This window comes from Pezoporus flaviventris, unplaced genomic scaffold (assembly GCF_033815535.1).
Source record: "Pezoporus flaviventris isolate CSIRO_AGI_PZ_B2104156 unplaced genomic scaffold, CSIRO_AGI_Pfla_v1 ptg000002l, whole genome shotgun sequence".
Classification (NCBI taxonomy): Eukaryota; Metazoa; Chordata; class Aves; order Psittaciformes; family Psittacidae; genus Pezoporus; species Pezoporus flaviventris.
Genome location: NW_026892550.1, coordinates 69,575,602 through 69,644,991, shown reverse-complemented (window position 1 = coordinate 69,644,991; position 69,390 = coordinate 69,575,602). Strand labels below are relative to the sequence as shown.

The 69,390-nt window shown below is 53.0% G+C and overlaps 1 protein-coding gene across 1 annotated transcript; it reads left to right on the top strand.

Moving 5' to 3' along the window:
• The first annotated feature begins 18,725 nt into the window (after window positions 1-18,725).
• LOC133274800 (adenylate cyclase type 10-like) lies at window positions 18,726-47,001 on the top strand. Its single transcript, XM_061464302.1, has 27 exons — window positions 18,726-18,868; window positions 28,222-28,302; window positions 28,485-28,678; window positions 28,986-29,090; window positions 30,206-30,244; window positions 30,798-30,941; window positions 32,367-32,572; window positions 33,001-33,094; window positions 33,409-33,494; window positions 34,055-34,243; window positions 34,357-34,478; window positions 35,113-35,189; window positions 35,477-35,666; window positions 36,575-36,627; window positions 37,904-38,057; window positions 38,748-38,940; window positions 39,473-39,559; window positions 39,986-40,266; window positions 40,915-41,051; window positions 41,587-41,712; window positions 43,239-43,493; window positions 44,119-44,457; window positions 44,690-44,756; window positions 45,233-45,404; window positions 45,784-45,891; window positions 46,050-46,228; window positions 46,800-47,001. Exons 1-27 carry the CDS (start codon window positions 18,726-18,728, stop codon window positions 46,999-47,001), a joined length of 4,023 nt encoding a protein of 1,340 aa, XP_061320286.1.
• Window positions 47,002-69,390: the final 22,389 nt, after the last annotated feature.

Below are 69,390 nucleotides of genomic sequence, written 5' to 3'. Positions count from 1 at the left end.
GGTACCAGGGCTGCAGCCCCTGGGAGCCTGGGAGGCAGGCCAGGGTGGTGCTTTTCCTAAGCTGTGCCGGATAGTGCACCATCGCCTGGGTGCTCCGCTCTGAGCACGGGGGCTTCCTTTGTGGATTATGGAAGAAGGTGTCCACATGACTCTTCCTTTCCTTCCCTCTGTCTCCAGACATGCTGACTCTTGGAGGTGACATCTTGAAGTTTGCTGGTACGTACTTAGGATGATGATGCCCATGGGTATTAATCTGCAGCACGGGACTGCTGTGGCAGCTCTGCTGTCCTCCTTCAGAGGCTCTGTGCAGCACCTTGAGCCATCTTCCTGGCCACTCTCATACGCCTTTGCAGCGCCCTTTCTCCAGGCTTCTCTTCCCACCCTGGGCCTGCAGTTTGGCTTCGGCAAGGGTGGTGGCTCCCCTCCCTCTGCCTCAGCTTGCAGGGCTCTGTGCTGGGGGTGAGGGCAGAGGCAGCACTGAGAGGAGGAGACCTACTAGAAGGTGAAGCCGAAGGCATTTATTGGAGTGCTGGTGAGGGACGGGGGGACGGGGGAATGGAGGGACGGGCTGGTGACAGCACAGCTCAGGCTGCCAGGCCGCAAGAGGAGGAGGAGTCCCAGCGAGTCCAGAGGTCCTCCAGAGGCCTATGGCCTCCCACAAGTCCATCTTTTTCAGCACGTCATCTGGTTTCTGCTGTCCCTGCCATGGAGCGTAGGTCAGGGAGAGTCAGGTCTCAGCAGAGCCTTGACGTTCCCTTGCTTTCCCCAGGGGATGCTGTGCTGCTGCTGTGGAGAGCAAGACCCAGTGAGATGGCCAAGACCATCAGCCTTGTGGTGCACTGTAGCTGGCAGATCCAGAAGAAGTACCGGAGGCATGACATGCTCGTGGGTCAGAAATTCCGACTTAAGATAGGTACAAGTGCTGTGCCAGGTGCAGATCTGTGGCACTCTCCTGTGCTTCACACTGGCAGGGAATGCGGGGATCCCCGCCTGGGGCTAGCGCCAAAGGAAAGCATCTCCTGCAAGCATTCAAGGGGCCACCTGTAGTTGGACACCAGACCACTGGGTTTGTGTGCGTTCACAGTTAGAATTAAACCTGGCAAGGGATCTGAAAGATAACAGGAAGAGCTTCTATAGGTATGTAGCAAATAAAAAGACAGACTAGGGCAACATGGGCCCTCTCCAGAAGCTATCAGGAGAACTGGCTACCCTGGATTTGGAGAAGGCTGAGGTTCTTAATGACTTCTTTGCCTCAGCCGTCACTGGCAAATGCTCTGAGCACACCACCCAAGTCCTGGAAGGCAGATGCAGGGACTGTGAGAATGAAGACCTTCGGCCCACTGTAGGAGGGGATCTGGTTCAAGATCATCCTAAGAACCTGAATGTGCACAAACCCATGGGAACTGATGCAGTCCGTCTGCGGTTCCTGAAGGAGCTGGTGAATGAAGTTGCAACTGTCCATCATATTTGAAAAATCATGGCAGTCATGTCAAGTTCCTGACGACTGGAAAAAGGGAAATATAACCCCCATTTTCAAGAAGGGGAAAATGGATGACCCAGGGAACTACAGACCAGTCAGTCTCACCTCTGTGCCTGGCAAAATCTTGGAGCAGATTCTCCTGGAAGGCATGCTAAGGCACATGAAAAACAACAAGGTGCTTGGTGACAGCCAGCATGGCTTCACTAAGGGGAAATCCTGCCTGACCAATTTGGCGGCCTTTTGGGTGACATGGTCTAGTGCGAGATGGCAGTGGGGTCAGATCTAGGTGATCTTAAGGTCCTTTCCAGCCCTCACTGTTCTATGGTTTTATGATTCTGTGAAGCTCAAAGGAAGAGCAGGTGTCAGGTTGAATACTGGGGTCTTTGAGCATCTGCTGTCGGCCAGATGCCTGCAGGAGGAACTTATCCCTTCATTTTTCAGGTGGAGGCAGCTTTGCATCCTTTTCCGTGTTGGATTCTCCCCTGCCTTTCACAAAGAGCAAAGGAGAGCTGCATTGCTTAAGGCTGTGAGAAGGGTTTTGCAGGCTGTAGTTTTTCTTGAGCAGACAGCTACAACCCGCCTGCATGTAAAGGGGGTGGGCGGTGATCAGGGGCTTGGTTTGCTGGGTTTCTGGGGCAGGTTAAGACAGCCAGCACTCTCAACACAGTGTCACTGTCCACTTGGTTTGTCTATTTCTTAACACCCATTTAAGGGTCCTGTGTCAGTAGCCCCTCGAGAAGGATGGAGGATGCCCTCCCCCTCCATAATGACCATCTCCCCACTGGGGTTCAGATTGGCTTCTGAACAGCTGAAATGCTGGAGGCTGTAGAGCTCTGCTTCTCCCTCTCTCTCTCCCAGGGATCTCTGCAGGGAATATGCACCACCTGAGGTTTGGAGACGAGAGGCAGCAGTACTTCTGTGTCATTGGCAAGGCCCTGGAGGATGTCTGTGAGGCCGAAAAGCTTGCGGAAGCAGGTGAAATTGTCCTCTCAGCCTCCTGCTGGGAGCTATGTGAGAAGCACAGGCTCAGAACCAGCCATATTGCGGGCAAAACAGCTGTGAAGGTAGGTGGATGGGACAGCATCTAGAGCCATTCTGAGGACCTGGACCTGAAGGAGGGAGGCCTCAGAAAGCTGAAGAGCTGAATGTGGAGAGAGTTGTAGCTCTGAAAGGGGAGAGCAGCTGATGCTCTTGTCCTTTTATGTTAGGAGTAACTCTGGGCTGGGCTTGCTTGGTTTGAGGGGTCAGGAGGCACTGGAAGAGTTTTGGCCCCACCAGCAGTGTCCTCCGTGGGTCACGGAGCTGTTGACAGCTGGGGGATGCTTGGAAGACGTCTGCTCAGCTCCAGGGTTTCTGAGGAAGCACTGCTGTCCTGTCCAGCCAGATAGGCTTCTTCTCCCCTTTTCTGGACAGTGACAGTGGAGGGCAGGATCTGTCCCCTGGGACTCCTGGAGAAGCCAGTGTCAAGTGCTTTCCTTCTGTGTACCTTCAGGTTACGGGCATGAACCAGATGTCTCTGTCGGAATGCCAAAATGTTTTAGACAAGCTTCCACAGAAGGAGAAGTGCTGCTTCACGGAAAACGAATGTGAGTGCCAGATTCACCTTGTTTTGGTTTTGCTTGGAAACATGGGGCCTGGCTGCTGCAGGGGTCAGGGATGAACTACCGCTCCCCTCTTCCCCTCTCAGTTAGCAGTCATGCTTTTGGCCCTCTTGTGCATCAGCTGGGGCAGTTGCTGCTGCTGCCATCTCCTTCCAGGGGACAGCTCTGCCCTAAGCACCTGCAGGTGGCAACACAAGCAAACGCAGGAGTCTCTCCCCTGTTGCCAGTGCTAGCCCCTGCTTTCCAACAGCTCGTAGTCCCATCTTCCCACAGCAACCATGTGTGTTTCCTCTCCGCAGATGCTGTCAGGCCTGCTCTTTTCTTGAACCCTGATACTGATGTGGGAGACATACTTAGTTACATCCCAAAAGCTGTTCTCAGGAAGGTACGCCTGGGCCGTTGCTGCTGGGGCTGCTTTTTTTGCAGGGCAGAAGAAGTGGTGCATTCAGAGAGGGAGTTTCCATGAGAGCAAGCCAAACAAAGAAAATGCATCCCGAGATGACAATGTGGGCAAATTGGGCCAAGGGGCACAGGTGCTGCACCACTGGATGAGTTGTCCTCAGAGAGATGGGTGGTGGGGCAGACATTTGCATCTCTTGTCTTTTCTGTGGGTATGGCTCTTCATGTTCTGTGGACGTGATGGCAGGATAGAGGGGAGAATCCACTGAAGCCCCATGAGCATCGCTCAGTGTCACCACTCATGTCCGTAACTGTCCCAAGATGGGGTGTTACCGGAGCGCCCTTCTCGCCTTTGTCATTTGTGTTCTGATTTGGTATCTGACTGCTGCAAGCTGGGCAGCCTGCCGACCATTTAAACCGAGAGGAGGATCTTCTCTTCCCCTACTAGTACCTGCTATTGCCAGGACACCAGCTCTCCCTTTGTACCTGGCGTGGGCAGCCCCTGGGAGAGCAGGCTTGTGAAGCCGTCATGCTCTTGTCTTCCAGCTTGAAGACAGAGTGCCGCAGGACTTCCTCTGTGAGCTACGGCCAGTCACCATCCTCTTCCTCCACCTGAATTTTGATACAAAGGACATAGTATCTTTCCGCAGTGTCCTCAGTGAAGTCAGCAGCCTGATGCAGGAAATCGTCTGTCCTCACAAGGGTGAAGTGAACAAAGTCTTCCTGTTTGACAAAGTGAGTGTGAGGTGGAATCATCTCCCCCCAACCCAAGAGGGTGGATACTGAGCAAGAGGGGAAGATTCCTTCTTAGGCATTGTGGCAAGATGTGCTGCATCTGTCCTTGGCAGGGCTGTACATTCCTTTGTGTGTTCGGACTCCCTGGAGTAAAGCTGGCCCATGAGAGCATTCATGCCTTGCAGAGTGCTTTTCAGATCTTCAACTCATGCTCCAAGATCATTGCAAAAACAGGGTGAGTGTCTGGTGGGGCTGAGGGAGCGCATGCTGCCTGGGCCAGCGTAAAGCAGAGGAAGAAAGAGTGTTGCGTCTAGCTTACCCTCCCCTGTCCTCCCTTCCTTGGCAGGAAGGAAACAGTGCCCTGAGAGGTGGCAGGCAACCCCTGGGCTTATCCCTGGGCAGCCAGGCAGAGTGTCTCCAAGCACACCCTGCTAGCCACCATGCTGGAATGAGCCCTAGTGAAGGCGAGAGGCTCCTTGGTGCCAGAAGCAGCACCTTCTGGGTGACTGGCCTGTGAACAGTGATGGGGCCTAGACACCTGATCTTACATTGCTGTCATCACAGGCAGTGACGCTGTGGCACCTTCTTCCCTCCCTCTTTTCCCACTGGTCACAGGTCACAGCTCAGGGAAGGGGGTCTCAGGAGAAGTGCCCAAAAGTTCCTGCCTGTGCTCTAAGCCCTGTTCCTTGTCCTTGCCGCCTGGGTCCTTTACAGCCCTGAGCTCTCTGTACCCCGAACCCCAGGCTGGCAGGGCAGGATGGCCAGTGGCCCAGGCTAGTGCTGAGGGGAGATGCGGGAAGAGATGAAGCTGGGTGGGCAGGACTGCACCTGGAGCGCTTCTGAAGCCGTGTTGTTTCCCTGTGTGCCAGGACAGTGTCTGTGTCTGTTACCAGTGGGATGGCGTTCTGTGGCCTCATTGGCCACCCTCTGAGGCACGAGTACACAGGTACAAGCACGTGTGTGCGGTGTGGGAAACTGGCGTGAGCTGGTGGGAAGAGGAAGACAGGCTGGGGAGAGTGCCTGTCCAACAACCAGCCAGGAATGGCCCAGGCAGCACCAGTCCTGGGCTGGGGTGGGACACTGGGCTCCACAGCTGGTTGTTCCCCTGGGATCTGCTTAACCCACTGTGGGGCTGCGGGTGTCGGATGTAGGGCAGCCGTTGGTCTGGAAGGGCACTGTGGAGCTGGTGGCACAGGTACATCACTGTGTGCTCTTTCTTCATCTCTCTGGCAGTCATTGGCCAGAAGGTGAACTTGGCAGCCCGGATGATGATGAGCTACTCTGGGCTGGTGACCTGTGATACCACAACCTGTGCCAGCTCTGGGCTGCCCTCTTGCTACTTCAAGGAGCTGCCGGAGAGAAAGATGAAAGGCTTCAAACATCCTGTCACTGTCTATCAATATGTGGGGATCACCACCAACAGGTGAGTGTCCTCTTGAGAAGTCTGGATGAGGGGATGGTGGCATCAAGGGTCCAGCTTGGCCAGCATAGAGGAGTTCTGCAGAGAGAGCAGAAGCCGCTCTCCATTCACTGTGGATGAGACGGTCAGAAGCCCTGGTGTAGGAGGCTTTTTACCTCTCTTCCCTGCTGTTTCCTCTTGCTGGGAGAGTGGGAGTGAAACCACAGGAATGGGGAAGGTTTTGTTTTGGTAGACACAACCTGGCTTTCAGGCTCTGTCCAAATGGCTTTCAAACTGTGCTTTCCGTGCTGTGCTCGCTCTACCACATGCCCTGGTAATGCTGACCCAAGAAGGTTTTGTCCTAGCTGCTCTTGAGTGGGAAGCTTTGGGCCAGTCTGGTTCCCATGGATAAAGGTGGACCCTCAGGACATTCTTCATCATGTCTTCCTCCTCAAACCTGGGCTCTTCCTCTGGGCCAGGATTTGACCTTCTTTTTGGATGATGGTTTGAATGTTAGTCTCTGAAAATACAGGAAGACTTAAGCCAGAGGTGCCAGGTGCTTGGAATCCCAGCCCATTGGGTCCTTGTTTCCAAGACTCTCGGTTTTTCCTGGCCAACGCAGTAAAGATATCTGCTAACCAGCAGCTCACTCTTGCTTCTTTCACATGTCTCTGGGTCTGGCCTCTGTTGACGGACTCTCAATATATTCTCTTGTCCTGGTGTGGCTGTTGGGTTTCTTAATGCTTAAAGCTCTCTCAGCATGCCAGCTTGAACTTTGGTGGGGGGGAGCATGCAGGGGATAACATGCTGCTCGAAAGAAAAACAGGTACCCTGAGGAGCACATCCAGCCCCTCCATGCCAGGCTGCTTCTTGATGTCCCTTGGCTTCTAACCAGCTAACTGACTTGTACTTTCTTTTTCCCCTGCTCCTAGCATATTTGGCATGGCTCTTGCCATGAAGATGCCAGAGAACGCCTCCTTGCTGGGTATGTGGAGAATGCCTTGCTCTTCTGAACCCCAGTTTCTTCCCCTCAGTAACATGTATTGGGAACGGAAAAGGTTTTGCTGGGGATAATGTTGCCTGCAGAGGCCCTGAGGAAGTGCTGGCTCTCTCAGTGCCTACTTAGTTGATATCTTTGGGGTGGGAAGCAGGGTGAGGCGCTCGGTGATCCCAGGCAGGCTCCAGACCTGATAGGAAGGTTTGTTTCAAGCTGCTCACACCCTGGGGGCTAAACCAGTCCCACATCCTTGGGATCAGGAAAGAGATTTCCTTCTGCTAGACTGATGGGGAGTTTTGGTGGTTGGTTCTCCCCCTTGTACTCCTCAGAGGTGCTTTCTTGGCAGCATCTGCTTGTAAACATGGAAAAGTCAAGCATCACGGACGCCTTTAATCACTCAGTGTCTTGCTGGATGTTTTGGGCCCTGTCATGGGTTAACCCCGGTAGGGAACTCAGCCCCACACGGCTGCTCACTCCCCACAGTGGGATGGGGAAGAGAATTGGAAGGGTAAAAGTGAGCCCACTGGATACGGACAGCTTAATAGGTAAAGCAGCTGCTGTGCATCCATGACAGGCAAAATCAGGCATTCTTTCACTGCCTCCTGGTGGCAGGCAGGTGTCCAGCCATTCCCAGGAAAGCAGAGCTTCAACATGTGTATCAAGGACTTGGGAAGACAAACACAGGAACTCGTAATGTGCCCCCTTCCTCCTCCTTTTCCCCAGCTTTTCTTGCGAAGCACAGCATCATATGCAATGAAATAAGCCAGCTGGGGTCTGCTGTTGCAGCTGTGCCCCATCCCAACTTCTTGTGCACCCCCAGCCTGCTTTTGCTGGCAGGGTGGCATGAGAAATAGAAAATGCCTTGATGCTGTGCAAGCCCTCTTCAGCAAGAACTAAAACACAGTTGTGTATCAACACTGATGTGCTCTGTGGCCAGTCGTACAGCCAGGAGAAGATGTTCTAAGTCTGTTTGGGACACAGCTGCCTGAAGCAACTCAGATCATCCCTTCCAGCCTTGTACTGGATCCCTGAGGGGGGATTTGCACGGGGCTGTCTGAATCTCTGTGGGACAGGGCATCCGCTACCACTCTGAGGAAGGCAGAGGTGCAAAAGCTGGGACAAGAGGGTTGGAAGGCAGCAGGGGTATCGTAGGCTGCCAGATGTGGTAGTGGGAGGGAAGCTGTGGTGGAGGGTACCAGCCAAAGGGACGGCTCTTTGCTTTCTAGCATGCCCCAGCAGCTCATTTTCTTGTTTGTCTTCACAGGTCGGAAGAAGGAGATTGACCTCTTTGTCAACTGCTTGGAAGCCTCTAACCGTTTTGGACAAAGACACATACTGGCATTTGAGGGCGCAAGGGGCGCTGGGAAGAGCCAATTACTTAATCACCTGTCCCAGTTAGGCCAGTCTGCTGGCTGCAGGTACAGGGTTTTGTCCTGTAGTTTTGGGACACTGCTTCTTTCCATCCCTGAGAGCCATGGAACGCTCCAGCCCCTTGGCCAGTGTGCCTTGGCCTTGGACTGAAGCCTCCTCAAAAAGCCTCATGGAGGCATTCCATAGTTATCTCCTGCGTGCTCTGCTCCTACCCCTGTCTCTTTGGGGTGTTGGAGGTGCTTCTTGACCTGTGGTGTTTCCTCCTTCACAAATAGAAGGAAAAAGCCCAAACTCGGTGCTTTGCATTGGATTCCAGATGCAACATATAGCAGGGTGGCCTGTCTCAGAAGCCCTGCTTGCCCCCTGACTGTTTCCCAGAAGGAATACTGGGCCAGAAAAGCCTCTCTGTGGCTGAGAGGCAGACTGCTAAGGTCTGGAGCCCAAAGGCAAACTCCACTTGCTCCATGATCACCTCTTAGCTCTGCAAGTCCCTCTGCAGTAGGGAGGTAGGGAGACATGGACCAGCGCTGCAGAAACCAGAAGGGGTCTGGACCTAGCTCTCCCAGTGGCTTGGCAGCAACTGCCTCTCTGTGCCCTTTCTCTTACAAGGAGTGAAACTCCCGGTACCACTTTGAAGTGGGAGGCTGAAGAGTTCCCCCTAAAGGCAACTCCAGCTCTTTTGTCTTAGAAGACTTGGGCCGTTGGGGATCTCAGTGCCTTTTGCTTTTGCATGGCAGGGTATTTGGCATGGAACTGCTAGAGGTCAACGTGAGGCAGTCCTTCTCTGCCATGCGTATTCTGATGGCCAGGGTGATGGGCCTCCATGAGTGTGAATCGTGCAGTGCCAGGGAGCACGTGCTACGGACAAATCTCAACGGGATAATCGAAGAGAGCAACTACTGCCTCCTCAATGACATCTTCCTTGTCAAGGTGAGAGCGAGAGGCCTCTCTGACCCTGGAGAAGGCTTTCTCCTGAGCCCTTCTGGTTCTTCAGCAGTCTTCTAAGGCTGCTGGAGTGCCTTAGCTCAGGGGGAGGGATTGCAGGGGGTCACAGCACATGTTTCCCATTCCTGGCCCCGGGGGCTGCCTGTATGTGGTGACTTAATGTCCCGCGCTGCATCTGGCAGTGCCTGGTGCCTTGTTCGGCATTCTGGAAGCAGCACTGGAATGAGGCTGGGTCTGACCTTGTGCTGAGGTCATTGCTGTGTGAGTGGTCTGCTCCAGCCAGCCCAAGATCCCACAGTCAGAGAACCAGCTCTTCAGCCCACCGCCAAGATGCAGCTCTGCCTGAGCCTCTGCTTTAGGCTCTAGTTGAAGTCCCACTGTGGCCTCTTGCACCCGTGCTGGGGAGAGGGAAGGTGCTGAGGCAGAGCAGGGAGGGTTTGCTCTGCCATCTTGCTTGGTGGGTAGGTGTAGCGAGCCCTGGAGACATGTTTCTCCCTGACTTTGCTTTTCTGTCTAGTTTCCCATTTCAGACAAGGTTCGCCAAATGCATGAAATGCAAAGGAAAGAGGAATTGCATTCAACCTGGGCAAAAGTGCTAGAGAAGGTGAGCATTTCTCCTTTTCTCCTTCTGGGTCAGAGGAGGAAAACAACCCTGCTGGCTCTGGGCTCTGCGCCACAGCAGTGTGAGTGGGTGGGAGGACCTGGTCCTTGCCCTCTAGGGCCTGAGAAACCCCCCATGTTCTCTCCATAGCCCGACAAGCATACTAGTAACTTTCCTCCCTTAAAGCGTTCCCTGGAGGAGAGAGAATTCTGCGTTCCCTTGCCCAAGCTCCCTCCTTCTGCAGGGCAGGTGATGTTAAGCATGACCTGAAAATCTCAAAGAAATTAGGCATTGGGAAGCTTCCAAGCACGGAGTTGGTTGGGGTGAGACTTGAGAGCATCCTCTCAAGAGACAGAGGCAAAATCTCCTTCCCTGTAAGACACTTGAGAATCCACTGGATTCCCCTCAGAACAACTCTTTTTTTTCCAGACCATTGACAGAAATGCCATATTTGTCATCGACAATGCCCATTTCATTGACCCCGCCTCCTGGAGTATCATGGCACCTCTGCTCTGGAACATCTCTGTCTTCATGGTCATGAGCTTATGTCCCGGCTTTGCAAGAACCGAGAGCTTTCACAAAGCCACAGCAAACAACCTGATGTCCCATAAAATCATCTGCTTTCAACTAGAGAAGCTGAAACCTTCAGCTGTGGTGCAGAAGCTCTGCCAGGACCTTGGAGTGGTCAGCATCCCTAGGGCTTTAGTGAGGTAAGTTGGAGCAGGGGAGCTCCCTGGACACGAAGCATAGGAGCTGCCAACCCTTTGCTGTTTCACAAGGAGGAAGGGAGGAAGACCCCCAAGGCCAAGCATATCTGGGGTGTGAAAAGGGCTTGGTCTAAGTGGCCAGGCTGTGTGGCAGATTCCCTGGGGCAGAGGTCTGCCCTGCTGCCAGAGAGCACCTAAGCTCCTGAGGAGAGGAAAGGCAGGGCTTGCTGCTCTGTGCTTTGGGCACTGTCTGCAAGTCTTTCCCCAGGGACTTCAGCAAAGGCTGGAGGTTCAGGGGGGCCAAAAACCACATGCCAGCAGGAGGACCTCCCTTTCAGAAGTGAGGTGTAGCTGTGACAAAGATGCTGGCTCCCCAGCTATGCCTGAGTGGCTTGCTACCCACCTCAACTGTTTTTCCTTTTAGGGTGGCGAGTCACTGGAACATGTTGTCCAAAGATGTGGTGAATGCTCCACCCCTGGGAGGGTTCAAGGTCGGGTTGGACAGAGCCTTGGGCGACATGGTCTAGTGTGAGGTGTCCTTGCCCATGGGAGGGGGTTGGAACTAGATGATCCTAAGGTCCTTTCCAAACCAACCCATTCTATGATTCTACTTCTCTTGTGCTGATCACTGCTGGATCTGTTCCTGCCCAGGTTCCTGGTCCAAAGAAGCTTGGGGATCCCGTATTACTTGGAGGAGCTGGTGCACTTCCTTCGTTGCAACGACATGCTCTTGTTCCGCACCAAGAAGTGGGGTGAAAAAGCAGAGGACAGCTGGGAGAACCTGAACAGTAAGAACCTTTGCCACTGACTAATGAGTTGCTGTGTTGCATTCCCTACAGCACAAACTTGCCCCTTCATTGCCCCATGGATTAGGGGCAGAGTAAGATCTTGCAGCAGATCATGCAGAACTTGGCCTGGCAGAGGCACGGGCTTCTGTGTGCCTTGTTGTCAGGACAGCCAAAGCAGTGGCTCACAAGTTGTGGCTTGGAGGGGCCTCAGTTCTTGGGGCTAAACCTCAGGGGAAATGGTTCTGGACCACGTAGGTTGTGGTCGTGAGACGTTCTCATGAGCACAGAACTTATGTTGGCCAAATGCTAGCTTAACTGAGAACAAACTCCAGCTTGAGGTGAGGGCCAGGAGCGGGAAACTTCCAGTGAAAACTATTTTGCTCTGCTTAGAGAGCATGTTCAGCACCCGCAGGTCAGTGCACCTGTACTGTGTGGTGTGAAGGGGCCTTGGACTATTTCAGGTGAACTTGGAAACATTTTCAGGCTGCAGGTCACTTTGCAAATTGCCTCATTCCTTCTCTCTTGCTCCACCTAGCTTTTGCAGTCTTGGAGTCATCCCTCACAGCAAGCTCAAGGTCCAGAGCAGGGGCTGCGGCCATGATCTGCATTGTAAGGCCAGGCGTGAACCTGGACAGCACCATGCTGCCCAGTAACTTGAAAGGTGAGGGGCAGAGAGCCACTCTGCTGGCTCTTGGCTGTGCCGCAGGGGCTGGAGGGAGGCTGGGCATCACTGTGCTGCAGAGTCACCCTCTCAGCTTTGGGGCTGTCCTTGGAAAAGGTGGCTCTGCTCCAACCAGCAACAGTCCTGGCATTGTGGGCAACCATTTTTCCTTCCTGTGTGTGGAGCAGCTTGAGCCTGCTGGTTGCTTTCCAGCAGCAGGTAGAAGAGGAAAAGTTGTTGATGCAACACTAAAATGACTCCCTTTTCTCACAGAAGCAAATCTTCTACTGGGACAAAAATTTGACTTGCCTCTGACTCACCTTTGAACACAGCTTCTATCTTGCTACTTTCTTTTTGAGTTCCCCAGCTAACAGTGGTTTCATGGCATGTTGTGGTGGTTTAAGCCCAGCCACGCATCTCACACTGTCACTCCCCCCCACCCCCCCACCCCCCCTCCCGGAGGGATGGGGAGGAGAATGGAAAGAATGTAACTCCAATGGGTTGAGATAAGAACAGTTCAGTAACTAAGGTATAACACAAACCACTACTGCTACCACCAATAATAATAATGATAAGGGAAATAACAAGGGAAGAGAATACAACCGCTCACCACCTGCCAACCGATACCCAGTCCGACCAAGCAGTGATCTAACCCTTCCTGGTAACTGCCCCCAGTTTACATCCTGGGCATGATGTGCTGTGGTATGGAATACCTCTTTGGCTAGTCTGGGTCAGCTGTCCTGTCTCTGCTTCCTCCTGGCTTCCCCTCCTCCCTGGCAGAGCATGAGACTCAGAAGATCCTTGGTCAGACTAAACATTACTTAGCAACAACTAAAAACATCGGTGTTACAAGCGTTGTTCCGAGGCTAAAGTCAAAAACACAGCAGTGCACCAGCTACTAAGAAGGAGAAAAATGACTGCTACTGCTGAACCCAAGACACACGTAATTAAAGAAAATAAACCACTTTCCTGTGGATTTTCATGGAAGTTCACCTGTAGCCAGGGGAACTGTCAATGACTGTTGAATGTCCCTCCTGTCTGTCAGTAGCCATTTGTATGAACCTTGAAGAAACATTCCTGCTCTTAAGTTGTTTTGCCCAAAGCAACCCAAGAAGAAAAGTCAAAGAAAAGAAGAGTAAGGTCTGGCTGAGTTGAGACAACCTTTCTCGGGAGCTCTGAGTTCACCTCTGAGGTGGTGAAAGTTGTCTGTTCCCTGCTTGCAGGGCTGGCAAAAACCTAGTCCAGGTTTGGCAGGGCACATTGTGGGACGCATGTACCTGCTGGATCCTGCCCTATCCCAGTGGGGGAGTGTGTCTGTTGAGTGTCTCACTTTTTCCCAGGCCCTGTGAACTGCAAATCCAGTAGGAGCGGAGCCATTGTGCAGACACCTGTCCTGGGCTGCAATTGCCCAGAAGTGGCCAGTGTAGGGCCAAAGCCTATCCTGTTCATGCGTCGAATCTTTGCAGTGCCTCCAGCCTCAGTGTGGGGAAGAGGTAGGACTGAGACGTGTGGCTTCTCCTTGACAGAGATTGTGCTGGCTCAGCTGGACGAGATCACCCCACTGGAGCAGACTGTTTTGAAGTTTGCAGCCATCATCGGGCCGGTGTTCACTACCCAGCTGCTGTCATACATTCTTCCGATTAGAATGAGGCACAAGATGACTACCTTGTTGGACAGTCTAGTGAGTGACAACATCCTCAAGTGGACGGAGAGCACTGAGGAGCCAGAAGACGTCCAAGATCCTAGCAAGGAGCCAGCCACCCCTCCGCAGGCAGAGATTGGTAAGTGGTAGCAGTGGGGTGGACAAGGAGCTCCCAGATGGGCTCCTAAGGGCGTGGCGTGATTCCCTTCCTGTGAGGGCTGGCATGGCTGTTGGGGATGGGTTTGTCAAAGCTGTTACAAGTCAGTCTGAAAGCACACTAGGTTTGCACTGGAGGGAAGTTCCCACCAGCTGTCCCAAATGCCTCTGCTCCCCTGAATCCAAGTGCTGCTCGTAGCGCAGGCATGGGACGAGTGGAATCCCTGACATCCTCTCCCAGCCACCTGCAGCATCCAGACAAAAGATGCCCTCCAGAATGGCCCAGGGTCTTCAGCAAGCTTTTATTGGGCTTTGATTACCCTGTGATGCAGGGTTCCTGCTCAGGAGGCTGGTGGCTGCCATGCCAAGAGCGGGGAGAAAGTGCTGGCTGGGGCTTGCTTTGGCTGGCAACAACATCCCCAGCTCCTGCCTGGACCAGTGCAGCTGAGAACTGCATCCCCAAGGCTGTGCTAGCATCAGCCCTTTCACCCCATGCTGCAGGGCTTGGCGTGCAGCAGCACTGTTGCTATTCAGGATGTGCACCGAGGCATGACTGGCTCCCCATCTGGCCACAGCTTGGGCTCATACAAAGGCCCTTTGCCTTGCAGGTGTGGAGACCTCCCCCCCAAGCAAGCAGAGTGTGGGGTGTCCATTTGGTGTGCTGATGTTCCATAAGCCGCTGCTGCGGGAGGCTGCCTACGAGCTGTGGGTCCAGAAACAGCGGGTCACCCTGCACTCCAAGTGTGCTGCCTTCCTGGAGCGGTATGCACACAAATGCCAGAGCTGCGGCCAAGGGGACTTTATTGTCTTCCACCGCTTCGCTGTCAGCAGCACCCAGGACAAAGGGAGCTGTAAGGACTTTGATGATGGGGATGACCCACACACCTGGAAGGCCTTGGTGCTGGCTGGAAAACAGCTGAAGAAGGAGAGGTTTTACATCTCTGCAGGTATGCTGTGCACCATGCTCTGTAATTTGGGCCCTCCGGGAGCCCAGGGATTGGTGCTGGGGGTCGAGTGGGAGTAGATCTGCTAGGAACGAGCCCAGCAGGAGTGGACACCCACTGCAGACTTTCCTCAGTGTGTTAGCACCTTGCAAGGATCCTTGCAGGCCTACTGGGAGAGGGAGAGCAACTCTTATCCCAGGATACATGTGGGAGGTGTCCCTGGTTTTCTTTCAAGGTATTACAGATACTCAGGAGGAGCAGGAGCAGCAGCAGCAGCAAGCTTTTGTGGAAGAGGATTTTGGGTGAGCAGACAAGGTTCTGATTCTTTTTGAAGCGAGTGAGTTCAGGGTGTGCAGAGGAGACAAAGAAAATGCTGGCTTTTGGCTGTCAGCTGTGACTCTAGCTTAGCGAAGAGGCTTTCCGTGGGGTGGGAGCTGAGAGGAGATGGCTGTGGAGATGAGTGAGTGCTTAAGGACGCCCACGGCTCAGTGTCAAAGAAGCCCTCGCTTTCCAGTTCCTGCAGAGTAGTACTGCAAAATCTACAGGGAAAAAGCCACCACAAGGGCTCAGGTGGTTTGCCTGTGGGAGGTGACAGAAAGCCTAGCTTCTTCCTTACTCCCTCCTCCCAAAGGACTTGTATGACTAGTACCTGTCTGTGGCTTCCTGCTCTGCTTTGCACAAAGGGCTTTTGATGTTGTCTCTGGGAAGGAAGACCACTCTAGATGATACCCTTGTATTCTTTGCTCTCTTCTTCCCCTGGGCACTGTCCTCTGGGTAGTGCGACTGACAGAGAGGACAACAATGCGCTCTCATGTGACTGCAAAGGCATCGTGGAGTCAGTGCTTGTGCCATTGGTTCACCACTACACAACACTGGGCAATGCTGCCAGAGCCTTTTACTATCTTCTGGAGACTGCAGCTGCCTACCTGCATGTCTCCAACTACTACATGGTGAGTCGCCCTGCTTGCAGTGTGTCCTGCCTGGCTCTGGGAAGGACAAGTTTGCGTTGCACTAGGACACGACTTTGTGGGTCCTTGGAAGGAAGATGTTGAGCTCTGAGCCTCACTTCTTCCTTTGGTTTGCCTCTTGTGTGGGAAGAGGCATTGGGTGCTGTGCCCTTAGCATGAGGGGCATTAGCAGGGAGGAGGCCTGAACGATCAGTGGTGCCTGTGCTCTGAGGCACACAGTCAAAAACATGACTGTTTGTGCAGGTATCACCAGGGGAAGAAACAGACCCTCTGAAGACAGATGCCAGAGGCAATGGGGGAGGACAAGGGTAGCCATGGGCTCTGCACTAATCTCACCTGCTCTCCGTGTGCTTTCACAAAGGCCCTCAGGAAGCTGAGCGAAGCAGATATCCTGAGGAACTCTCTAAAGAGTAAAGCGAATGTGATATCCCGCTTTGAAGATGCCACCTTCTTCAGCCTCAAAGGGGAGGTAAAGGCGCGGTCTGGAGGGATCTCCTGAGTGATGGAGCTGGATGCCTTCCCCAGATGCAGTGGACAGGAGAGCTCTGGCTTCTCTGGCCACTGGCAGATCCCTGCAGTCTCTTGGGCATCTAGTCCACATTGCGATGTTTCCCTTTTCCTGTGCAGGTCTGCTATGGTGTGGGACGCACAGAGCTGGCAAAGAAAATGATCAGAAAGGCTTTGAGCCTGCTTGGAAGGCCATTTCCCCGGAACCGCGCTGAAGACTTTGTCAGGTCGCAGGTTGAAAAATTGCAGTGTGCCGCTTATGTTGCCAGAAGAGCATCTTCCCTTCCACAGAAGGCCCAGTAAGAAACACGACCAAGAACCCGGGGGAGAAAGAGTTATTTCCTACCTGGTCACAGGCATATGGGCACAGACCTGACGAGGCTTGAGGCCACACAGAGCAATGTGAGGGTAGAACAGGGAACGATAAAGTTCCTCTCTCCCTCCCTCCCTCTGAGGCCCTTGGAACAAAGCATACCTTAGGGTATCAAAGCAGCTTGCAGCCAGGGATGTGTCTGCTGGCACGAGTTGTGGCAGTGGATTGGTGCTGGCTGGGAAGAGAGAGCTGTACTGAAAAGGGGTGGGGGGGCTGGAGGCAGGACCAGGGCATGGAGAAGGAGCAGTAAGAGGAGCTTGGCCCCCCTGGTGCTGTCAGGCCAACATCCTCTCTAGCGGCCAGCTTCCCACTGTGGTACTTGTTGTTTGCCCCTTTCCCTTCTGGCAGCTCCCCCTCCATCAGCTCTATTTCCTCCAAGGAAGTGTAACGGTCTTGTCTGGCACCCGTTTTGCCCCCTGGCCCTGTCTGACCCAGCTCATAGGCTCTAGCCTGTAGAGCTAAAGCCTCTGGGCCTAGCAGTTTCTCTTGCTTGGCAGGAAGAAGAAGCTCGCCTGGCTGCTGCGGCAGAGCCGCTGTCTTTCCTTACTGGAGCACCTCTTCAGGCTGGAGGGCACTTCTGCTGGATGGAGGCTGTCCTGCCTGGCAGCGCGCATGAGGGCCAGCACAGACAGGGCAGTGGACTTGTATCTGTCAGCAGCCTGCACGAGCTATGATGCTGGCTTGGAAATGATCATATAGTTCATTACCACCATCTATCTTACATTTGGAGAAAGACGGTACTCTCCAAATATTTGTAGTACCGTAAGAAGCAATACATACAAATTATTAAATATTCATGTGTCCCTTCGCATTCAGATTAAATCCTTTTATTGTTACAGGATCTGTAAATATCTCCCAGGACACAGAAGGGAAAGGACAGGAGAAGCAGGCAGTTACTTGGGAGTATTTGCTGGGCTTGGTTGGTTTTTGTTGCATCCCTAATGAAGAGTCCATCCCCAGCATCCCTATAGCCCCCGTTCAGATACTGGAAGGCTGCTATGAGGTCTCCACGCAGCCTTCTCTTCTCCAGGCTGAACAGCCCCAACTTTCTCAGCCTGTCTTCATACGGGAGGTGCTCCAGTCCCCTGATCATCCTCGTGGCCCTCCTCTGGACTTGTTCCAACATTTCCATGTCCTTTTTATGTTGAGGACACCGGAACTGCACACAATACTCCAAGTGAGGACTCATGAGAGCAGAGTAGAGGGGCAGGATCCCCTCCTTTGACCTGCTGGTCATGTTCCTTTTGAGCATTTGGTCAATGAGAAACTGAACCTGAGCCGGCTTCAGTGTGCGCTCACAGCCCAGAAAGCAAACCATATCCTGGGCTGCATCAAAAGGAGCAGGACAGAGAAGGGAAAGGACAGGAGAAGTAGGCATTTATTTGGGAGTATTTGCTGGGCTTGGTTGGTTTTTGTTGGGTTTTTGTTGTTTTTTTTTCCATTTTACTTATTGTTTAAATTGATTTTAAAATTATCTACCTCTTTTCGCAAGGATTTTCCAGCCAAGTGCAGTCATTTTAAAAGAGCTTTTAAAATCCTGTTGCATTATAGAAGTCTATTATATAAAAGCATGTATTAGTTTTCACTTAATACTATGAATACTATCTTCAGCCCAGTGGTCTCATCTAAACAAATCCAGTGGCTCCCTGGATTAAATCCTTTGCAAGCATTCAATATCATCCAAGTCTTAACAAGTTAGAAGAGCCATGAGGTGGAAGTTCACACCTGGAGGCAGGGAAATGAGCAACTTCCAGTACTTTTTACCGGCAGTGGTAGTCACCTGATGGTAAAAAGGGTCCTCAGACTGACAGGTACAGCTTCACTGACATGTCCATCTGGTGTATACACTGTACATTTCCCATCCTCAGTCCAAGTGAAGTGTCTCACCTCACCCACGTGTTACTGGTACAGCCCAGATGCCCTACGGCCTTCCTTGGAACTTCTTGAACGTGTGCATTTGTTGATCTCCTTCGCTCCAGAGTCAGTGGAGCACTGCTAGTGCTGCCGCTGTGCGGCCTCTTGCAGGGCTGGGAGAGTCCTGGGGGCCGGGGCCTTCTCTTTGGGGTCAGCAGGACCCTGCGGAGGGCGGCTGCAGCGGGATCTGCCGGTTCCAGGGCACAGGGTGCACTGACCCCCCCTTGTGACGTCGCGTGTGGCGAGGCCAGCCTGGCTCGTGCCTGGGGTCCTGCTGCGCACGCTGCGAGGTCTGCAGGGTCGAGCGAGGCTTCTCCTGTTGCTCTGGGTGCTCTGGGGCTGCTGTCAGCAGCACTCGCTGCCCATCCCAGAGCCATCACCAGTGTTTGCCTGGCCCTGCCCGGCTCAGGTAGACGCAGCGCATGACATGTGGAGAAACATTAAAAAAGCAGCAGAAAATCAAGGTGATGTAAACCTGCCCCAAAATCTGAATGCTACATATCCCGTCCGTCACGAGGCGAAGCGACGGGAAGGAAAATGGCGCTCCCGCGAGAACCGGGCGGAGGCAGCGGCGGCGGCTTTCCTCCGGCCGAGGGGCTGCGCCTGGTGGCGGCGGGACAAGAAGCTGCAGAGCACGGGCGTGCCGCCTCCACCTCCGCGTTGCGGGAAGGAACAAGGATGTCAGAACTGGAAAGAGGATGTTGATAAGAAAGATCAGGTACACCTTTTGCCCGATGTCGTAAACGTAACCGCAAGGCAGACACAGAGGTGCTTGGCTAATTGCTTGGAAGCGTATAAATGTCGTGTAATCCTTGTAATAAGCAATCCAGCTTGTACTCTACCTCTGGGTCCGTGCCTTCCATCCTCACAGTCAGGAGCACAGGCAAGCTGTTTGGTGCATTTAGACTGCTGCGAGGGGCCAGCTCCACCGCCTTGAGCACTGAACCTCGCCTGGAGCCCCAGCCACTTGCGGCTTTCCGCCCCGCTGCGGATGGGCTGGGGTGCGAGGGCCATGAGACTCCAACCGAGCACTTGGCTGGCCCCAGCAGCACCTGTACAAGTTACCGGCTGAGCCAGGCCTTGGGCGATGTGGCCTTTCCCCTGGCCATGAGCTGAGGTCCTTTCTTCTGGAGAAGCTGTGGCTCCCCCATCGCTGGCAGTGCTCAAGGCCAGGCTCGTCAGGGCTTGGAGCAACCTGCTCTAGTGGAAGGTGACCCTGCCCGTGGCAGGGGGTTGGGACTGGATGAGCTTTAAGGTCGCTTGTAACCCAAACCAGTCTGGGATACTATGATTCTGTGACATGAAGAGCAAAAGCTGCGTGCTCACTGTGCTCAGGGCTGTGGTTTCAGCTCCTGGAGGAGCTTACCAGAGCCACCTTCCTTTGCCAGGTACAGTGGGAGCACGTGTCAGTGGCTGAGGGTGGGAGTCCCAGTGTGATATCCAGCCCAGCCACATCCAGTCCTCTGCAGCTGGGCAGGGATCCTGGTAAGAGAGCCACGCTCATACCAGCCTTGGGCTCTGGGGCGTCGAGAGAGCTGCCTCTCCAAAGGACGGGTAGTCTCGTTGCCGGAAGGGTGCTGGTCCATGCCGCTGGCAGCTTTATGGCCACTTACAGGTGGTTTCATTTCCAGCCGCAGCAAAACTTGAGGGTAACTTCAGGACAACAAGCCTCCTGAGCGAGATGTAAAATGGAAAAGTTGAATCTGAGATGGTATTTCCGCCCCCTGGAGTGGTCTGAGGGGATGCCCCGGGGCTGAGGTGCAGAAAGAAGGTGGAAACAACGGAAAGGCTGTCCCGGACGAGAGAGGGGTTGAGGTGATGGGGGCTCCTGAGGGAAACACTGCTCCCAGATTTCCAGGAGCCTGCAGGTCTACATTAGCTCCAAATGAGAGGGGTTTCCCGTAACGAAAATGCTGCTCCCAGCCCTGTAGGTGGCTGCAGAGGTTCAGAGCTGCGGTGTGGGGAGGGTGCCTCTCCCTGAGGAGAGTGTGTGGGGCTGTGGAAGTGGGTGGAAAGGGCTGTGTGTGAAATAAAGGTTTTGGGAACCTGTGGAACAGTGGAAGGGGAAGGTTTGAGTGGGAGACGGTGGCGTGGGGTGGTTTTGGGGGTAACTGGGGAAGGGGCTTGAAACCTGGGTTTGAGGGAAAGACAAAGCGGATGGAAGAGCTGACCTGAACAAACAGCTTCAGGGAAGCTTCAAGCACAGCATGACTGGCCTTGCCTCTTCCCTGTGCATTTTGCAGGCTGCAGTTACCTTGATTATTGATAGAGTTCCATTTTTCCCACATGAAGGGTGAATATTGCTTCCCCAGACAGCTGTTACCTCGCAGTAGCCGGTAAAACACCAAGAAAGTATGTTCAGAGGAAGGAATGGGTGGGTCTTGTGGCTCAGCAGGATCCCCTTTAGCACCCAAGCTATTTTCATACCTTTGGGGTTCACCCCCCCCCCTCCCCCCCGCCTTGCTCTCTCCCCCTTCAACTTCCCCAGTTCGTTTCTTTATGATTTTTAAGGAAATTACTTAGGTTCGGTTTAGGGCATTCCTCCATCCCGGTTTGAGTGTTAGCCCGTTCCATCATCCTTCACTGTAATAACCGTATTTCGTGGTTTAAGCTGAGCCTGTAACCCAGAACCACACAGCCGCTCGCTCTTTCCTCTCCCTTCTTCCTCCCCCTGCTTCCCCTGAGCTCACCTGGTTTTGTCAAAGTTCATTCCTTGTTGGGATGATGGTCGGAGGGAAGTCAGGGTCAGTTGATGGTGACGTGAGGAGAGTTCTGCTGCTGCTGCTGGCTTTTCCCATGACTTTATTCTCCACTGATGATCATGACAGCACATTTCTTCTTTTCAAAGCCCAGAGTGGTGGGGATGGGCATCCAGCTGATGGGCTATAAAAGTGTTATATACCAGGCAACAGCATATAATTGAGTTCATTGGCTGTTTTCCCCCCAGACTGAATCTCCTTGAGGTACACACGGGAATTCCCCATCTTCCCCCATCACCCACCAAGTATATCCGGGTCCCTGAGCAAAAGCAGTCCCACGAGTGGGTCTGCCTTTACCTGAAGCAGGAATAACCCAGACCGTCTTCTCCAGCAAATTCTTCATGTGCACCACAGGAACTTTATCCCCTTCTACAGTATGTGAAAGTTCTGACTGGGCTGGGCCAGCCCTGTTGGCAGATCCTCTGGTGTTGACCAACCAGGTGGCCTTTGGTAAGTGTGTATCCCAATGCTTGAAAGTCCCACCACCCATTCCTCTCAGTGTAGTTTTTAACATCGTACCGTTCGATTTCCCAGAGGCTGGTGCATGGTAGGGGATGTGATATACCCACTCAATGCCATGCTCTTTGGCCCAAGCGTCTATAAGGTTATTCCAGAAATGAGTCCCATTGTCTGACTCAGTTCTCTGTGGGGTGCTGTGTCACCACAAAATCTGTTTCTCAAGGCCCAGGATAGTGTTCCGGGCAGTGGCGTGGGGCACGGCGTGTGTCTCCAGCCATCCGGTGGTTGCTTCCACCACGGTAAGCACATGGTGCTTGCCTTGGCGGGTTGGTGGGAGTGTGATACAATCAATCTGCCAGGCCTCCCCATATTTGTACTTCAGCCATCGTCCTCCATACCAAAGAGGCTTTAACCGCTTGGCTTGCTTAACTGCAGCACGTTTCACACTCATGAGTAACCTTGGCAATAGTGTCCATTGTTAAGTTCACCCCTTGATCACGAGCCCATCTGTATGTTACATCTCTGCCTTGATGGCATGAGGTGTCTTAGCAACAGCTAAAAACACCGGTGTGTTACCGCATTATTCTCAGACTAAAGTCAAAAACACACCACTGCACCAGCTAGTAAGAAGGATGAAAATGACTGCTACTGCTGAACCCAGCACACCATACTGATGAAGAGTCTCATTTGTCGGTTTTATGTGCGTGGTCTGGCTGTTGGGTGCCACTGGGATCCTGGCAAAGTGATCTGGGAGAAGCGGGAAGGAAAATATCCATGTCTGTGTGGTCTTAATAGTAATCAATCAGTGCACTGCGTGATATGCCTGCACTTTCTTGCTTCAGCAGGCGGCTTTAACCTCATTTAGGTCAGTGTGAATGTATCCTGGAGGGGTCATTTCCCAGATTTTCCCCCTCTGAAAGCTGGAAGATTTTGTCTTAGGGGGGATTTTTAACCTGAGAAGCAGTGAGACTAAACTGGATTGATTTAAGTGCTCTGGGACAGAGCAAAACAGAAAATAGTGCAAGGCATCGCTGCAGAGTTGATTACTTCTTGTGTAAGAGCCACTGCTTGGGGTTCATCTCCTTCTCCCCTCTGCATTAAACAGCTCTGAGCCCTGATGTTTTTTCGGCACTGGACCAGCTCGACCTTGGTGGGGTTCCAGCAGTGAAGATGAGTGGCATTGGTTGGTGTTGGCTGTGGTTGGAGAGAGAAACGCCCCCAAATGGACCCCAGTAACGTCCCCCCAGGTACAAAGGGCATGTGCCAGCCACTCTGTGGCTCTCAACAAGGTCCCGGCCTGGCCTCTCACGCAGGAATGACTCTTCCTGGTCAATCCTATGAAACATGCCTAATGATTGCATTTGATCCTGCCTACCCCTGCCTGTGTCTGGCAGCATCAGACCTGCAGCAGAACAGACCCTCAATGCAGGGAACGTGTAGCACAGGCAAGCCTGCTCCTCCACTCCTGGGGTTATCCCAGCTTTACTACGTTATTTTTCATGAGGATTCAAGAATTAACTGGGGAAATGAACTGGTGGCACCTTGTAAGCGGCGAGGAGAATCAGACAGGCCAACCCAATATGGGTGATAAGCAACTTCTACCTTATTTGTGACGCAGTTCACACATATATAGGAGTGGTATTCAGCCACTCCTTCTTGGCGCAACAGTATTGGTTAGCCCCCCCACAGCTTCCTCCACATTGTCCTCCCAGGTCCGGTCTCCGACCACCTGTGGGGGCCACCCCCTGCCTTGCTTGCACAGTCCTCCAGAACTCTATGGTCCTGCTCTTAGAGTCATTCTGCAACAATTCCCCCCTTTTTCTTTGTGCAAGCAAGGCATTATGGGTTATTCTGTTCACCTGTTTTATCACACAACTATAAACAAGTCTAATAGCTACGATGATTAACCTAATCATGATACATAAGTGCAATACTTTTAAACAGCAGTGTCTGACTCAACCTGTAATGCCCCGTGAAGACAACCATCTAGTTATTCTTAGGATATTGCTCATTTACTATTGCTGGGTAAGCTGAGCCAGGGTTCTCAGCTGTGCGTGCATCGAATTAACATAATCAGAGAGACTCATACAAGACATTCCATCAGACTCTTCACATCTATGTCCCTGTTCCAACAACAAAAGGTTCTGCAGTGTTGCATGTCTTACAGAGTCAACATTAAAACAAATCGGGAATTGCCTTCGATGTAGAATTGTCTGCTTAGCAACTCAGCAACCCAGTCTGCTTAGTTGAGCTGAAGCACTTACAGTGATTTGGCATATTATGATTGGATACATGTTTTGAAGACCCTTAGTGACTAACATATAATTGCTTAAACACAGCTGTGAGAACTCAACCTTGAAAGCTTGCCAACAGTCCACAGTTCTCATTAACTTGGTGAATTCCAGCCTCTTATCTTGCTTGCTTAAGCTTCTTCGGGCCTCCCATGGCCTTGCTGTATCTTTCAGGACTATTCAAAGTTTATGTACCACTTATGCATTCTCCTGTGAGAACACCGTCTCCACATCTTCCCCCTTTATGTTTTATATATGGTTTGGGTGGCTCTACTTGAGCAGGGGATCCGGGCTAAATTATATTTCCAACATACGCCAACTAGAGGCTGTCTGGGCCTGCCCCTTTTTTCTGCTGTATGGCTCTCTGATAACAGGCTGTATAGCTCTCTGATCCTTCACATCAAGGTCTGGCATGGCATGTGTCCCCACCGCTCCACGCCTGCTGGGTTGCAGCCAACAGCGGAGCTAAAGGTTCTTCTTGGTGGCAAACACAGAAGCCAACCCAGTCTTGCCCTTGATTGTGGTAGCAGGCATTTGGTCAGCCTCAGTCCTTGCACCTTGTTGTCAATGCACAGTTTCACCTGCTTCATCCAGTAACAAGTTGCTACTACAGCAAGGCACACACACATTTACATTAGCAGAGTAACTATTACAGGGTGCAGCAGCATGTTGAAGATGCTGATGGCAGTGAGGGACTAGCCAAAGAAATTTCTTACCAGTGGAATTCTCCCCCCCTCTTAAATTTGTTCCATCACCTGCTTTATAACACTACCATTGTATTAAAATTTTTCTAGCTTTTGCCTTAGCATTTTCTAGCAGCTACTGCAAATTTCCATACTCTAACATCTCTTTTACAAGTGACAAATCTATACAGTACAAGGTGCAGTTTCTTATTAGCACCTAGCTAGTAAATACAGGTGGTTTTATACACAAAATCACAACCTCTAATAATAGCTATTTTACAAGCACACATATTCAGGATGTTACTTTTCAGTTGCCCCCAAGTGATGTTTTGCAGTTATTTGTTCTTTCTCTTCCTCTATCTCATTCTGCTTGGGGTAATCACGGTCAGCTCCTGTAGCTGAGGCATCAGGTTTATCCATTCGTCTGTCCAGCTCATGGCAAGGCTTGACAAACTTTGCAGGCAGTCACCATGGACCTGTAGGCAGGAGGACACCAATATACCCCCTCCCCCAGGTTATCAGTTCTTCAGTTCTTGAGAAGTAGACGGGTTAAACAGGTTAAGTGCAGCATCATTACTCTCTCTCCCTCCCCCCCTCTTTTTAAGTCCCTGCAAAAGCCATCATTACTCCCACTACAGTCCCACGTACAGAACGTGGCACAAGGACCCTGTGGAGACTAACAGCAAACCAGCTCCGAGAAGCATCACTGCAGTGCGAGGTGGCAGGCTCAACCTTAGCGGGCGTCCCCGCAGAGGCTCTGCCTCCCCCACATCGTATGAGGCTTGGGCTTTTATACTGACCAAAATGCACACTCATTCCGACACAGGTGGCCAGCCTGTGCTGGAAGAAGTGGCCAGCAGTATCTACAGAGGTCTCCAAGGGTTGATAGAAACCTGGGCATACTTATATTTACCAACTTCTAGTACATGAGTATCACAGAGAAACTGTATGGGCTCCCCCTGTCAGTTGCAAGAAAAAATCATAACATATACAGCTTGAGTATAAGAGGATTGTAACGCATACGTGGTCACTGTTTGTCAGGCCTCCTTAACTATTTTGAGATCAAGAGCTTCCCACTCTTTAGCCCCCTGCTGTGTAGTAAACACAGGATATGCAAAGATGCCCATTGCAGAAAATTCCCCGGTAATGTTCACCTCTTTGATTATCCATTGTTACAACTGAGCGTCTCCAGGGCCAGTAAGTCTGAGCAGACCCACCCGGGAGACGAAGAGTCAGGGTCTGGAAGCAGAGGATATAAATCTGGCTCGGATTCAGGGGATTCGGGGGCTGATCCTGCGCCGAACTCGGGGTCTCCGTTGCTCGCAGCTGTGTCTTTCTTATCAGATGTATCTCGTTCGGTATGTAGCCATCTGCAGACCTGGCTCCTCCGTGACTGAGTTAAAAATTTTTTCACTCTAGGGCATAGTGGGTTGGAGAGGCTCGCGGTTCCTTTAAATCTCCCGCTCGCGCATGATCCCTATTTTCTACTGCGTGCTTCAAAGTGGCGCCGCAATCGATCCGGCGCCGAGGCACCGCCCTCTTTCTTTCGGATTCCTCGGCATTTATCATACGTATACCTTCTAATATACTTTCTCTGTCCTTTTCAAAGTCCCTACTTTCGGAACTGGGGTGGTGGGGGAGCAGGGGGTTGCACCTCCTCCGCGGCACCTTCTGATGGAAGGGGAGAAAAGGAAGGGGGTGGGGGTGGGGGGTGGGGGGAAACCCTGTGCTCCCGCGAGTTGGGGGGGGGGAACGAGTTGTAATCTTCCCCCGGTTTCAACCGACCGGGGACGTCTGTTCCTAGTTTCTCCGTTGCTACCGCGGCAGTTTTCTTTTCTGCCTTGTATCTTTTTATACAGTTCATTACTTCCCTCCGTGGTTTACCGAGTTTCTTTGCCTTTTTATAATCATTAAGCACTGAGTCAAATAGTTCATCACCAAACTTTCGCCACTCACTCTCCTCAAATATTGTATTAGGATCTGCAAAAAAAATCCCTTAGCCTTCCCTAGCCGCTAGACCTGCTAGCTGCTTTAGAGTCTCAGGCTCAATTCCCCGCTTTATAAAAAGCACTGTAAAAAGTTCAGGGCTCAGTTCCCCGCTCTTATAAAAAGCACTGTAATAAGTCCAGGGCTACCTCTCGGTCCATTTTCATGGCCAGCCTTTTCCGGATCATCTTCTTCTGGGTCGTCCTGTAACCTCGGTCTCCGGATCGGCCTCCCGACGCAGCAGTGTCTGGTTCGCCCCAGCGGCGGATTCCTTTCGGTTAGTCCGAGCACCCGGGTCCGTCACGCCACCGCAGCAGCATTGCCCGCGCTTCCCGGCCACTGCCGCCGGCGCCGCTCACTCGCCGTTCCGGGTCCCCGTCGAGCGGGGCCGTGTATCCGGGTCCCCGTTAAACCGGGGCCCTGTATCCGGGTCCCCGCTAGTCGGGGCCCTGTATCCGGGTCCCCGTCGACCGGGGCCCTGTATCTGGGTCCCCGCTAGTCGGGGCCCTGTATCCCGGGTCCCCGCTAGTCGGGGCCCTGTATCTGGGTCCCCGTCGACCGGGGCCCTGTATCCGGGTCCCCGTCGACCGGGGCCCTGTATCTGGGTCCCCGCTAGTCGGGGCCCTGTATCCCGGGTCCCCGCTAGTCGGAGCCCTGTAATCCGGGTCCCCAGCGACCAGGGCCCTGTAGTCTGCGTCCCTGTTCGGGCGCCATTTGTAAGCGGCGAGGAAAAGCAGACACGCTAACCCAATATGGGTGATAAGCAGCTTCTGCTTTATTTGTGACGCAGTTCACATATATATAGGAGTGGTATTCAGCCACTCCTTCTTGGCACAACAGTATTGGTTAGCCCCCCCACAGCTTCCTCCACATTCTCCTCCCAGGTCCGATCTCCGGCCACCTGTGGGGGCCACCCCCTGCCTTGCTTGCACAGTCCTCCAGAACTCTATGGTCCTGCTCTTAGAGTCATTCTGCAACAGCACCTAAAGACTAGATTTTATGGGGAGGAAAAAAAATATTAACGTAGGGACAGCATCTGCAACCAATGGGATTCACCTTCTTCTACCCCATAAATATTAATTTTGGCATTTTGAGCCTGTGTCGTGGAGCCAACATCATGGAGCCCCTTGAGAGGCAGGAGGGAAGTCTGCACTGGAGATGTGTCATGGTTTCAACCCAGCCGGCAGCTAAGGACCACGGGGCCACTTGCTCACCCCTGTTCTGTTCCCCTGGGTCAGCTGTCCTGTCTCTGCTTCCTCCTGGCTTCCCCTCCTCCCTGGCAGAGCATGAGACTCAGAAAGTCCTTGGTCAGACTAAACATTACTTAGCAACAACTAAAAACATCGGTGTTATCAGCGTCGTTCCGAGGCTAAAGTCAAAAACACAGCACTGCACCAGCTACTAAGAAGGAGAAAAATGACGGCTACTGCTGGACCCAGGACAGTAAGGAAACATTTTTCCTTGCTACCTGCAAGTGTAAACTCAACATCCCCAAGCTTTCATACACATAGCCCTTTACAAAATCTTAACTACTTCCATTGCCAGATAACATGCCCACCATTTTGGAGTCTGTCCTGGACTTCTGGGTGGCCCACTGCATGCTGCCTGGTGCTCTTCAGATACAGCCCAGCAAGGGTTCCCAGTCCCTCTCCCCCTCCTGTCTCCAGACCAGAGAGCACTGTCCCTTCCCTTTGCTGCAGCAGCAAGGGAGCACTGGAAAAAGAAGCGGGCAAGACTACTGGGAAAACGGTGACAAGCTATTCCGCTGTCGGGAAGGAGCAGTGCTCTCAAACAGCTGTGTGTGCAAGGCACTGCAGCAGGTCTGCATGTGCCTCCCTTGGGTGCTGTCCCCAAGCAATGGGGTGGTGCTGGCCACCTCCAGCCAGTGGCCCAGTGTCAAGGAGGAAGCCTCGGCCACGGGGCAGCAGTTCCAAAGGTGATGACCCGCAGAGAATGTCACTGTCAGCTCATTGTGATGTGTGCGGAGAGCTGACAGGGAAGCAAAGACCTACTGAGGAGGCCACTGCCAGTGACTGTGGCCACCCTGTGGGCAGAGGGACAGTTGCCCCACATGCAGGCACCTCACATGGCGCACTGGGGTCATATTTCTTCTCCCAGCTGGGCACAGCAGATGATCCTGAGGTACCCCGGACACCACAGGGTGCAGATGGCGTCTTCTTCCTGGGAGAGGAAACGTTGCAGCTCAGAGCTGGACAAAGCAGCAGCTTTTCTCCCCAGCCTTGTTTCTAGCGACTACCTCGGGACCAGCTTTCAGGCAGTCCACGGAGTGCTGCTCTTTGCAGATATTTCAGGTAGGGTGCGCAGGGAGGAGCAACTGTGACATCGAGGAACGTGAGCCATTCTGGCACACACCAGGCCCTTTGGAGCCCTGCCCCTGCTGCTGATAGTGAGTGGCCATAATGAATGCTGAGGTCTTCTGCTGGGATTCCCAAAAAGGATGGGCTATCATGGGTGGTTAAGCACTGCTGCAACCCACACTGTGTTGGGGCATGGGAAGGTGCCGGGCTGGGCACCCCGGCTGGCCAGTGTGGAACTGGCTGCCAGGTCCTTTGGTCCCCAGGGCATTCATTTCCTGATTTCTGGGTGTCTCTGTTACAGATTTCACCTCTTTGACAGAGCACTGTATCTGGAAGGGTGGTTCACAGAGAGGCACTGATGAGTTGGCGGAAGACCTCAATCACTACCTGTGTGACGTTTTGGAGGGTAAGAGCCATGCTGCAGGACTGCCTGGCGGCAGGCCATAGGGCTGCTCATGGAATGAGGAGGCTGGTATCCTGGGCAACCTAGTCCTGCTTCCTTGGAAGGGCTGGGACTTTCTGTGGCCTGGAGGAACAGTGAGAACAGCCAGGCTCTCCTGGCAAGTCAGGACAAGTGCAGGTCCTTTCTGCTCCCCACTGTGGCCAAGGAGGCACCCACTTTCTCAGCAGCCACCTCTGTGCTTCTGATGGGAACACCCAGCTCCATGGTGCCTGGGGGCCCAGAGCAGGCTGAGAGCACCAAGCAAGTGCCAGCGCACAAGTGACCTGGACATGCTGGCACTGGCGTTGTGTGGGAAAGACAGGGAGAGACAGAGACCCTTCCAAGCCCATTTTCTCAGGGGATGTCTTGACCCTTCTGAGCTGATTATGAGCACATTCTGGACACCCCTTTGGCAGCATTTGTAAAGAAAAGCAGAAGAGGCCTCGAAGAGGATGAAGGGTCTAGAGCATCTCTCCTACAAGGAAAGGCTGGGGGAACTGGGCCTGTTTAGCCTAGGGAAGAGAAGGCTTCAGGGGATCTTACAGTAATGTGTCTAAAACTTCAAGGGAGGGAGCAGATTAGACAGAGCTAGGCTCTTTCCAGTGGTGCTCATTGTCAGGACCAGAGGCCATGCCATGGGCACGCACTGAAGCACAGCAGTTTCCCTCTGTAAGTTGGGAAACACTTTTTGGCTGTGAGGGGTGACTGACTGATTGCCAGGGAGCTTGAGAAATCTTCCTCTTTTGGCTCTTCCAAAGCCATCTAGCCAGCGTCCTGGGCAGCTGGCTCTGCCCCGCTTGAGAGCAGGGTTGGACCAGATGGACCCCAGAGGTTCCTTCCAGCCTCCACCATTCTGAAAATTAGGTGGCAGCTTGAGGCCATGCCTCTGTGCCTTCTGTGCAGGTACCAGGGCTGCAGCCCCTGGGAGCCTGGGAGGCAGGCCAGGGTGGTGCTTTTCCTAAGCTGTGCCGGATAGTGCACCATCGCCTGGGTGCTCCGCTCTGAGCACGGGGGCTTCCTTTGTGGATTATGGAAGAAGGTGTCCACATGACTCTTCCTTTCCTTCCCTCTGTCTCCAGACATGCTGACTCTTGGAGGTGACATCTTGAAGTTTGCTGGTACGTACTTAGGATGATGATGCCCATGGGTATTAATCTGCAGCACGGGACTGCTGTGGCAGCTCTGCTGTCCTCCTTCAGAGGCTCTGTGCAGCACCTTGAGCCATCTTCCTGGCCACTCTCATACGCCTTTGCAGCGCCCTTTCTCCAGGCTTCTCTTCCCACCCTGGGCCTGCAGTTTGGCTTCGGCAAGGGTGGTGGCTCCCCTCCCTCTGCCTCAGCTTGCAGGGCTCTGTGCTGGGGGTGAGGGCAGAGGCAGCACTGAGAGGAGGAGACCTACTAGAAGGTGAAGCCGAAGGCATTTATTGGAGTGCTGGTGAGGGACGGGGGGACGGGGGAATGGAGGGACGGGCTGGTGACAGCACAGCTCAGGCTGCCAGGCCGCAAGAGGAGGAGGAGTCCCAGCGAGTCCAGAGGTCCTCCAGAGGCCTATGGCCTCCCACAAGTCCATCTTTTTCAGCACGTCATCTGGTTTCTGCTGTCCCTGCCATGGAGCGTAGGTCAGGGAGAGTCAGGTCTCAGCAGAGCCTTGACGTTCCCTTGCTTTCCCCAGGGGATGCTGTGCTGCTGCTGTGGAGAGCAAGACCCAGTGAGATGGCCAAGACCATCAGCCTTGTGGTGCACTGTAGCTGGCAGATCCAGAAGAAGTACCGGAGGCATGACATGCTCGTGGGTCAGAAATTCCGACTTAAGATAGGTACAAGTGCTGTGCCAGGTGCAGATCTGTGGCACTCTCCTGTGCTTCACACTGGCAGGGAATGCGGGGATCCCCGTCTGGGGCTAGCGCCAAAGGAAAGCATCTCCTGCAAGCATTCAAGGGGCCACCTGTAGTTGGACACCAGACCACTGGGTTTGTGTGCGTTCACAGTTAGAATTAAACCTGGCAAGGGATCTGAAAGATAACAGGAAGAGCTTCTATAGGTATGTAGCAAATAAAAAGACAGACTAGGGCAACATGGGCCCTCTCCAGAAGCTATCAGGAGAACTGGCTACCCTGGATTTGGAGAAGGCTGAGGTTCTTAATGACTTCTTTGCCTCAGCCGTCACTGGCAAATGCTCTGAGCACACCACCCAAGTCCTGGAAGGCAGATGCAGGGACTGTGAGAATGAAGACCTTCGGCCCACTGTAGGAGGGCATCTGGTTCAAGATCATCCTAAGAACCTGAATGTGCACAAACCCATGGGAACTGATGCAGTCCGTCTGCGGTTCCTGAAGGAGCTGGTGAATGAAGTTGCAACTGTCCATCATATTTGAAAAATCATGGCAGTCATGTCAAGTCCCTGACGACTGGAAAAAGGGAAATATAACCCCCATTTTCAAGAAGGGGAAAATGGATGACCCAGGGAACTACAGACCAGTCAGTCTCACCTCTGTGCCTGGCAAAATCTTGGAGCAGATTCTCCTGGAAGGCATGCTAAGGCACATGAAAAACAACAAGGTGCTTGGTGACAGCCAGCATGGCTTCACTAAGGGGAAATCCTGCCTGACCAATTTGGCGGCCTTTTGGGTGACATGGTCTAGTGCGAGATGGCAGTGGGGTTGGATCTAGGTGATCTTAAGGTCCTTTCCAGCCCTCACTGTTCTATGGTTTTATGATTCTGTGAAGCTCAAAGGAAGAGCAGGTGTCAGGTTGAATACTGGGGTCTTTGAGCGTCTGCTGTCGGCCAGATGCCTGCAGGAGGAACTTATCCCTTCATTTTTCAGGTGGAGGCAGCTTTGCATCCTTTTCCGTGTTGGATTCTCCCCTGCCTTTCACAAAGAGCAAAGGAGAGCTGCATTGCTTAAGGCTGTGAGAAGGGTTTTGCAGGCTGCAGTTTTTCTTGAGCAGACAGCTACAACCCGCCTGCATGTAAAGGGGGTGGGCGGTGATCAGGGGCTTGGTTTGCTGGGTTTCTGGGGCAGGTTAAGACAGCCAGCACTCTCAACACAGTGTCACTGTCCACTTGGTTTGTCTATTTCTTAACACCCATTTAAGGGTCCTGTGTCAGTAGCCCCTCGAGAAGGATGGAGGATGCCCTCCCCCTCCATAATGACCATCTCCCCACTGGGGTTCAGATTGGCTTCTGAACAGCTGAAATGCTGGAGGCTGTAGAGCTCTGCTTCTCCCTCTCTCTCTCCCAGGGATCTCTGCAGGGAATATGCACCACCTGAGGTTTGGAGACGAGAGGCAGCAGTACTTCTGTGTCATTGGCAAGGCCCTGGAGGATGTCTGTGAGGCCGAAAAGCTTGCGGAAGCAGGTGAAATTGTCCTCTCAGCCTCCTGCTGGGAGCTATGTGAGAAGCACAGGCTCAGAACCAGCCATATTGCGGGCAAAACAGCTGTGAAGGTAGGTGGATGGGACAGCATCTAGAGCCATTCTGAGGACCTGGACCTGAAGGAGGGAGGCCTCAGAAAGCTGAAGAGCTGAATGTGGAGAGAGTTGTAGCTCTGAAAGGGGAGAGCAGCTGATGCTCTTGTCCTTTTATGTTAGGAGTAACTCTGGGCTGGGCTTGCTTGGTTTGAGGGGTCAGGAGGCACTGGAAGAGTTTTGGCCCCACCAGCAGTGTCCTCCGTGGGTCACGGAGCTGTTGACAGCTGGGGGATGCTTGGAAGACGTCTGCTCAGCTCCAGGGTTTCTGAGGAAGCACTGCTGTCCTGTCCAGCCAGATAGGCTTCTTCTCCCCTTTTCTGGACAGTGACAGTGGAGGGCAGGATCTGTCCCCTGGGACTCCTGGAGAAGCCAGTGTCAAGTGCTTTCCTTCTGTGTACCTTCAGGTTACGGGCATGAACCAGATGTCTCTGTCGGAATGCCAAAATGTTTTAGACAAGCTTCCACAGAAGGAGAAGTGCTGCTTCACGGAAAACGAATGTGAGTGCCAGATTCACCTTGTTTTGGTTTTGCTTGGAAACGTGGGGCCTGGCTGCTGCAGGGGTCAGGGATGAACTACCGCTCCCCTCTTCCCCTCTCAGTTAGCAGTCATGCTTTTGGCCCTCTTGTGCATCAGCTGGGGCAGTTGCTGCTGCTGCCATCTCCTTCCAGGGGACAGCTCTGCCCTAAGCACCTGCAGGTGGCAACACAAGCAAACGCAGGAGTCTCTCCCCTGTTGCCAGTGCTAGCCCCTGCTTTCCAACAGCTCGTAGTCCCATCTTCCCACAGCAACCATGTGTGTTTCCTCTCCGCAGATGCTGTCAGGCCTGCTCTTTTCTTGAACCCTGATACTGATGTGGGAGACATACTTAGTTACATCCCAAAAGCTGTTCTCAGGAAGGTACGCCTGGGCCGTTGCTGCTGGGGCTGCTTTTTTTGCAGGGCAGAAGAAGTGGTGCATTCAGAGAGGGAGTTTCCATGAGAGCAAGCCAAACAAAGAAAATGCATCCCGAGATGACAATGTGGGCAAATTGGGCCAAGGGGCACAGGTGCTGCACCACTGGATGAGTTGTCCTCAGAGAGATGGGTGGTGGGGCAGACATTTGCATCTCTTGTCTTTTCTGTGGGTATGGCTCTTCATGTTCTGTGGACGTGATGGCAGGATAGAGGGGAGAATCCACTGAAGCCCCATGAGCATCGCTCAGTGTCACCACTCATGTCCGTAACTGTCCCAAGATGGGGTGTTACCGGAGCGCCCTTCTCGCCTTTGTCATTTGTGTTCTGATTTGGTATCTGACTGCTGCAAGCTGGGCAGCCTGCCGACCATTTAAACCGAGAGGAGGATCTTCTCTTCCCCTACTAGTACCTGCTATTGCCAGGACACCAGCTCTCCCTTTGTACCTGGCGTGGGCAGCCCCTGGGAGAGCAGGCTTGTGAAGCCGTCATGCTCTTGTCTTCCAGCTTGAAGACAGAGTGCCGCAGGACTTCCTCTGTGAGCTACGGCCAGTCACCATCCTCTTCCTCCACCTGAATTTTGATACAAAGGACATAGTATCTTTCCGCAGTGTCCTCAGTGAAGTCAGCAGCCTGATGCAGGAAATCGTCTGTCCTCACAAGGGTGAAGTGAACAAAGTCTTCCTGTTTGACAAAGTGAGTGTGAGGTGGAATCATCTCCCCCCAACCCAAGAGGGTGGATACTGAGCAAGAGGGGAAGGTTCCTTCTTAGGCATTGTGGCAAGATGTGCTGCATCTGTCCTTGGCAGGGCTGTACATTCCTTTGTGTGTTCGGACTCCCTGGAGTAAAGCTGGCCCATGAGAGCATTCATGCCTTGCAGAGTGCTTTTCAGATCTTCAACTCGTGCTCCAAGATCATTGCAAAAACAGGGTGAGTGTCTGGTGGGGCTGAGGGAGCGCATGCTGCCTGGGCCAGCGTAAAGCAGAGGAAGAAAGAGTGTTGCGTCTAGCTTACCCTCCCCTGTCCTCCCTTCCTTGGCAGGAAGGAAACAGTGCCCTGAGAGGTGGCAGGCAACCCCTGGGCTTATCCCTGGGCAGCCAGGCAGAGTGTCTCCAAGCACACCCTGCTAGCCACCATGCTGGAATGAGCCCTAGTGAAGGCGAGAGGCTCCTTGGTGCCAGAAGCAGCACCTTCTGGGTGACTGGCCTGTGAACAGTGATGGGGCCTAGACACCTGATCTTACATTGCTGTCATCACAGGCAGTGACGCTGTGGCACCTTCTTCCCTCCCTCTTTTCCCACTGGTCACAGGTCACAGCTCAGGGAAGGGGGTCTCAGGAGAAGTGCCCAAAAGTTCCTGCCTGTGCTCTAAGCCCTGTTCCTTGTCCTTGCCGCCTGGGTCCTTTACAGCCCTGAGCTCTCTGTACCCCGAACCCCAGGCTGGCAGGGCAGGATGGCCAGTGGCCCAGGCTAGTGCTGAGGGGAGATGCGGGAAGAGATGAAGCTGGGTGGGCAGGACTGCACCTGGAGCGCTTCTGAAGCCGTGTTGTTTCCCTGTGTGCCAGGACAGTGTCTGTGTCTGTTACCAGTGGGATGGCGTTCTGTGGCCTCATTGGCCACCCTCTGAGGCACGAGTACACAGGTACAAGCACGTGTGTGCGGTGTGGGAAACTGGCGTGAGCTGGTGGGAAGAGGAAGACAGGCTGGGGAGAGTGCCTGTCCAACAACCAGCCAGGAATGGCCCAGGCAGCACCAGTCCTGGGCTGGGGTGGGACACTGGGCTCCACAGCTGGTTGTTCCCCTGGGATCTGCTTAACCCACTGTGGGGCTGCGGGTGTCGGATGTAGGGCAGCCGTTGGTCTGGAAGGGCACTGTGGAGCTGGTGGCACAGGTACATCACTGTGTGCTCTTTCTTCATCTCTCTGGCAGTCATTGGCCAGAAGGTGAACTTGGCAGCCCGGATGATGATGAGCTACTCTGGGCTGGTGACCTGTGATACCACAACCTGTGCCAGCTCTGGGCTGCCCTCTTGCTACTTCAAGGAGCTGCCGGAGAGAAAGATGAAAGGCTTCAAACATCCTGTCACTGTCTATCAATATGTGGGGATCACCACCAACAGGTGAGTGTCCTCTTGAGAAGTCTGGATGAGGGGATGGTGGCATCAAGGGTCCAGCTTGGCCAGCATAGAGGAGTTCTGCAGAGAGAGCAGAAGCCGCTCTCCATTCACTGTGGATGAGACGGTCAGAAGCCCTGGTGTAGGAGGCTTTTTACCTCTCTTCCCTGCTGTTTCCTCTTGCTGGGAGAGTGGGAGTGAAACCACAGGAATGGGGAAGGTTTTGTTTTGGTAGACACAACCTGGCTTTCAGGCTCTGTCCAAATGGCTTTCAAACTGTGCTTTCCGTGCTGTGCTCGCTCTACCACATGCCCTGGTAATGCTGACCCAAGAAGGTTTTGTCCTAGCTGCTCTTGAGTGGGAAGCTTTGGGCCAGTCTGGTTCCCATGGATAAAGGTGGACCCTCAGGACATTCTTCATCATGTCTTCCTCCTCAAACCTGGGCTCTTCCTCTGGGCCAGGATTTGACCTTCTTTTTGGATGATGGTTTGAATGTTAGTCTCTGAAAATACAGGAAGACTTAAGCCAGAGGTGCCAGGTGCTTGGAATCCCAGCCCATTGGGTCCTTGTTTCCAAGACTCTCGGTTTTTCCTGGCCAACGCAGTAAAGATATCTGCTAACCAGCAGCTCACTCTTGCTTCTTTCACATGTCTCTGGGTCTGGCCTCTGTTGACGGACTCTCAATATATTCTCTTGTCCTGGTGTGGCTGTTGGGTTTCTTAATGCTTAAAGCTCTCTCAGCATGCCAGCTTGAACTTTGGTGGGGGGGAGCATGCAGGGGATAACATGCTGCTCGAAAGAAAAACAGGTACCCTGAGGAGCACATCCAGCCCCTCCATGCCAGGCTGCTTCTTGATGTCCCTTGGCTTCTAACCAGCTAACTGACTTGTACTTTCTTTTTCCCCTGCTCCTAGCATATTTGGCATGGCTCTTGCCATGAAGATGCCAGAGAACGCCTCCTTGCTGGGTATGTGGAGAATGCCTTGCTCTTCTGAACCCCAGTTTCTTCCCCTCAGTAACATGTATTGGGAACGGAAAAGGTTTTGCTGGGGATAATGTTGCCTGCAGAGGCCCTGAGGAAGTGCTGGCTCTCTCAGTGCCTACTTAGTTGATATCTTTGGGGTGGGAAGCAGGGTGAGGCGCTCGGTGATCCCAGGCAGGCTCCAGACCTGATAGGAAGGTTTGTTTCAAGCTGCTCACACCCTGGGGGCTAAACCAGTCCCACATCCTTGGGATCAGGAAAGAGATTTCCTTCTGCTAGACTGATGGGGAGTTTTGGTGGTTGGTTCTCCCCCTTGTACTCCTCAGAGGTGCTTTCTTGGCAGCATCTGCTTGTAAACATGGAAAAGTCAAGCATCACGGACGCCTTTAATCACTCAGTGTCTTGCTGGATGTTTTGGGCCCTGTCATGGGTTAACCCCGGTAGGGAACTCAGCCCCACACGGCTGCTCACTCCCCACAGTGGGATGGGGAAGAGAATTGGAAGGGTAAAAGTGAGCACACTGGATACGGACAGCTTAATAGGTAAAGCAGCTGCTGTGCATCCATGACAGGCAAAATCAGGCATTCTTTCACTGCCTCCTGGTGGCAGGCAGGTGTCCAGCCATTCCCAGGAAAGCAGAGCTTCAACATGTGTATCAAGGACTTGGGAAGACAAACACAGGAACTCGTAATGTGCCCCCTTCCTCCTCCTTTTCCCCAGCTTTTCTTGCGAAGCACAGCATCATATGCAATGAAATAAGCCAGCTGGGGTCTGCTGTTGCAGCTGTGCCCCATCCCAACTTCTTGTGCACCCCCAGCCTGCTTTTGCTGGCAGGGTGGCATGAGAAATAGAAAATGCCTTGATGCTGTGCAAGCCCTCTTCAGCAAGAACTAAAACACGGTTGTGTATCAACACTGATGTGCTCTGTGGCCAGTCGTACAGCCAGGAGAAGATGTTCTAAGTCTGTTTGGGACACAGCTGCCTGAAGCAACTCAGATCATCCCTTCCAGCCTTGTACTGGATCCCTGAGGGGGGATTTGCACGGGGCTGTCTGAATCTCTGTGGGACAGGGCATCCGCTACCACTCTGAGGAAGGCAGAGGTGCAAAAGCTGGGACAAGAGGGTTGGAAGGCAGCAGGGGTATCGTAGGCTGCCAGATGTGGTAGTGGGAGGGAAGCTGTGGTGGAGGGTACCAGCCAAAGGGACGGCTCTTTGCTTTCTAGCATGCCCCAGCAGCTCATTTTCTTGTTTGTCTTCACAGGTCGGAAGAAGGAGATTGACCTCTTTGTCAACTGCTTGGAAGCCTCTAACCGTTTTGGACAAAGACACATACTGGCATTTGAGGGCGCAAGGGGCGCTGGGAAGAGCCAATTACTTAATCACCTGTCCCAGTTAGGCCAGTCTGCTGGCTGCAGGTACAGGGTTTTGTCCTGTAGTTTTGGGACACTGCTTCTTTCCATCCCTGAGAGCCATGGAACGCTCCAGCCCCTTGGCCAGTGTGCCTTGGCCTTGGACTGAAGCCTCCTCAAAAAGCCTCATGGAGGCATTCCATAGTTATCTCCTGCGTGCTCTGCTCCTACCCCTGTCTCTTTGGGGTGTTGGAGGTGCTTCTTGACCTGTGGTGTTTCCTCCTTCACAAATAGAAGGAAAAAGCCCAAACTCGGTGCTTTGCATTGGATTCCAGATGCAACATATAGCAGGGTGGCCTGTCTCAGAAGCCCTGCTTGCCCCCTGACTGTTTCCCAGAAGGAATACTGGGCCAGAAAAGCCTCTCTGTGGCTGAGAGGCAGACTGCTAAGGTCTGGAGCCCAAAGGCAAACTCCACTTGCTCCATGATCACCTCTTAGCTCTGCAAGTCCCTCTGCAGTAGGGAGGTAGGGAGACATGGACCAGCGCTGCAGAAACCAGAAGGGGTCTGGACCTAGCTCTCCCAGTGGCTTGGCAGCAACTGCCTCTCTGTGCCCTTTCTCTTACAAGGAGTGAAACTCCCGGTACCACTTTGAAGTGGGAGGCTGAAGAGTTCCCCCTAAAGGCAACTCCAGCTCTTTTGTCTTAGAAGACTTGGGCCGTTGGGGATCTCAGTGCCTTTTGCTTTTGCATGGCAGGGTATTTGGCATGGAACTGCTAGAGGTCAACGTGAGGCAGTCCTTCTCTGCCATGCGTATTCTGATGGCCAGGGTGATGGGCCTCCATGAGTGTGAATCGTGCAGTGCCAGGGAGCACGTGCTACGGACAAATCTCAACGGGATAATCGAAGAGAGCAACTACTGCCTCCTCAATGACATCTTCCTTGTCAAGGTGAGAGCGAGAGGCCTCTCTGACCCTGGAGAAGGCTTTCTCCTGAGCCCTTCTGGTTCTTCAGCAGTCTTCTAAGGCTGCTGGAGTGCCTTAGCTCAGGGGGAGGGATTGCAGGGGGTCACAGCACATGTTTTCCATTCCTGGCCCCAGGGGCTGCCTGTATGTGGTGACTTAATGTCCCGCGCTGCATCTGGCAGTGCCTGGTGCCTTGTTCGGCATTCTGGAAGCAGCACTGGAATGAGGCTGGGTCTGACCTTGTGCTGAGGTCATTGCTGTGTGAGTGGTCTGCTCCAGCCAGCCCAAGATCCCACAGTCAGAGAACCAGCTCTTCAGCCCACCGCCAAGATGCAGCTCTGCCTGAGCCTCTGCTTTAGGCTCTAGTTGAAGTCCCACTGTGGCCTCTTGCACCCGTGCTGGGGAGAGGGAAGGTGCTGAGGCAGAGCAGGGAGGGTTTGCTCTGCCATCTTGCTTGGTGGGTAGGTGTAGCGAGCCCTGGAGACATGTTTCTCCCTGACTTTGCTTTTCTGTCTAGTTTCCCATTTCAGACAAGGTTCGCCAAATGCATGAAATGCAAAGGAAAGAGGAATTGCATTCAACCTGGGCAAAAGTGCTAGAGAAGGTGAGCATTTCTCCTTTTCTCCTTCTGGGTCAGAGGAGGAAAACAACCCTGCTGGCTCTGGGCTCTGCGCCACAGCAGTGTGAGTGGGTGGGAGGACCTGGTCCTTGCCCTCTAGGGCCTGAGAAACCCCCCATGTTCTCTCCATAGCCCGACAAGCATACTAGTAACTTTCCTCCCTTAAAGCGTTCCCTGGAGGAGAGAGAATTCTGCGTTCCCTTGCCCAAGCTCCCTCCTTCTGCAGGGCAGGTGATGTTAAGCATGACCTGAAAATCTCAAAGAAATTAGGCATTGGGAAGCTTCCAAGCACGGAGTTGGTTGGGGTGAGACTTGAGAGCATCCTCTCAAGAGACAGAGGCAAAATCTCCTTCCCTGTAAGACACTTGAGAATCCACTGGATTCCCCTCAGAACAACTCTTTTTTTTCCAGACCATTGACAGAAATGCCATATTTGTCATCGACAATGCCCATTTCATTGACCCCGCCTCCTGGAGTATCATGGCACCTCTGCTCTGGAACATCTCTGTCTTCATGGTCATGAGCTTATGTCCCGGCTTTGCAAGAACCGAGAGCTTTCACAAAGCCACAGCAAACAACCTGATGTCCCATAAAATCATCTGCTTTCAACTAGAGAAGCTGAAACCTTCAGCTGTGGTGCAGAAGCTCTGCCAGGACCTTGGAGTGGTCAGCATCCCTAGGGCTTTAGTGAGGTAAGTTGGAGCAGGGGAGCTCCCTGGACACGAAGCATAGGAGCTGCCAACCCTTTGCTGTTTCACAAGGAGGAAGGGAGGAAGACCCCCAAGGCCAAGCATATCTGGGGTGTGAAAAGGGCTTGGTCTAAGTGGCCAGGCTGTGTGGCAGATTCCCTGGGGCAGAGGTCTGCCCTGCTGCCAGAGAGCACCTAAGCTCCTGAGGAGAGGAAAGGCAGGGCTTGCTGCTCTGTGCTTTGGGCACTGTCTGCAAGTCTTTCCCCAGGGACTTCAGCAAAGGCTGGAGGTTCAGGGGGGCCAAAAACCACATGCCAGCAGGAGGACCTCCCTTTCAGAAGTGAGGTGTAGCTGTGACAAAGATGCTGGCTCCCCAGCTATGCCTGAGTGGCTTGCTACCCACCTCAACTGTTTTTCCTTTTAGGGTGGCGAGTCACTGGAACATGTTGTCCAAAGATGTGGTGAATGCTCCACCCCTGGGAGGGTTCAAGGTCGGGTTGGACAGAGCCTTGGGCGACATGGTCTAGTGTGAGGTGTCCTTGCCCATGGGAGGGGGTTGGAACTAGATGATCCTAAGGTCCTTTCCAAACCAACCCATTCTATGATTCTACTTCTCTTGTGCTGATCACTGCTGGATCTGTTCCTGCCCAGGTTCCTGGTCCAAAGAAGCTTGGGGATCCCGTATTACTTGGAGGAGCTGGTGCACTTCCTTCGTTGCAACGACATGCTCTTGTTCCGCACCAAGAAGTGGGGTGAAAAAGCAGAGGACAGCTGGGAGAACCTGAACAGTAAGAACCTTTGCCACTGACTAATGAGTTGCTGTGTTGCATTCCCTACAGCACAAACTTGCCCCTTCATTGCCCCATGGATTAGGGGCAGAGTAAGATCTTGCAGCAGATCATGCAGAACTTGGCCTGGCAGAGGCACGGGCTTCTGTGTGCCTTGTTGTCAGGACAGCCAAAGCAGTGGCTCACAAGTTGTGGCTTGGAGGGGCCTCAGTTCTTGGGGCTAAACCTCAGGGGAAATGGTTCTGGACCACGTAGGTTGTGGTCGTGAGACGTTCTCATGAGCACAGAACTTATGTTGGCCAAATGCTAGCTTAACTGAGAACAAACTCCAGCTTGAGGTGAGGGCCAGGAGCGGGAAACTTCCAGTGAAAACTATTTTGCTCTGCTTAGAGAGCATGTTCAGCACCCGCAGGTCAGTGCACCTGTACTGTGTGGTGTGAAGGGGCCTTGGACTATTTCAGGTGAACTTGGAAACATTTTCAGGCTGCAGGTCACTTTGCAAATTGCCTCATTCCTTCTCTCTTGCTCCACCTAGCTTTTGCAGTCTTGGAGTCATCCCTCACAGCAAGCTCAAGGTCCAGAGCAGGGGCTGCGGCCATGATCTGCATTGTAAGGCCAGGCGTGAACCTGGACAGCACCATGCTGCCCAGTAACTTGAAAGGTGAGGGGCAGAGAGCCACTCTGCTGGCTCTTGGCTGTGCCGCAGGGGCTGGAGGGAGGCTGGGCATCACTGTGCTGCAGAGTCACCCTCTCAGCTTTGGGGCTGTCCTTGGAAAAGGTGGCTCTGCTCCAACCAGCAACAGTCCTGGCATTGTGGGCAACCATTTTTCCTTCCTGTGTGTGGAGCAGCTTGAGCCTGCTGGTTGCTTTCCAGCAGCAGGTAGAAGAGGAAAAGTTGTTGATGCAACACTAAAATGACTCCCTTTTCTCACAGAAGCAAATCTTCTACTGGGACAAAAATTTGACTTGCCTCTGACTCACCTTTGAACACAGCTTCTATCTTGCTACTTTCTTTTTGAGTTCCCCAGCTAACAGTGGTTTCATGGCATGTTGTGGTGGTTTAAGCCCAGCCACGCATCTCACACTGTCACTCCCCCCCACCCCCCCACCCCCCCTCCCGGAGGGATGGGGAGGAGAATGGAAAGAATGTAACTCCAATGGGTTGAGATAAGAACAGTTCAGTAACTAAGGTATAACACAAACCACTACTGCTACCACCAATAATAATAATGATAAGGGAAATAACAAGGGAAGAGAATACAACCGCTCACCACCTGCCAACCGATACCCAGTCCGACCAAGCAGTGATCTAACCCTTCCTGGTAACTGCCCCCAGTTTACATCCTGGGCATGATGTGCTGTGGTATGGAATACCTCTTTGGCTAGTCTGGGTCAGCTGTCCTGTCTCTGCTTCCTCCTGGCTTCCCCTCCTCCCTGGCAGAGCATGAGACTCAGAAGATCCTTGGTCAGACTAAACATTACTTAGCAACAACTAAAAACATCGGTGTTACAAGCGTTGTTCCGAGGCTAAAGTCAAAAACACAGCAGTGCACCAGCTACTAAGAAGGAGAAAAATGACTGCTACTGCTGAACCCAAGACACACGTAATTAAAGAAAATAAACCACTTTCCTGTGGATTTTCATGGAAGTTCACCTGTAGCCAGGGGAACTGTCAATGACTGTTGAATGTCCCTCCTGTCTGTCAGTAGCCATTTGTATGAACCTTGAAGAAACATTCCTGCTCTTAAGTTGTTTTGCCCAAAGCAACCCAAGAAGAAAAGTCAAAGAAAAGAAGAGTAAGGTCTGGCTGAGTTGAGACAACCTTTCTCGGGAGCTCTGAGTTCACCTCTGAGGTGGTGAAAGTTGTCTGTTCCCTGCTTGCAGGGCTGGCAAAAACCTAGTCCAGGTTTGGCAGGGCACATTGTGGGACGCATGTACCTGCTGGATCCTGCCCTATCCCAGTGGGGGAGTGTGTCTGTTGAGTGTCTCACTTTTTCCCAGGCCCTGTGAACTGCAAATCCAGTAGGAGCGGAGCCATTGTGCAGACACCTGTCCTGGGCTGCAATTGCCCAGAAGTGGCCAGTGTAGGGCCAAAGCCTATCCTGTTCATGCGTCGAATCTTTGCAGTGCCTCCAGCCTCAGTGTGGGGAAGAGGTAGGACTGAGACGTGTGGCTTCTCCTTGACAGAGATTGTGCTGGCTCAGCTGGACGAGATCACCCCACTGGAGCAGACTGTTTTGAAGTTTGCAGCCATCATCGGGCCGGTGTTCACTACCCAGCTGCTGTCATACATTCTTCCGATTAGAATGAGGCACAAGATGACTACCTTGTTGGACAGTCTAGTGAGTGACAACATCCTCAAGTGGACGGAGAGCACTGAGGAGCCAGAAGACGTCCAAGATCCTAGCAAGGAGCCAGCCACCCCTCCGCAGGCAGAGATTGGTAAGTGGTAGCAGTGGGGTGGACAAGGAGCTCCCAGATGGGCTCCTAAGGGCGTGGCGTGATTCCCTTCCTGTGAGGGCTGGCATGGCTGTTGGGGATGGGTTTGTCAAAGCTGTTACAAGTCAGTCTGAAAGCACACTAGGTTTGCACTGGAGGGAAGTTCCCACCAGCTGTCCCAAATGCCTCTGCTCCCCTGAATCCAAGTGCTGCTCGTAGCGCAGGCATGGGACGAGTGGAATCCCTGACATCCTCTCCCAGCCACCTGCAGCATCCAGACAAAAGATGCCCTCCAGAATGGCCCAGGGTCTTCAGCAAGCTTTTATTGGGCTTTGATTACCCTGTGATGCAGGGTTCCTGCTCAGGAGGCTGGTGGCTGCCATGCCAAGAGCGGGGAGAAAGTGCTGGCTGGGGCTTGCTTTGGCTGGCAACAACATCCCCAGCTCCTGCCTGGACCAGTGCAGCTGAGAACTGCATCCCCAAGGCTGTGCTAGCATCAGCCCTTTCACCCCATGCTGCAGGGCTTGGCGTGCAGCAGCACTGTTGCTATTCAGGATGTGCACCGAGGCATGACTGGCTCCCCATCTGGCCACAGCTTGGGCTCATACAAAGGCCCTTTGCCTTGCAGGTGTGGAGACCTCCCCCCCAAGCAAGCAGAGTGTGGGGTGTCCATTTGGTGTGCTGATGTTCCATAAGCCACTGCTGCGGGAGGCTGCCTACGAGCTGTGGGTCCAGAAACAGCGGGTCACCCTGCACTCCAAGTGTGCTGCCTTCCTGGAGCGGTATGCACACAAATGCCAGAGCTGCGGCCAAGGGGACTTTATTGTCTTCCACCGCTTCGCTGTCAGCAGCACCCAGGACAAAGGGAGCTGTAAGGACTTTGATGATGGGGATGACCCACACACCTGGAAGGCCTTGGTGCTGGCTGGAAAACAGCTGAAGAAGGAGAGGTTTTACATCTCTGCAGGTATGCTGTGCACCATGCTCTGTAATTTGGGCCCTCCGGGAGCCCAGGGATTGGTGCTGGGGGTCGAGTGGGAGTAGATCTGCTAGGAACGAGCCCAGCAGGAGTGGACACCCACTGCAGACTTTCCTCAGTGTGTTAGCACCTTGCAAGGATCCTTGCAGGCCTACTGGGAGAGGGAGAGCAACTCTTATCCCAGGATACATGTGGGAGGTGTCCCTGGTTTTCTTTCAAGGTATTACAGATACTCAGGAGGAGCAGGAGCAGCAGCAGCAGCAAGCTTTTGTGGAAGAGGATTTTGGGTGAGCAGACAAGGTTCTGATTCTTTTTGAAGCGAGTGAGTTCAGGGTGTGCAGAGGAGACAAAGAAAATGCTGGCTTTTGGCTGTCAGCTGTGACTCTAGCTTAGCGAAGAGCCTTTCCGTGGGGTGGGAGCTGAGAGGAGATGGCTGTGGAGATGAGTGAGTGCTTAAGGACGCCCACGGCTCAGTGTCAAAGAAGCCCTCGCTTTCCAGTTCCTGCAGAGTAGTACTGCAAAATCTACAGGGAAAAAGCCACCACAAGGGCTCAGGTGGTTTGCCTGTGGGAGGTGACAGAAAGCCTAGCTTCTTCCTTACTCCCTCCTCCCAAAGGACTTGTATGACTAGTACCTGTCTGTGGCTTCCTGCTCTGCTTTGCACAAAGGGCTTTTGATGTTGTCTCTGGGAAGGAAGACCACTCTAGATGATACCCTTGTATTCTTTGCTCTCTTCTTCCCCTGGGCACTGTCCTCTGGGTAGTGCGACTGACAGAGAGGACAACAATGCGCTCTCATGTGACTGCAAAGGCATCGTGGAGTCAGTGCTTGTGCCATTGGTTCACCACTACACAACACTGGGCAATGCTGCCAGAGCCTTTTACTATCTTCTGGAGACTGCAGCTGCCTACCTGCATGTCTCCAACTACTACATGGTGAGTCGCCCTGCTTGCAGTGTGTCCTGCCTGGCTCTGGGAAGGACAAGTTTGCGTTGCACTAGGACACGACTTTGTGGGTCCTTGGAAGGAAGATGTTGAGCTCTGAGCCTCACTTCTTCCTTTGGTTTGCCTCTTGTGTGGGAAGAGGCATTGGGTGCTGTGCCCTTAGCATGAGGGGCATTAGCAGGGAGGAGGCCTGAACGATCAGTGGTGCCTGTGCTCTGAGGCACACAGTCAAAAACATGACTGTTTGTGCAGGTATCACCAGGGGAAGAAACAGACCCTCTGAAGACAGATGCCAGAGGCAATGGGGGAGGACAAGGGTAGCCATGGGCTCTGCACTAATCTCACCTGCTCTCCGTGTGCTTTCACAAAGGCCCTCAGGAAGCTGAGCGAAGCAGATATCCTGAGGAACTCTCTAAAGAGTAAAGCGAATGTGATATCCCGCTTTGAAGATGCCACCTTCTTCAGCCTCAAAGGGGAGGTAAAGGCGCGGTCTGGAGGGATCTCCTGAGTGATGGAGCTGGATGCCTTCCCCAGATGCAGTGGACAGGAGAGCTCTGGCTTCTCTGGCCACTGGCAGATCCCTGCAGTCTCTTGGGCATCTAGTCCACATTGCGATGTTTCCCTTTTCCTGTGCAGGTCTGCTATGGTGTGGGACGCACAGAGCTGGCAAAGAAAATGATCAGAAAGGCTTTGAGCCTGCTTGGAAGGCCATTTCCCCGGAACCGCGCTGAAGACTTTGTCAGGTCGCAGGTTGAAAAATTGCAGTGTGCCGCTTATGTTGCCAGAAGAGCATCTTCCCTTCCACAGAAGGCCCAGTAAGAAACACGACCAAGAACCCGGGGGAGAAAGAGTTATTTCCTACCTGGTCACAGGCATATGGGCACAGACCTGACGAGGCTTGAGGCCACACAGAGCAATGTGAGGGTAGAACAGGGAACGATAAAGTTCCTCTCTCCCTCCCTCCCTCTGAGGCCCTTGGAACAAAGCATACCTTAGGGTATCAAAGCAGCTTGCAGCCAGGGATGTGTCTGCTGGCACGAGTTGTGGCAGTGGATTGGTGCTGGCTGGGAAGAGAGAGCTGTACTGAAAAGGGGTGGGGGGGCTGGAGGCAGGACCAGGGCATGGAGAAGGAGCAGTAAGAGGAGCTTGGCCCCCCTGGTGCTGTCAGGCCAACATCCTCTCTAGCGGCCAGCTTCCCACTGTGGTACTTGTTGTTTGCCCCTTTCCCTTCTGGCAGCTCCCCCTCCATCAGCTCTATTTCCTCCAAGGAAGTGTAACGGTCTTGTCTGGCACCCGTTTTGCCCCCTGGCCCTGTCTGACCCAGCTCATAGGCTCTAGCCTGTAGAGCTAAAGCCTCTGGGCCTAGCAGTTTCTCTTGCTTGGCAGGAAGAAGAAGCTCGCCTGGCTGCTGCGGCAGAGCCGCTGTCTTTCCTTACTGGAGCACCTCTTCAGGCTGGAGGGCACTTCTGCTGGATGGAGGCTGTCCTGCCTGGCAGCGCGCATGAGGGCCAGCACAGACAGGGCAGTGGACTTGTATCTGTCAGCAGCCTGCACGAGCTATGATGCTGGCTTGGAAATGATCATATAGTTCATTACCACCATCTATCTTACATTTGGAGAAAGACGGTACTCTCCAAATATTTGTAGTACCGTAAGAAGCAATACATACAAATTATTAAATATTCATGTGTCCCTTCGCATTCAGATTAAATCCTTTTATTGTTACAGGATCTGTAAATATCTCCCAGGACACAGAAGGGAAAGGACAGGAGAAGCAGGCAGTTACTTGGGAGTATTTGCTGGGCTTGGTTGGTTTTTGTTGCGTCCCTAATGAAGAGTCCATCCCCAGCATCCCTATAGCCCCCGTTCAGATACTGGAAGGCTGCTATGAGGTCTCCACGCAGCCTTCTCTTCTCCAGGCTGAACAGCCCCAACTTTCTCAGCCTGTCTTCATACGGGAGGTGCTCCAGTCCCCTGATCATCCTCGTGGCCCTCCTCTGGACTTGTTCCAACAGTTCCATGTCCTTTTTATGTTGAGGACAATGGAACTGCACACAATACTCCAAGTGAGGTCTCATGAGAGCAGAGTAGAGGGGCAGGATCCCCTCCTTTGACCTGCTGGTCATGTTCCTTTTGAGCATTTGGTCAATGAGAAACTGAACCTGAGCCGGCTTCAGTGTGCGCTCACAGCCCAGAAAGCAAACCATATCCTGGGCTGCATCAAAAGGAGCAGGACAGAGAAGGGAAAGGGCAGGAGAAGTAGGCATTTATTTGGGAGTATTTGCTGGGCTTGGTTGGTTTTTGTTGGGTTTTTGTTGTTTTTTTTTCATTTTACTTATTGTTTAAATTGATTTTAAAATTATCTACCTCTTTTCGCAAGGATTTTCCAGCCAAGTGCAGTCATTTTAAAAGAGCTTTTAAAATCCTGTTGCATTATAGAAGTCTATTATATAAAAGCATGTATTAGTTTTCACGTAATACTATGAATACTATCTTCAGCCCAGTGGTCTCATCTAAACAAATCCAGTGGCTCCCTGGATTAAATCCTTTGCAAGCATTCAATATCGTCCAAGTCTTAACAAGTTAGAAGAGCCATGAGGTGGAAGTTCACACCTGGAGGCAGGGAAATGAGCAACTTCCAGTACTTTTTACCAGCAGTGGTAGTCACCTGATGGTAAAAAGGGTCCTCAGACTGACAGGTACAGCTTCACTGACATGTCCATCTGGTGTATACACTGTACATTTCCCATCCTCAGTCCAAGTGAAGTGTCTCACCTCACCCACGTGTTACTGGTACAGCCCAGATGCCCTACGGCCTTCCTTGGAACTTCTTGAACGTGTGCATTTGTTGATCTCCTTCGCTCCAGAGTCAGTGGAGCACTGCTAGTGCTGCCGCTGTGCGGCCTCTTGCAGGGCTGGGAGAGTCCTGGGGGCCGGGGCCTTCTCTTTGGGGTCAGCAGGACCCTGCGGAGGGCGGCTGCAGCGGGATCTGCCGGTTCCAGGGCACAGGGTGCACTGACCCCCCCTTGTGACGTCGCGTGTGGCGAGGCCAGCCTGGCTCGTGCCTGGGGTCCTGCTGCGCACGCTGCGAGGTCTGCAGGGTCGAGCGAGGCTTCTCCTGTTGCTCTGGGTGCTCTGGGGCTGCTGTCAGCAGCACTCGCTGCCCATCCCAGAGCCATCACCAGTGTTTGCCTGGCCCTGCCCGGCTCAGGTAGACGCAGCGCATGACATGTGGAGAAACATTAAAAAAGCAGCAGAAAATCAAGGTGATGTAAACCTGCCCCAAAATCTGAATGCTACATATCCCGTCCGTCACGAGGCGAAGCGACGGGAAGGAAAATGACGCTCCCGCGAGAACCGGGCGGAGGCAGCGGCGGCGGCTTTCCTCCGGCCGAGGGGCTGCGCCTGGTGGCGGCGGGACAAGAAGCTGCAGAGCACGGGCGTGCCGCCTCCACCTCCGCGTTGCGGGAAGGAACAAGGATGTCAGAACTGGAAAGAGGATGTTGATAAGAAAGATCAGGTACACCTTTTGCCCGATGTCGTAAACGTAACCGCAAGGCAGACACAGAGGTGCTTGGCTAATTGCTTGGAAGCGTATAAATGTCGTGTAATCCTTGTAATAAGCAATCCAGCTTGTACTCTACCTCTGGGTCCGTGCCTTCCATCCTCACAGTCAGGAGCACAGGCAAGCTGTTTGGTGCATTTAGACTGCTGCGAGGGGCCAGCTCCACCGCCTTGAGCACTGAACCTCGCCTGGAGCCCCAGCCACTTGCGGCTTTCCGCCCCGCTGCGGATGGGCTGGGGTGCGAGGGCCATGAGACTCCAACCGAGCACTTGGCTGGCCCCAGCAGCACCTGTACAAGTTACCGGCTGAGCCAGGCCTTGGGCGATGTGGCCTTTCCCCTGGCCATGAGCTGAGGTCCTTTCTTCTGGAGAAGCTGTGGCTCCCCCATCGCTGGCAGTGCTCAAGGCCAGGCTCGTCAGGGCTTGGAGCAACCTGCTCTAGTGGAAGGTGACCCTGCCCGTGGCAGGGGGTTGGGACTGGATGAGCTTTAAGGTCGCTTGTAACCCAAACCAGTCTGGGATACTATGATTCTGTGACATGAAGAGCAAAAGCTGCGTGCTCACTGTGCTCAGGGCTGTGGTTTCAGCTCCTGGAGGAGCTTACCAGAGCCACCTTCCTTTGCCAGGTACAGTGGGAGCACGTGTCAGTGGCTGAGGGTGGGAGTCCCAGTGTGATATCCAGCCCAGCCACATCCAGTCCTCTGCAGCTGGGCAGGGATCCTGGTAAGAGAGCCACGCTCATACCAGCCTTGGGCTCTGGGGCGTCGAGAGAGCTGCCTCTCCAAAGGACGGGTAGTCTCGTTGCCGGAAGGGTGCTGGTCCATGCCGCTGGCAGCTTTATGGCCACTTACAGGTGGTTTCATTTCCAGCCGCAGCAAAACTTGAGGGTAACTTCAGGACAACAAGCCTCCTGAGCGAGATGTAAAATGGAAAAGTTGAATCTGAGATGGTATTTCCGCCCCCTGGAGTGGTCTGAGGGGATGCCCCGGGGCTGAGGTGCAGAAAGAAGGTGGAAACAACGGAAAGGCTGTCCCGGACGAGAGAGGGGTTGAGGTGATGGGGGCTCCTGAGGGAAACACTGCTCCCAGATTTCCAGGAGCCTGCAGATCTACATTAGCTCCAAATGAGAGGGGTTTCCCGTAACGAAAATGCTGCTCCCAGCCCTGTAGGTGGCTGCAGAGGTTCAGAGCTGCGGTGTGGGGAGGGTGCCTCTCCCTGAGGAGAGTGTGTGGGGCTGTGGAAGTGGGTGGAAAGGGCTGTGTGTGAAATAAAGGTTTTGGGAACCTGTGGAACAGTGGAAGGGGAAGGTTTGAGTGGGAGACGGTGGCGTGGGGTGGTTTTGGGGGTAACTGGGGAAGGGGCTTGAAACCTGGGTTTGAGGGAAAGACAAAGCGGATGGAAGAGCTGACCTGAACAAACAGCTTCAGGGAAGCTTCAAGCACAGCATGACTGGCCTTGCCTCTTCCCTGTGCATTTTGCAGGCTGCAGTTACCTTGATTATTGATAGAGTTCCATTTTTCCCACATGAAGGGTGAATATTGCTTCCCCAGACAGCTGTTACCTCGCAGTAGCCGGTAAAACACCAAGAAAGTATGTTCAGAGGAAGGAATGGGTGGGTCTTGTGGCTCAGCAGGATCCCCTTTAGCACCCAAGCTATTTTCATACCTTTGGGGTTCACCCCCCCCCCTCCCCCCCGCCTTGCTCTCTCCCCCTTCAACTTCCCCAGTTTGTTTCTTTATGATTTTTAAGGAAATTACTTAGGTTCGGTTTAGGGCATTCCTCCATCCCGGTTTGAGTGTTAGCCCGTTCCATCATCCTTCACTGTAATAACCGTATTTCGTGGTTTAAGCTGAGCCTGTAACCCAGAACCACACAGCCGCTCGCTCTTTCCTCTCCCTTCTTCCTCCCCCTGCTTCCCCTGAGCTCACCTGGTTTTGTCAAAGTTCATTCCTTGTTGGGATGATGGTCGGAGGGAAGTCAGGGTCAGTTGATGGTGACGTGAGGAGAGTTCTGCTGCTGCTGCTGGCTTTTCCCATGACTTTATTCTCCACTGATGATCATGACAGCACATTTCTTCTTTTCAAAGCCCAGAGTGGTGGGGATGGGCATCCAGCTGATGGGCTATAAAAGTGTTATATACCAGGCAACAGCATATAATTGAGTTCATTGGCTGTTTTCCCCCCAGACTGAATCTCCTTGAGGTACACACGGGAATTCCCCATCTTCCCCCATCACCCACCAAGTATATCCGGGTCCCTGAGCAAAAGCAGTCCCACGAGTGGGTCTGCCTTTACCTGAAGCAGGAATAACCCAGACCGTCTTCTCCAGCAAATTCTTCATGTGCACCACAGGAACTTTATCCCCTTCTACAGTATGTGAAAGTTCTGACTGGGCTGGGCCAGCCCTGTTGGCAGATCCTCTGGTGTTGACCAACCAGGTGGCCTTTGGTAAGTGTGTATCCCAATGCTTGAAAGTCCCACCACCCATTCCTCTCAGTGTAGTTTTTAACATCGTACCGTTCGATTTCCCAGAGGCTGGTGCATGGTAGGGGATGTGATATACCCACTCAATGCCATGCTCTTTGGCCCAAGCGTCTATAAGGTTATTCCAGAAATGAGTCCCATTGTCTGACTCAATTCTCTGTGGGGTGCTGTGTCACCACAAAATCTGTTTCTCAAGGCCCAGGATAGTGTTCCGGGCAGTGGCGTGGGGCACGGCGTGTGTCTCCAGCCATCCGGTGGTTGCTTCCACCACGGTAAGCACATGGTGCTTGCCTTGGCGGGTTGGTGGGAGTGTGATACAATCAATCTGCCAGGCCTCCCCATATTTGTACTTCAGCCATCGTCCTCCATACCAAAGAGGCTTTAACCGCTTGGCTTGCTTAACTGCAGCACGTTTCACACTCATGAATAACCTTGGCAATAGTGTCCATTGTTAAGTTCACCCCTTGATCACGAGCCCATCTGTATGTTACATCTCTGCCTTGATGGCATGAGGTGTCTTAGCAACAGCTAAAAACACCGGTGTGTTACCGCATTATTCTCAGACTAAAGTCAAAAACACAGCACTGCACCAGCTAGTAAGAAGGATGAAAATGACTGCTACTGCTGAACCCAGCACACCATACTGATGAAGAGTCTCATTTGTCGGTTTTATGTGCGTGGTCTGGCTGTTGGGTGCCACTGGGATCCTGGCAAAGTGATCTGGGAGAAGCGGGAAGGAAAATATCCATGTCTGTGTGGTCTTAATAGTAATCAATCAGTGCACTGCGTGATATGCCTGCACTTTCTTGCTTCAGCAGGCGGCTTTAACCTCATTTAGGTCAGTGTGAATGTATCCTGGAGGGGTCATTTCCCAGATTTTCCCCCTCTGAAAGCTGGAAGATTTTGTCTTAGGGGGGATTTTTAACCTGAGAAGCAGTGAGACTAAACTGGATTGATTTAAGTGCTCTGGGACAGAGCAAAACAGAAAATAGTGCAAGGCATCGCTGCAGAGTTGATTACTTCTTGTGTAAGAGCCACTGCTTGGGGTTCATCTCCTTCTCCCCTCTGCATTAAACAGCTCTGAGCCCTGATGTTTTTTCGGCACTGGACCAGCTCGACCTTGGTGGGGTTCCAGCAGTGAAGATGAGTGGCATTGGTTGGTGTTGGCTGTGGTTGGAGAGAGAAACGCCCCCAAATGGACCCCAGTAACGTCCCCCCAGGTACAAAGGGCATGTGCCAGCCACTCTGTGGCTCTCAACAAGGTCCCGGCCTGGCCTCTCACGCAGGAATGACTCTTCCTGGTCAATCCTATGAAACATGCCTAATGATTGCATTTGATCCTGCCTACCCCTGCCTGTGTCTGGCAGCATCAGACCTGCAGCAGAACAGACCCTCAATGCAGGGAACGTGTAGCACAGGCAAGCCTGCTCCTCCACTCCTGGGGTTATCCCAGCTTTACTACGTTATTTTTCATGAGGATTCAAGAATTAACTGGGGAAATGAACTGGTGGCACCTTGTAAGCGGCGAGGAGAATCAGACAGGCCAACCCAATATGGGTGATAAGCAACTTCTACCTTATTTGTGACGCAGTTCACACATATATAGGAGTGGTATTCAGCCACTCCTTCTTGGCGCAACAGTATTGGTTAGCCCCCCCACAGCTTCCTCCACATTGTCCTCCCAGGTCCGGTCTCCGACCACCTGTGGGGGCCACCCCCTGCCTTGCTTGCACAGTCCTCCAGAACTCTATGGTCCTGCTCTTAGAGTCATTCTGCAACAATTCCCCCCTTTTTCTTTGTGCAAGCAAGGCATTATGGGTTATTCTGTTCACCTGTTTTATCACACAACTATAAACAAGTCTAATAGCTACGATGATTAACCTAATCATGATACATAAGTGCAATACTTTTAAACAGCAGTGTCTGACTCAACCTGTAATGCCCCGTGAAGACAACCATCTAGTTATTCTTAGGATATTGCTCATTTACTATTGCTGGGTAAGCTGAGCCAGGGTTCTCAGCTGTGCGTGCATCGAATTAACATAATCAGAGAGACTCATACAAGACATTCCATCAGACTCTTCACATCTATGTCCCTGTTCCAACAACAAAAGGTTCTGCAGTGTTGCATGTCTTACAGAGTCAACATTAAAACAAATCGGGAATTGCCTTCGATGTAGAATTGTCTGCTTAGCAACTCAGCAACCCAGTCTGCTTAGTTGAGCTGAAGCACTTACAGTGATTTGGCATATTATGATTGGATACATGTTTTGAAGACCCTTAGTGACTAACATATAATTGCTTAAACACAGCTGTGAGAACTCAACCTTGAAAGCTTGCCAACAGTCCACAGTTCTCATTAACTTGGTGAATTCCAGCCTCTTATCTTGCTTGCTTAAGCTTCTTCGGGCCTCCCATGGCCTTGCTGTATCTTTCAGGACTATTCAAAGTTTATGTACCACTTATGCATTCTCCTGTGAGAACACCGTCTCCACATCTTCCCCCTTTATGTTTTATATATGGTTTGGGTGGCTCTACTTGAGCAGGGGATCCGGGCTAGATTATATTTCCAACATACGCCAACCAGAGGCTGCCTGGGCCTGCCCCTTTTTTCTGCTGTATGGCTCTCTGATAACAGGCTGTATAGCTCTCTGATCCTTCACATCAAGGTCTGGCATGGCATGTGTCCCCACCGCTCCACGCCTGCTGGGTTGCAGCCAACAGCGGAGCTAAAGGTTCTTCTTGGTGGCAAACACAGAAGCCAACCCAGTCTTGCCCTTGATTGTGGTAGCAGGCATTTGGTCAGCCTCAGTCCTTGCACCTTGTTGTCAATGCACAGTTTCACCTGCTTCATCCAGTAACAAGTTGCTACTACAGCAAGGCACACACACATTTACATTAGCAGAGTAACTGTTACAGGGTGCAGCAGCATGTTGAAGATGCTGATGGCAGTGAGGGACTAGCCAAAGAAATTTCTTACCAGTGGAATTCTCCCCCCCTCTTAAATTTGTTCCATCACCTGCTTTATAACACTACCATTGTATTAAAATTTTTCTAGCTTTTGCCTTAGCATTTTCTAGCAGCTACTGCAAATTTCCATACTCTAACATCTCTTTTACAAGTGACAAATCTATACAGTACAAGGTGCAGTTTCTTATTAGCACCTAGCTAGTAAATACAGGTGGTTTTATACACAAAATCACAACCTCTAATAATAGCTATTTTACAAGCACACATATTCAGGATGTTACTTTTCAGTTGCCCCCAAGTGATGTTTTGCAGTTATTTGTTCTTTCTCTTCCTCTATCTCATTCTGCTTGGGGTAATCACGGTCAGCTCCTGTAGCTGAGGCATCAGGTTTATCCATTCGTCTGTCCAGCTCATGGCAAGGCTTGACAAACTTTGCAGGCAGTCACCATGGACCTGTAGGCAGGAGGACACCAATATACCCCCTCCCCCAGGTTATCAGTTCTTCAGTTCTTGAGAAGTAGACGGGTTAAACAGGTTAAGTGCAGCATCATTACTCTCTCTCCCTCCCCCCCTCTTTTTAAGTCCCTGCAAAAGCCATCATTACTCCCACTACAGTCCCACGTACAGAACGTGGCACAAGGACCCTGTGGAGACTAACAGCAAACCAGCTCCGAGAAGCATCACTGCAGTGCGAGGTGGCAGGCTCAACCTTAGCGGGCGTCCCCGCAGAGGCTCTGCCTCCCCCACATCGTATGAGGCTTGGGCTTTTATACTGACCAAAATGCACACTCATTCCGACACAGGTGGCCAGCCTGTGCTGGAAGAAGTGGCCAGCAGTATCTACAGAGGTCTCCAAGGGTTGATAGAAACCTGGGCATACTTATATTTACCAACTTCTAGTACATGAGTATCACAGAGAAACTGTATGGGCTCCCCCTGTCAGTTGCAAGAAAAAATCATAACATATATAGCTTGAGTATAAGAGGATTGTAACGCATACGTGGTCACTGTTTGTCAGGCCTCCTTAACTATTTTGAGATCAAGAGCTTCCCACTCTTTAGCCCCCTGCTGTGTAGTAAACACAGGATATGCAAAGATGCCCATTGCAGAAAATTCCCCGGTAATGTTCACCTCTTTGATTATCCATTGTTACAACTGAGCGTCTCCAGGGCCAGTAAGTCTGAGCAGACCGACCCGGGAGACGAAGAGTCAGGGTCTGGAAGCAGAGGATATAAATCTGGCTCGGATTCAGGGGATTCGGGGGCTGATCCTGCGCCGAACTCGGGGTCTCCGTTGCTCGCAGCTGTGTCTTTCTTATCAGATGTATCTCGTTCGGTATGTAGCCATCTGCAGACCTGGCTCCTCCGTGACTGAGTTAAAAATTTTTTCACTCTAGGGCATAGTGGGTTGGAGAGGCTCGCGGTTCCTTTAAATCTCCCGCTCGCGCATGATCCCTATTTTCTACTGCGTGCTTCAAAGTGGCGCCGCAATCGATCCGGCGCCGAGGCACCGCCCTCTTTCTTTCGGATTCCTCGGCATTTATCATACGTATACCTTCTAATATACTTTCTCTGTCCTTTTCAAAGTCCCTACTTTCGGAACTGGGGTGGTGGGGGAGCAGGGGGTTGCACCTCCTCCGCGGCACCTTCTGATGGAAGGGGAGAAAAGGAAGGGGGTGGGGGTGGGGGGTGGGGGGAAACCCTGTGCTCCCGCGAGTTGGGGGGGGGGAACGAGTTGTAATCTTCCCCCGGTTTCAACCGACCGGGGACGTCTGTTCCTAGTTTCTCCGTTGCTACCGCGGCAGTTTTCTTTTCTGCCTTGTATCTTTTTATACAGTTCATTACTTCCCTCCGTGGTTTACCGAGTTTCTTTGCCTTTTTATAATCATTAAGCACTGAGTCAAATAGTTCATCACCAAACTTTCGCCACTCACTCTCCTCAAATATTGTATTAGGATCTGCAAAAAAAATCCCTTAGCCTTCCCTAGCCGCTAGACCTGCTAGCTGCTTTAGAGTCTCAGGCTCAATTCCCCGCTTTATAAAAAGCACTGTAAAAAGTTCAGGGCTCAGTTCCCCGCTCTTATAAAAAGCACTGTAATAAGTCCAGGGCTACCTCTCGGTCCATTTTCATGGCCAGCCTTTTCCGGATCATCTTCTTCTGGGTCGTCCTGTAACCTCGGTCTCCGGATCGGCCTCCCGACGCAGCAGTGTCTGGTTCGCCCCAGCGGCGGATTCCTTTCGGTTAGTCCGAGCACCCGGGTCCGTCACGCCACCGCAGCAGCATTGCCCGCGCTTCCCGGCCACTGCCGCCGGCGCCGCTCACTCGCCGTTCCGGGTCCCCGTCGAGCGGGGCCGTGTATCCGGGTCCCCGTTAAACCGGGGCCCTGTATCCGGGTCCCCGCTAGTCGGGGCCCTGTATCCGGGTCCCCGTCGACCGGGGCCCTGTATCTGGGTCCCCGCTAGTCGGGGCCCTGTATCCCGGGTCCCCGCTAGTCGGAGCCCTGTAATCCGGGTCCCCAGCGACCAGGGCCCTGTAGTCTGCGTCCCTGTTCGGGCACCATTTGTAAGCGGCGAGGAAAAGCAGACACGCTAACCCAATATGGGTGATAAGCAGCTTCTGCTTTATTTGTGACGCAGTTCACATATATATAGGAGTGGTATTCAGCCACTCCTTCTTGGCACAACAGTATTGGTTAGCCCCCCCACAGCTTCCTCCACATTCTCCTCCCAGGTCCGATCTCCGGCCACCTGTGGGGGCCACCCCCTGCCTTGCTTGCACAGTCCTCCAGAACTCTATGGTCCTGCTCTTAGAGTCATTCTGCAACAGCACCTAAAGACTAGATTTTATGGGGAGGAAAAAAAATATTAACGTAGGGACAGCATCTGCAACCAATGGGATTCACCTTCTTCTACCCCATAAATATTAATTTTGGCATTTTGAGCCTGTGTCGTGGAGCCAACATCATGGAGCCCCTTGAGAGGCAGGAGGGAAGTCTGCACTGGAGATGTGTCATGGTTTCAACCCAGCCGGCAGCTAAGGACCACGGGGCCACTTGCTCACCCCTGTTCTGTTCCCCTGGGTCAGCTGTCCTGTCTCTGCTTCCTCCTGGCTTCCCCTCCTCCCTGGCAGAGCATGAGACTCAGAAAGTCCTTGGTCAGACTAAACATTACTTAGCAACAACTAAAAACATCGGTGTTATCAGCGTCGTTCCGAGGCTAAAGTCAAAAACACAGCACTGCACCAGCTACTAAGAAGGAGAAAAATGACGGCTACTGCTGGACCCAGGACAGTAAGGAAACATTTTTCCTTGCTACCTGCAAGTGTAAACTCAACATCCCCAAGCTTTCATACACATAGCCCTTTACAAAATCTTAACTACTTCCATTGCCAGATAACATGCCCACCATTTTGGAGTCTGTCCTGGACTTCTGGGTGGCCCACTGCATGCTGCCTGGTGCTCTTCAGATACAGCCCAGCAAGGGTTCCCAGTCCCTCTCCCCCTCCTGTCTCCAGACCAGAGAGCACTGTCCCTTCCCTTTGCTGCAGCAGCAAGGGAGCACTGGAAAAAGAAGCGGGCAAGACTACTGGGAAAACGGTGACAAGCTATTCCGCTGTCGGGAAGGAGCAGTGCTCTCAAACAGCTGTGTGTGCAAGGCACTGCAGCAGGTCTGCATGTGCCTCCCTTGGGTGCTGTCCCCAAGCAATGGGGTGGTGCTGGCCACCTCCAGCCAGTGGCCCAGTGTCAAGGAGGAAGCCTCGGCCACGGGGCAGCAGTTCCAAAGGTGATGACCCGCAGAGAATGTCACTGTCAGCTCATTGTGATGTGTGCGGAGAGCTGACAGGGAAGCAAAGACCTACTGAGGAGGCCACTGCCAGTGACTGTGGCCACCCTGTGGGCAGAGGGACAGTTGCCCCACATGCAGGCACCTCACATGGCGCACTGGGGTCATATTTCTTCTCCCAGCTGGGCACAGCAGATGATCCTGAGGTACCCCGGACACCACAGGGTGCAGATGGCGTCTTCTTCCTGGGAGAGGAAACGTTGCAGCTCAGAGCTGGACAAAGCAGCAGCTTTTCTCCCCAGCCTTGTTTCTAGCGACTACCTCGGGACCAGCTTTCAGGCAGTCCACGGAGTGCTGCTCTTTGCAGATATTTCAGGTAGGGTGCGCAGGGAGGAGCAACTGTGACATCGAGGAACGTGAGCCATTCTGGCACACACCAGGCCCTTTGGAGCCCTGCCCCTGCTGCTGATAGTGAGTGGCCATAATGAATGCTGAGGTCTTCTGCTGGGATTCCCAAAAAGGATGGGCTATCATGGGTGGTTAAGCACTGCTGCAACCCACACTGTGTTGGGGCATGGGAAGGTGCCGGGCTGGGCACCCCGGCTGGCCAGTGTGGAACTGGCTGCCAGGTCCTTTGGTCCCCAGGGCATTCATTTCCTGATTTCTGGGTGTCTCTGTTACAGATTTCACCTCTTTGACAGAGCACTGTATCTGGAAGGGTGGTTCACAGAGAGGCACTGATGAGTTGGCGGAAGACCTCAATCACTACCTGTGTGACGTTTTGGAGGGTAAGAGCCATGCTGCAGGACTGCCTGGCGGCAGGCCATAGGGCTGCTCATGGAATGGGGAGGCTGGTATCCTGGGCAACCTAGTCCTGCTTCCTTGGAAGGGCTGGGACTTTCTGTGGCCTGGAGGAACAGTGAGAACAGCCAGGCTCTCCTGGCAAGTCAGGACAAGTGCAGGTCCTTTCTGCTCCCCACTGTGGCCAAGGAGGCACCCACTTTCTCAGCAGCCACCTCTGTGCTTCTGATGGGAACACCCAGCTCCATGGTGCCTGGGGGCCCAGAGCAGGCTGAGAGCACCAAGCAAGTGCCAGCGCACAAGTGACCTGGACATGCTGGCACTGGCGTTGTGTGGGAAAGACAGGGAGAGACAGAGACCCTTCCAAGCCCATTTTCTCAGGGGATGTCTTGACCCTTCTGAGCTGATTATGAGCACATTCTGGACACCCCTTTGGCAGCATTTGTAAAGAAAAGCAGAAGAGGCCTCGAAGAGGATGAAGGGTCTAGAGCATCTCTCCTACAAGGAAAGGCTGGGGGAACTGGGCCTGTTTAGCCTAGGGAAGAGAAGGCTTCAGGGGATCTTACAGTAATGTGTCTAAAACTTCAAGGGAGGGAGCAGATTAGACAGAGCTAGGCTCTTTCCAGTGGTGCTCATTGTCAGGACCAGAGGCCATGCCATGGGCACGCACTGAAGCACAGCAGTTTCCCTCTGTAAGTTGGGAAACACTTTTTGGCTGTGAGAGGTGACTGACTGATTGCCAGGGAGCTTGAGAAATCTTCCTCTTTTGGCTCTTCCAAAGCCATCTAGCCAGCGTCCTGGGCAGCTGGCTCTGCCCCGCTTGAGAGCAGGGTTGGACCAGATGGACCCCAGAGGTTCCTTCCAGCCTCCACCATTCTGAAAATTAGGTGGCAGCTTGAGGCCATGCCTCTGTGCCTTCTGTGCAGGTACCAGGGCTGCAGCCCCTGGGAGCCTGGGAGGCAGGCCAGGGTGGTGCTTTTCCTAAGCTGTGCCGGATAGTGCACCATCGCCTGGGTGCTCCGCTCTGAGCACGGGGGCTTCCTTTGTGGATTATGGAAGAAGGTGTCCACATGACTCTTCCTTTCCTTCCCTCTGTCTCCAGACATGCTGACTCTTGGAGGTGACATCTTGAAGTTTGCTGGTACGTACTTAGGATGATGATGCCCATGGGTATTAATCTGCAGCACGGGACTGCTGTGGCAGCTCTGCTGTCCTCCTTCAGAGGCTCTGTGCAGCACCTTGAGCCATCTTCCTGGCCACTCTCATACGCCTTTGCAGCGCCCTTTCTCCAGGCTTCTCTTCCCACCCTGGGCCTGCAGTTTGGCTTCGGCAAGGGTGGTGGCTCCCCTCCCTCTGCCTCAGCTTGCAGGGCTCTGTGCTGGGGGTGAGGGCAGAGGCAGCACTGAGAGGAGGAGACCTACTAGAAGGTGAAGCCGAAGGCATTTATTGGAGTGCTGGTGAGGGACGGGGGGACGGGGGAATGGAGGGACGGGCTGGTGACAGCACAGCTCAGGCTGCCAGGCCGCAAGAGGAGGAGGAGTCCCAGCGAGTCCAGAGGTCCTCCAGAGGCCTATGGCCTCCCACAAGTCCATCTTTTTCAGCACGTCATCTGGTTTCTGCTGTCCCTGCCATGGAGCGTAGGTCAGGGAGAGTCAGGTCTCAGCAGAGCCTTGACGTTCCCTTGCTTTCCCCAGGGGATGCTGTGCTGCTGCTGTGGAGAGCAAGACCCAGTGAGATGGCCAAGACCATCAGCCTTGTGGTGCACTGTAGCTGGCAGATCCAGAAGAAGTACCGGAGGCATGACATGCTCGTGGGTCAGAAATTCCGACTTAAGATAGGTACAAGTGCTGTGCCAGGTGCAGATCTGTGGCACTCTCCTGTGCTTCACACTGGCAGGGAATGCGGGGATCCCCGCCTGGGGCTAGCACCAAAGGAAAGCATCTCCTGCAAGCATTCAAGGGGCCACCTGTAGTTGGACACCAGACCACTGGGTTTGTGTGCGTTCACAGTTAGAATTAAACCTGGCAAGGGATCTGAAAGATAACAGGAAGAGCTTCTATAGGTATGTAGCAAATAAAAAGACAGACTAGGGCAACATGGGCCCTCTCCAGAAGCTATCAGGAGAACTGGCTACCCTGGATTTGGAGAAGGCTGAGGTTCTTAATGACTTCTTTGCCTCAGCCGTCACTGGCAAATGCTCTGAGCACACCACCCAAGTCCTGGAAGGCAGATGCAGGGACTGTGAGAATGAAGACCTTCGGCCCACTGTAGGAGGGGATCTGGTTCAAGATCATCCTAAGAACCTGAATGTGCACAAACCCATGGGAACTGATGCAGTCCGTCTGCGGTTCCTGAAGGAGCTGGTGAATGAAGTTGCAACTGTCCATCATATTTGAAAAATCATGGCAGTCATGTCAAGTCCCTGACGACTGGAAAAAGGGAAATATAACCCCCATTTTCAAGAAGGGGAAAATGGATGACCCAGGGAACTACAGACCAGTCAGTCTCACCTCTGTGCCTGGCAAAATCTTGGAGCAGATTCTCCTGGAAGGCATGCTAAGGCACATGAAAAACAACAAGGTGCTGGGTGACAGCCAGCATGGCTTCACTAAGGGGAAATCCTGCCTGACCAATTTGGCGGCCTTTTGGGTGACATGGTCTAGTGCGAGATGGCAGTGGGGTTGGATCTAGGTGATCTTAAGGTCCTTTCCAGCCCTCACTGTTCTATGGTTTTATGATTCTGTGAAGCTCAAAGGAAGAGCAGGTGTCAGGTTGAATACTGGGGTCTTTGAGCATCTGCTGTCGGCCAGATGCCTGCAGGAGGAACTTATCCCTTCATTTTTCAGGTGGAGGCAGCTTTGCATCCTTTTCCGTGTTGGATTCTCCCCTGCCTTTCACAAAGAGCAAAGGAGAGCTGCATTGCTTAAGGCTGTGAGAAGGGTTTTGCAGGCTGTAGTTTTTCTTGAGCAGACAGCTACAACCCGCCTGCATGTAAAGGGGGTGGGCGGTGATCAGGGGCTTGGTTTGCTGGGTTTCTGGGGCAGGTTAAGACAGCCAGCACTCTCAACACAGTGTCACTGTCCACTTGGTTTGTCTATTTCTTAACACCCATTTAAGGGTCCTGTGTCAGTAGCCCCTCGAGAAGGATGGAGGATGCCCTCCCCCTCCATAATGACCATCTCCCCACTGGGGTTCAGATTGGCTTCTGAACAGCTGAAATGCTGGAGGCTGTAGAGCTCTGCTTCTCCCTCTCTCTCTCCCAGGGATCTCTGCAGGGAATATGCACCACCTGAGGTTTGGAGACGAGAGGCAGCAGTACTTCTGTGTCATTGGCAAGGCCCTGGAGGATGTCTGTGAGGCCGAAAAGCTTGCGGAAGCAGGTGAAATTGTCCTCTCAGCCTCCTGCTGGGAGCTATGTGAGAAGCACAGGCTCAGAACCAGCCATATTGCGGGCAAAACAGCTGTGAAGGTAGGTGGATGGGACAGCATCTAGAGCCATTCTGAGGACCTGGACCTGAAGGAGGGAGGCCTCAGAAAGCTGAAGAGCTGAATGTGGAGAGAGTTGTAGCTCTGAAAGGGGAGAGCAGCTGATGCTCTTGTCCTTTTATGTTAGGAGTAACTCTGGGCTGGGCTTGCTTGGTTTGAGGGGTCAGGAGGCACTGGAAGAGTTTTGGCCCCACCAGCAGTGTCCTCCGTGGGTCACGGAGCTGTTGACAGCTGGGGGATGCTTGGAAGACGTCTGCTCAGCTCCAGGGTTTCTGAGGAAGCACTGCTGTCCTGTCCAGCCAGATAGGCTTCTTCTCCCCTTTTCTGGACAGTGACAGTGGAGGGCAGGATCTGTCCCCTGGGACTCCTGGAGAAGCCAGTGTCAAGTGCTTTCCTTCTGTGTACCTTCAGGTTACGGGCATGAACCAGATGTCTCTGTCGGAATGCCAAAATGTTTTAGACAAGCTTCCACAGAAGGAGAAGTGCTGCTTCACGGAAAACGAATGTGAGTGCCAGATTCACCTTGTTTTGGTTTTGCTTGGAAACGTGGGGCCTGGCTGCTGCAGGGGTCAGGGATGAACTACCGCTCCCCTCTTCCCCTCTCAGTTAGCAGTCATGCTTTTGGCCCTCTTGTGCATCAGCTGGGGCAGTTGCTGCTGCTGCCATCTCCTTCCAGGGGACAGCTCTGCCCTAAGCACCTGCAGGTGGCAACACAAGCAAACGCAGGAGTCTCTCCCCTGTTGCCAGTGCTAGCCCCTGCTTTCCAACAGCTCGTAGTCCCATCTTCCCACAGCAACCATGTGTGTTTCCTCTCCGCAGATGCTGTCAGGCCTGCTCTTTTCTTGAACCCTGATACTGATGTGGGAGACATACTTAGTTACATCCCAAAAGCTGTTCTCAGGAAGGTACGCCTGGGCCGTTGCTGCTGGGGCTGCTTTTTTTGCAGGGCAGAAGAAGTGGTGCATTCAGAGAGGGAGTTTCCATGAGAGCAAGCCAAACAAAGAAAATGCATCCCGAGATGACAATGTGGGCAAATTGGGCCAAGGGGCACAGGTGCTGCACCACTGGATGAGTTGTCCTCAGAGAGATGGGTGGTGGGGCAGACATTTGCATCTCTTGTCTTTTCTGTGGGTATGGCTCTTCATGTTCTGTGGACGTGATGGCAGGATAGAGGGGAGAATCCACTGAAGCCCCATGAGCATCGCTCAGTGTCACCACTCATGTCCGTAACTGTCCCAAGATGGGGTGTTACCGGAGCGCCCTTCTCGCCTTTGTCATTTGTGTTCTGATTTGGTATCTGACTGCTGCAAGCTGGGCAGCCTGCCGACCATTTAAACCGAGAGGAGGATCTTCTCTTCCCCTACTAGTACCTGCTATTGCCAGGACACCAGCTCTCCCTTTGTACCTGGCGTGGGCAGCCCCTGGGAGAGCAGGCTTGTGAAGCCGTCATGCTCTTGTCTTCCAGCTTGAAGACAGAGTGCCGCAGGACTTCCTCTGTGAGCTACGGCCAGTCACCATCCTCTTCCTCCACCTGAATTTTGATACAAAGGACATAGTATCTTTCCGCAGTGTCCTCAGTGAAGTCAGCAGCCTGATGCAGGAAATCGTCTGTCCTCACAAGGGTGAAGTGAACAAAGTCTTCCTGTTTGACAAAGTGAGTGTGAGGTGGAATCATCTCCCCCCAACCCAAGAGGGTGGATACTGAGCAAGAGGGGAAGGTTCCTTCTTAGGCATTGTGGCAAGATGTGCTGCATCTGTCCTTGGCAGGGCTGTACATTCCTTTGTGTGTTCGGACTCCCTGGAGTAAAGCTGGCCCATGAGAGCATTCATGCCTTGCAGAGTGCTTTTCAGATCTTCAACTCGTGCTCCAAGATCATTGCAAAAACAGGGTGAGTGTCTGGTGGGGCTGAGGGAGCGCATGCTGCCTGGGCCAGCGTAAAGCAGAGGAAGAAAGAGTGTTGCGTCTAGCTTACCCTCCCCTGTCCTCCCTTCCTTGGCAGGAAGGAAACAGTGCCCTGAGAGGTGGCAGGCAACCCCTGGGCTTATCCCTGGGCAGCCAGGCAGAGTGTCTCCAAGCACACCCTGCTAGCCACCATGCTGGAATGAGCCCTAGTGAAGGCGAGAGGCTCCTTGGTGCCAGAAGCAGCACCTTCTGGGTGACTGGCCTGTGAACAGTGATGGGGCCTAGACACCTGATCTTACATTGCTGTCATCACAGGCAGTGACGCTGTGGCACCTTCTTCCCTCCCTCTTTTCCCACTGGTCACAGGTCACAGCTCAGGGAAGGGGGTCTCAGGAGAAGTGCCCAAAAGTTCCTGCCTGTGCTCTAAGCCCTGTTCCTTGTCCTTGCCGCCTGGGTCCTTTACAGCCCTGAGCTCTCTGTACCCCGAACCCCAGGCTGGCAGGGCAGGATGGCCAGTGGCCCAGGCTAGTGCTGAGGGGAGATGCGGGAAGAGATGAAGCTGGGTGGGCAGGACTGCACCTGGAGCGCTTCTGAAGCCGTGTTGTTTCCCTGTGTGCCAGGACAGTGTCTGTGTCTGTTACCAGTGGGATGGCGTTCTGTGGCCTCATTGGCCACCCTCTGAGGCACGAGTACACAGGTACAAGCACGTGTGTGCGGTGTGGGAAACTGGCGTGAGCTGGTGGGAAGAGGAAGACAGGCTGGGGAGAGTGCCTGTCCAACAACCAGCCAGGAATGGCCCAGGCAGCACCAGTCCTGGGCTGGGGTGGGACACTGGGCTCCACAGCTGGTTGTTCCCCTGGGATCTGCTTAACCCACTGTGGGGCTGCGGGTGTCGGATGTAGGGCAGCCGTTGGTCTGGAAGGGCACTGTGGAGCTGGTGGCACAGGTACATCACTGTGTGCTCTTTCTTCATCTCTCTGGCAGTCATTGGCCAGAAGGTGAACTTGGCAGCCCGGATGATGATGAGCTACTCTGGGCTGGTGACCTGTGATACCACAACCTGTGCCAGCTCTGGGCTGCCCTCTTGCTACTTCAAGGAGCTGCCGGAGAGAAAGATGAAAGGCTTCAAACATCCTGTCACTGTCTATCAATATGTGGGGATCACCACCAACAGGTGAGTGTCCTCTTGAGAAGTCTGGATGAGGGGATGGTGGCATCAAGGGTCCAGCTTGGCCAGCATAGAGGAGTTCTGCAGAGAGAGCAGAAGCCGCTCTCCATTCACTGTGGATGAGACGGTCAGAAGCCCTGGTGTAGGAGGCTTTTTACCTCTCTTCCCTGCTGTTTCCTCTTGCTGGGAGAGTGGGAGTGAAACCACAGGAATGGGGAAGGTTTTGTTTTGGTAGACACAACCTGGCTTTCAGGCTCTGTCCAAATGGCTTTCAAACTGTGCTTTCCGTGCTGTGCTCGCTCTACCACATGCCCTGGTAATGCTGACCCAAGAAGGTTTTGTCCTAGCTGCTCTTGAGTGGGAAGCTTTGGGCCAGTCTGGTTCCCATGGATAAAGGTGGACCCTCAGGACATTCTTCATCATGTCTTCCTCCTCAAACCTGGGCTCTTCCTCTGGGCCAGGATTTGACCTTCTTTTTGGATGATGGTTTGAATGTTAGTCTCTGAAAATACAGGAAGACTTAAGCCAGAGGTGCCAGGTGCTTGGAATCCCAGCCCATTGGGTCCTTGTTTCCAAGACTCTCGGTTTTTCCTGGCCAACGCAGTAAAGATATCTGCTAACCAGCAGCTCACTCTTGCTTCTTTCACATGTCTCTGGGTCTGGCCTCTGTTGACGGACTCTCAATATATTCTCTTGTCCTGGTGTGGCTGTTGGGTTTCTTAATGCTTAAAGCTCTCTCAGCATGCCAGCTTGAACTTTGGTGGGGGGGAGCATGCAGGGGATAACATGCTGCTCGAAAGAAAAACAGGTACCCTGAGGAGCACATCCAGCCCCTCCATGCCAGGCTGCTTCTTGATGTCCCTTGGCTTCTAACCAGCTAACTGACTTGTACTTTCTTTTTCCCCTGCTCCTAGCATATTTGGCATGGCTCTTGCCATGAAGATGCCAGAGAACGCCTCCTTGCTGGGTATGTGGAGAATGCCTTGCTCTTCTGAACCCCAGTTTCTTCCCCTCAGTAACATGTATTGGGAACGGAAAAGGTTTTGCTGGGGATAATGTTGCCTGCAGAGGCCCTGAGGAAGTGCTGGCTCTCTCAGTGCCTACTTAGTTGATATCTTTGGGGTGGGAAGCAGGGTGAGGCGCTCGGTGATCCCAGGCAGGCTCCAGACCTGATAGGAAGGTTTGTTTCAAGCTGCTCACACCCTGGGGGCTAAACCAGTCCCACATCCTTGGGATCAGGAAAGAGATTTCCTTCTGCTAGACTGATGGGGAGTTTTGGTGGTTGGTTCTCCCCCTTGTACTCCTCAGAGGTGCTTTCTTGGCAGCATCTGCTTGTAAACATGGAAAAGTCAAGCATCACGGACGCCTTTAATCACTCAGTGTCTTGCTGGATGTTTTGGGCCCTGTCATGGGTTAACCCCGGTAGGGAACTCAGCCCCACACGGCTGCTCACTCCCCACAGTGGGATGGGGAAGAGAATTGGAAGGGTAAAAGTGAGCCCACTGGATACGGACAGCTTAATAGGTAAAGCAGCTGCTGTGCATCCATGACAGGCAAAATCAGGCATTCTTTCACTGCCTCCTGGTGGCAGGCAGGTGTCCAGCCATTCCCAGGAAAGCAGAGCTTCAACATGTGTATCAAGGACTTGGGAAGACAAACCCAGGAACTCGTAATGTGCCCCCTTCCTCCTCCTTTTCCCCAGCTTTTCTTGCGAAGCACTCATCATATGCAATGAAATAAGCCAGCTGGGGTCTGCTGTTGCAGCTGTGCCCCATCCCAACTTCTTGTGCACCCCCAGCCTGCTTTTGCTGGCAGGGTGGCATGAGAAATAGAAAATGCCTTGATGCTGTGCAAGCCCTCTTCAGCAAGAACTAAAACACGGTTGTGTATCAACACTGATGTGCTCTGTGGCCAGTCGTGCAGCCAGGAGAAGATGTTCTAAGTCTGTTTGGGACACAGCTGCCTGAAGCAACTCAGATCATCCCTTCCAGCCTTGTACTGGATCCCTGAGGGGGGATTTGCATGGGGCTGTCTGAATCTCTGTGGGACAGGGCATCCGCTACCACTCTGAGGAAGGCAGAGGTGCAAAAGCTGGGACAAGAGGGTTGGAAGGCAGCAGGGGTATCGTAGGCTGCCAGATGTGGTAGTGGGAGGGAAGCTGTGGTGGAGGGTACCAGCCAAAGGGACGGCTCTTTGCTTTCTAGCATGCCCCAGCAGCTCATTTTCTTGTTTGTCTTCACAGGTCGGAAGAAGGAGATTGACCTCTTTGTCAACTGCTTGGAAGCCTCTAACCGTTTTGGACAAAGACACATACTGGCATTTGAGGGCGCAAGGGGCGCTGGGAAGAGCCAATTACTTAATCACCTGTCCCAGTTAGGCCAGTCTGCTGGCTGCAGGTACAGGGTTTTGTCCTGTAGTTTTGGGACACTGCTTCTTTCCATCCCTAAGAGCCATGGAACGCTCCAGCCCCTTGGCCAGTGTGCCTTGGCCTTGGACTGAAGCCTCCTCAAAAAGCCTCATGGAGGCATTCCATAGTTATCTCCTGCGTGCTCTGCTCCTACCCCTGTCTCTTTGGGGTGTTGGAGGTGCTTCTTGACCTGTGGTGTTTCCTCCTTCACAAATAGAAGGAAAAAGCCCAAACTCGGTGCTTTGCATTGGATTCCAGATGCAACATATAGCAGGGTGGCCTGTCTCAGAAGCCCTGCTTGCCCCCTGACTGTTTCCCAGAAGGAATACTGGGCCAGAAAAGCCTCTCTGTGGCTGAGAGGCAGACTGCTAAGGTCTGGAGCCCAAAGGCAAACTCCACTTGCTCCATGATCACCTCTTAGCTCTGCAAGTCCCTCTGCAGTAGGGAGGTAGGGAGACATGGACCAGCGCTGCAGAAACCAGAAGGGGTCTGGACCTAGCTCTCCCAGTGGCTTGGCAGCAACTGCCTCTCTGTGCCCTTTCTCTTACAAGGAGTGAAACTCCCGGTACCACTTTGAAGTGGGAGGCTGAAGAGTTCCCCCTAAAGGCAACTCCAGCTCTTTTGTCTTAGAAGACTTGGGCCGTTGGGGATCTCAGTGCCTTTTGCTTTTGCATGGCAGGGTATTTGGCATGGAACTGCTAGAGGTCAACGTGAGGCAGTCCTTCTCTGCCATGCGTATTCTGATGGCCAGGGTGATGGGCCTCCATGAGTGTGAATCGTGCAGTGCCAGGGAGCACGTGCTACGGACAAATCTCAACGGGATAATCGAAGAGAGCAACTACTGCCTCCTCAATGACATCTTCCTTGTCAAGGTGAGAGCGAGAGGCCTCTCTGACCCTGGAGAAGGCTTTCTCCTGAGCCCTTCTGGTTCTTCAGCAGTCTTCTAAGGCTGCTGGAGTGCCTTAGCTCAGGGGGAGGGATTGCAGGGGGTCACAGCACATGTTTCCCATTCCTGGCCCCGGGGGCTGCCTGTATGTGGTGACTTAATGTCCCGCGCTGCATCTGGCAGTGCCTGGTGCCTTGTTCGGCATTCTGGAAGCAGCACTGGAATGAGGCTGGGTCTGACCTTGTGCTGAGGTCATTGCTGTGTGAGTGGTCTGCTCCAGCCAGCCCAAGATCCCACAGTCAGAGAACCAGCTCTTCAGCCCACCGCCAAGATGCAGCTCTGCCTGAGCCTCTGCTTTAGGCTCTAGTTGAAGTCCCACTGTGGCCTCTTGCACCCGTGCTGGGGAGAGGGAAGGTGCTGAGGCAGAGCAGGGAGGGTTTGCTCTGCCATCTTGCTTGGTGGGTAGGTGTAGCGAGCCCTGGAGACATGTTTCTCCCTGACTTTGCTTTTCTGTCTAGTTTCCCATT

Excerpts from the sequence above, each read along its gene's own strand:
- LOC133274800 (XM_061464302.1), top strand. The coding sequence starts at position 18,726 with ATGGCGCTCCCGCGAGAACCGGGCGGAGGCAGCGGCGGCGGCTTTCCT. Across the intron at positions 18,869-28,221 it reads TTGCGGGAAGGAACAAGGAT|CAATGGGGTGGTGCTGGCCA; the intron begins GTCAGAACTGGA and ends GCTGTCCCCAAG. Across the intron at positions 41,713-43,238 it reads GCTGCCCAGTAACTTGAAAG|AGATTGTGCTGGCTCAGCTG; the intron begins GTGAGGGGCAGA and ends TCTCCTTGACAG.